At 39.8% G+C, this 72089-nt stretch overlaps 2 long non-coding RNA genes across 2 annotated transcripts; one reads left to right on the top strand and one right to left on the bottom strand.

Annotated features, from left to right (window-relative positions):
• Positions 1-22920: 22920 nt before the first annotated feature.
• On the top strand, positions 22921-31019 carry LOC116653825. Its single transcript, XR_004308306.1, has 3 exons — positions 22921-24264; positions 25455-25507; positions 26185-31019. It is a non-coding gene; the product is annotated as an uncharacterized LOC116653825 (long non-coding RNA).
• A 31518-nt stretch (positions 31020-62537) lies between these two features.
• On the bottom strand, positions 62538-66255 carry LOC107318137. The gene is made up of 3 exons (XR_001557207.2): positions 66201-66255; positions 64930-65008; positions 62538-63258 (listed from the first exon to the last, which is right to left on the bottom strand). It is a non-coding gene; the product is annotated as an uncharacterized LOC107318137 (long non-coding RNA).
• Positions 66256-72089: the final 5834 nt, after the last annotated feature.

Raw genomic sequence — 72089 nt, forward strand, 5'->3', positions numbered from 1 at the left:
GACTTCCTTTCTGCTTGCAATGGGCAATATGGCCACTGTCTCAGGGGCCTGTTATGAAACTGAACACTCAGAGTCACCAGGTCACCTGCAACCGGTTGTAGAAACAAGAACCTGCCTTCAGGGACTTTGTAGACCAGGGCAGAGCCAAATATGACTCATTTTTATTTCAGTCCTAGCCCAGCTACTTTGCATTCTCTGTTGAAAATGTTACACCTCTCATTTGTGTTCTGCAGAACCTGGCTTTCTGAATTTAAGGCTTCCCAGTCTACTGTGAAGCTTGCTGTAAGAGAAGGTCTAGGAGGCAGCTCTGCCACAAAGCTCTGCCTAAACCAGAATCATGTCACAGCTCCACTGTACAAACCCTTTAATAATAAAATTTTTCTTACTTCCCATATGGCGTAAGAAGAAGGAAGAAGTGAAAAACCTGTTACTGTGTATTGGTCATTGTAATACTTCCCCTTGTATACCAAAAGCACTTTAGCACCTTAATATCTATGCTCAGAGGCATGAGACAACCAGGAGAGGTTTGCCAGTCTGCCAGCGGGCTTCAGAGATTCCTTCTGAGCTCTTTTCCTTCCCCAAGATAGCCCTTAGGTAAATGCTTGCAGGAAACTCATATACTTGTGAGACGGTGAAGCTGCTGCTTCACAAGCCCTAACAAACGTAAACACTTCTGTTTCAGCACATCTGCCATTGCAATGCCTACAGCTTTTCCAGAACCAAAGGATTAACTTTATTGTGCATTTGCTCAGCAGATCTGGTAACACAATATTGTACTTCTAAGCAGACAGATTACTCACAAGTTTCTGGATGCTACATCTTTAGAAACGCACTCTACTTAAAGATAAGTGTTGAATCTGGTAATCCCAGAAACATCCAACTGATGTGAAAACCAGTTATACTAAGGGCCAGCTGGATGCTATTTTTCCTCAGGTTATTTGGATATTCCAAAAGTAATGGTTTTATTATTATTTTTTGCACTTTAATATTAAACAGATGCAGTTTGTTTCTCAAGACCACTGTGAGCCATTTTTCTTCTTTAGATTTATAAAATAAAACTATAAAGGATGAGTGGAGCTAGAAGTTTGTTTAGTATTTCTTTACTGTCAGAGAGAAACACCAATATAGAGAATTACCTTATTTAGAAAACAGTATACATATTCAATGACATTTTATACCTGTAGAGAGAACCTCATTCAATGAGTTCACTTTTAGAAAACAGGAGCAATGCCACAGACATTACATTTTTCCTAAATGTTAAGCTCGTAATATAATATAATATAATATAATAATATATATATATATTATAAGAAAATATATTCATGTGTGTTTCTGTGTGCAGCTATACATTACAGAAGGAGACATCATCAGAGGCAAACAGGTTCTGCAGTTGTGTGGGCTGAGCCTATCAGACACGCTTTACTAAATACTAAGGCACTTACAGATGCATTTGTCTGGGAAGTGAGGTGCCACCTTAATTCTGCCTTAGTTTTCAGGACAGACATTGCCCTGTCCCATTCTAGAGACTAATCATGAGAAGTGCTGAGTTCTCCCAATTTCCAGCTGACCTGCTGCAGCTGAGAGCTCTGTACTGCTGCACACTGGCCCTGCTGCCTAGTGCTAGCAAAGCCTTAGGAGACTAAAAATAAACAGGCATTTATGTTGGAGGAAGAAAAACATGATTGACAACCCTCAGAGAAATTTGCCTGCTAATCAGTTACAAAGCTTCTGCCATAACCCTGGTCTCCACATCCAGCTGACCTCTTCTATGGAGTGTTTTGCTCTTTCACCTAAGGAGAATCCAAGCGCTCAAGTGACTTTTATTTTCCCCTAAACTGCATACAGTGTATGGCTGATTTCATTGCATTTCATATACATGAGATGGTCTAATTGCAAAACCGTGGTCCTAAACTGTTTCCTCAAAGAAGATGCACAACAAGCATGTCCACTCGGCTGAATGCATTCCTTTGCTTACAACCAAGGGAGACTGGCCAAACTGATGAGCTATTTAAGTGTTTTGTGAATAGGCATCCTTGAAATGTGAAATATTTAATTACAGGAGTATTGTTATGGTTGCTGACTATTAATTTCACTCTGCCTCCAGTTACTTTATTTTATTAGAACGTGAGGATTTCTTCTGAGATTATAAGGCATCTTGCATTATAAAACCTTAGGTTCAGATGATAATTTTTTTAAACATTCATTTTGTATGGGCTGATAATTGCTATGCTGAGTTCCCATTTAAAAGCAAAACTATCATTATTGTTGTGAAAATTCAAACATAAAGATTTCTGACAGCACTGAGTGAATGGGAAAAGCTCAGTTTCCAAACTATAAAAACACATTTTGACCTTAGTTCTCACAATACTGCGACCAACAGAGATCAGTTCCATCTTAGCTTGGAGATAATCTTAATGGAGGAAGTAGCATTTAGTTTTACTGTGGAGGAAGCTGGTTTTAGTTGCCTGAGTTCTGAGAGGTTGAAAAATCAACCCCTGAGCCTTCTAGGTACACATTTTAAATTCACTTAAGTATAATTTCTATTCTCCCCAAATCAACATCGAATCTATTTGTATTTAGTGGTGAATTTCTTCTGTGCTGTATAACGTATGCAGTAAAAAGACTTACACAGCCAACCTTCAAATGACTAAATATTAACAGTAAAATTAGCGTGTGTAATACTGGCACAATGAATGAATGTTCTGTTTGTTTGTAGTGCTTTAATTCTCTAATCTCACATACTTAAGCTTTTGGATGGACAAAAAGGCAGATTGAATTACCAGTCCTTAGCCTTTTAGGACATGCAGTTCTTGTAAGTTTAGCAGAAGTAAAGTGAATTTTAAAGGCTTAATGTTCTTTCATTCCTATTTGGGATCTTAAGAGGAGAATATGGAATCCCAGGTACCTGTAGACCCCAGGTTGAAAAGTATTAATTTACATGCTTAAAATCAAGTGGTGTTTGAAGGTTTGCTGAATCAGCAAATGTAGTCATATATTACTTATTTAATGAAATTCATAATTTTTTAATAACTTATTTGATGAGTATAAATTTGTTACTTGGCTGTATTTCAGTTCAGTACTCTTTTCTTGGGTAATATGTGCTTGAGAGATTATATATATTTGAGACTATTTTCATTTTACCACTCTTGTAATGGGCACTAATCATGTTTTATCTTGTTGTAAGTAAATAGCTAGGGTATTGTACAGAGCTGTTTGATCGGTATAGCATGACTTAAGAGGATGGTTGTGCCTTTATTTACCTCATAATCCTGCTTAAAGTCTGTATGACTCACTGTAGTAAGGTGCATGTTAATAATAGCTTCTGCATATCCACGGATATATGCAAAAGCTAAAACATTTGCTTCCTTTTATTTCACTAGATTTTAAGGGTTACTGTGTTTTTCCATTAGAGCAAAACATCTGGGAAATATTTCATTTCTTCTATGTGTTTTCTTCCTCCATTTAGTTGCATCTTTCTTCATGAGTGGTATCAACCAACAGTTTGCTGCATGACACTCCTATGTGGATATATGGAAGGCTCATGCCTTCTGATTTGGTGAAATTCTAACATTTTGTTTTGCAACAGGCCAGTTAGAATTTGGTCTACCAGACTTTGCCTGGGAACAGGCATTAAAAAGACAAGATTCATTCTTTCTTCTCCTTCTTGCGTCATAAGCTAAAACCTGCATAGCTCTACCAAAAAAAAAAAAAAAAAAAAGCAGTAACACCGCGTCTTCTCTTGATGCCAATTTTATAACTTCTTTGCTGGCTTTTTGCCTTGTCTGATTCCGCAGACTGGTGCTTCTCAGCAGACTACCTAGTAGTTACACGCTATTATAAAACCTTTCCATAACCCTGCAACTCCAGTGTCTCTCTGTATCATTTTAGTCCGCTTTGCACTTTAATTTCATTTAGTTTTCATGTGCAAATCTTGACACTGGAACCTTTTAAGAATTAGTTTGTCATTCTTGGAAACTTGAATAAGAAGGTGCAAAAGGAAGATGGAGAGTCATGACTGGGAAAAAAAGGTATATATTGTGTGCCTTGAACATGATATAAACACACTTGTATGCTCTACATGAACTGCCTGCTATGCCTGTCTGCCTACAAAAGTCTGGTCTCAACTTCACCACATGGAGACTAACACGTGTCCCACATGTTATTTCTAATCAAGAAAGAAAACAATTACTGTAGCAGAAAACTGCAATTTTAAGTCCTGAAGTGATCTGACTGTGACATAACATGACCCCTTTAGAAGGGTTGAGCTGCCCACCACAATGATTTGGATCAGTCCTCTGGAAACCTAGCATTTCACTTCTAAAACACATTTAATTTTGTGTCTGGTGCTCCTTTCATCTTATTTTTGATACATATCTGCTTAAAACAGCGCCTGCATTTTGAAAAACATTAGGCTTACTTAAGTAAAATTGTATTTCAGTCCAAAACCATGAATGTAAACATTACGTGAATTTTATCTATTGACTTATGTGAGTTGATAGGATTTTATCTTAGATAATATAATGCACAGAAGCTCTTTTAAAACCTGGGGCCTTTAACCTGCCCACTGGAGTTTACTTTGCAAATCTTGCCTACTGCTGCCAGCAAAGAGATTGTTTTTTTTTTCCTGGTATTTCACACCAATTATATTATACCATATTAGGGAATAACTGATAAGAACATTAGCTGATTAAAAATCTGGTTCTTGCAATGCACAAAGCTTTTCATCCATGAAAAGAGGATTCAAGAAAGAAATACACCATAATCAAAGATCTTGGCCAGAGGGATTCACTCAAACAAATATGTTCATTTAAATTTACTTACCTAATTTGAAATGTGTCAGGAAGAGTCAGGAAAAGTTATTTACATATCCTTGTGCATTTCCATCTCTGTAAAAGAAAAAAAAAAAGGAAAATTAAAAAAGGTTAGAAAGAATAATACCAACTTCCAACTTTCCTGCAAAATGGGGTTTAGTTCAAATTTCAACATCTGAATGCAGAGTTTCAGTAATTAATCCTTGTGTCTATAAGGTGTTTATAAGGTAATATTTTAAGATGAACTTCACTATTGTGCAAAGCACTTATGATAAGTACTTGCATTGGGATAAACCAGAATCTAAATCATTAATTGTGTTGGTAATACTGTTGATCATATTTATTGTTAAAGCAATAGTCACCATACACTTTACTAGTGAAAAAAACAGTCTTTGTCAGCAGAAACTTCACTCATCTTAATAGAAACAGACTCCCAAAAATTCTGTTTTCATGATTTATAGAAAACTAGATCCTCTAAATTGCCGGACACTTGGAAAAAGATATTAAGCCATGCATCAGATCACAGTTTCTCTTTCGCAGATGAAAGCCAAAAGTTTCAGGCTCTTGAAAAATGTATTAAATTAATAGATCAAGATCATAAATTATGCATAAGACACTTTTTCACCACAAATACTACTGTAAAAATTGAATTAGACACTAAGGATGGTTTGAGAACAGGTAATTACATCTTACCTACACAAAGCCAACTTAAAAGGTCAATTTATATCTGTGATGATACATTTGTCAGAGTAGGTGATAGCTACACCCTTCAATGCAGTGAAGTCATTCATTATCTGCTTTTCTGGAGAAACTTCCAAGATACTGCTCAGATTTCTCAAGATTTAAAGTACATCTTTGTCAATTCTGTTACTAATTACAATTCAGCCCAACAGAACTATTTTTTCTATTTCATTGATTACTAGGTGAGTGTTTACTGGTACATCCTTGTTCTCCCACAGTCTGTGCTAATTCAGAATTGTTAGTTGTGTTATTTTTTTCTATGTAGATTATACTGTTTTTCAACAAATTAAATGAAAAATCCTTTATCTGCATTGACATAGCAAGCAATTTCTAACAGAATAGCTTTCTCATTTTGCCTCATACTGCCCCAGGACTTGGGAGATGACACTTGTGATCTTTCTCATTTACTGATTATAAAACCTGATAAGAAAAGAGAAAAACATTTTCATGAACTGAAACAACAATCCCTCTCCTCGAACTACTGGATAATTTAACTCAAATTGCTAACGCAGACATATACATATATATTTTTTTCTTTTTTCCTTTAGGATCAGAACTCAAAGTAAACAGGAACTAGACTGAATAGAGGGAATTGCAAAGTGATTACATGATTTGAAAACAGTTTCTCAGTAGCACTTACACAAGCTATCTTTGCTGTGTAACAAAGACTTATTCAGAAGAAAAATGTGGCACAGGGAACAGACAGGCACACAGATGAGAAAGATAATCATTAAGTTAGTAAAATGTAGTGAACATAGGGAAAGAGTGTGGAAAGAAGAGATCAGTATGAACAACAGTGGTAAAAACAAACAAACAAACAAAGACTCAGGACATGAGAAAGAGACAGAATTTTGCCCAGGAGGATGTTTTTTATGAGGTGGATCAGAAAAAGACTAGAAGAAAAGGAATCCAAGATGCCACTAGAATAAAAGAACTTTGCTAATGATGGCAGGGGACACAGTTGAGGAAGAGAAGAAAAGAGAAGAAGTGGTGCAGTGCTGGAGATAGGTGGAACTAAGGGACAGCTCTCTGAGGACAGATACAAAAAATGTCAGTATTTCTAGGAGAAAGAGTCAGAAAAGAAGTCTAATTAAAACGGTGGGCAAAACAGAGACATGAAAGAAGAGTAAATACTTCAAGTGTATCAGTCAGCGACCAAATGAAAGAAGTCAAGAAGCCACAACGATGGTCACTAAGAAGGAAAGACATGAAGAGGGAATCAGAAAAGATGGACATCACCGGATATTGTTTTCTTTGAAGAGGATGGCAAAATCCTCTTTGGAGATCAAAGGAAGTACAGAGAAAGTGAAAAGATTTATTGACTGAGTGTCATCCTTAGCGAACACACACGCTCGTCTAACCAGAAAGTGAGATTCTTGGTCTTACATAATACCTTGGATAAGCACACGCAGAATGTCAGCTCAGAGAAGAGACCATAGACTGTAAGAATATATAACAATATGTTTTTTAGAACTTGCATTGGACAACAAAAGAAACTTTCTTAGGATGACAAAGAAGGCTGCTTTGCACGTACTTTGGGAAATAATGATTAGGGTATTTGAGAAGAACTTTTACATTGGAGTAAAGCTAAAATGGAAAAATATTAACTGTTTGAATGAGCAACTTTGTGTCCTTCTGTGCGAACTTTACAGATATTTGAGATCAAATAACGAGTTTCACTTTCCTAACTTTTTTTCTTGAATTCTAACTGTAGCCACACTGAGTTTTGCTGTTAATTCACTTTCACCCAATTTATCATAACATTGTAAATGCATGACTTAGGTAAAAAAAAGAACCACCTATACCTGAAAGAGCCTTCAAAATGTCTTTGTCAGATTTAGATTATTCCTTAACTGAGAAATCATTATTACGATAACCTATATTGCAATATGAATGTGCTTTCTCCGCAGAACCATTTCTGCATGGAAATACAATATAAAGATCATAGGGAGGGGGCTGCTGTACTGGATTTACATTCAAGTGTGTTTTCTGCAAGAAGAATACGCGTGGCAGCATTATCTGTGCTGCACTTACACCCGACCCCCAGGAAGGCTGAGGAGTCATTATGCTAAGTGTCATAGACATGAAATACAGACATACAGCTTCTGCCTCAGAGGGCTCAGCCACACCGGGTAACACAACAAAGGAGAGATACAGAAAAGAGAGATTAACTTTTCAAGGTCCTGCAGTGAGTCAGTTTCTCCAGGAATATATCACAGATGTGGCAACTTTGGCACAGTTTTCTAATAGGGGAACTTCAATGCTGGTATCAAGGCTGAAGAAATTCAAGGGGGATCTCCCAGTGTGTGACACATAAGCATTCTTCCCATGCAGTGCTTTTCTGTAGCCAAATCTTTCACCTGTTTCCCTTTCTCTTGCTCAAGTTTTTCCTTTCGCCTTCCCTTTTTCCTCTTTATCACTGCTTGTATCCTTTGCCACTTATTCCTCGGGAAGGGAAGCAAGCAAGCAAGATATCTTCATAAAAAAGTTCTCCCCACTGAAACAGTGCACAGGGAAGCACCTAACTCCTGTTGACTAGAAAGTGTAACTGCACATACAGGCATGGCTCACTATACATCTAAATTGCCACTTTCTAAGGCAAATTTCTTTACTCCCTCAAAACTAGAGAGGTTATTTGTGTGATGTAGATTCTCTATTACGGGAATGTAATTTAGAAAATCAAATATTCAGTAATTTGTTTATTTATCCTCCTAAAAAAACTGTGTCAGCTTTTGTATATATTTGTGACACTTATCTTTCATTGCCAACCATCAGTAAAGTTGGCGATTGTCATTAGAGAAAGAATTAAACACTGACTGACAGTAAAAGCCAGCAGAATATTCACTTGTCAGTAAAAATGGCAAGATAATTTAGAACTTTTCATTGCTTCACCATGAGTTCCTGGACTATATGAGTACTTTTAATATCAAAGGCCTTTATTTATCATAGTTGAAATGATGGGTTCTATAAAGATTGATGCATATGACCACAAACAGAAGTAGTGAGAATCCCAAACTGCCTTGAAAAATCAACTCCAAATTGTACAAGTTTATTCAGAATGAAAAATCTATCTGGAAAGAAAAAACAAAACTGAACAATGTGGCTGCATAAATTGTTTGAAAAATGTCATTCAGATTTGAGTCAGTATTTTGAGGAGTGTATTTCTCCCCACTCCTTGAAGTTCATTTTCAGTTTCAAATAATTTAGGAACCTCTGTCCTATTGATAGGGCAAATCCTTTGAGAATGCACTCTCTAATTTTAAAGCACAGGCTGCGAAGGCTTAAACACTGGTGATTGCTTCCAGGCATCAGCAGCCTTCTCCCCTGTGACCACCACATGAATTAAGAAGGCAAAGTTCATTTTCAATACCACCGCTTCACTCATTACCACAGCCCTCCTGGTAAGTAAGGTGCTTGGCAGGGGAGCTGTAAAACAGCTGCCCTCTGGGTGTCTTGTTTTGGCGTCCTTTCCCATCTGTTTTACCTGTCTCCTTTTCTGAATAATTTATTTCACCATCTGCATAAGTAGAGCACCTGGCCTAGGGCTAGCTCTCTCACCTAAATTATTCAGAGCCGAAAACTCTTTGGTTTAGACTCAGATAATGTAATGGCTCAACAGGACAAAACCCTTAACTTAGGAGTAACTGTGAATGTTTCTAGGCTCTGTACTCTGTTAGCAGTTTAAAAGGTCGGCTGTGTAAACTGTATACAAAAGCACCACAGAAATCCTTCATCCTCAAATATCTTCCCCAATAGCCTCTTTCAGCAGGTGAAACTTTCCAAAGCAGGGCTGTTATATCCTGCTGCCTCTCTGCCACATCTCGGTCCCGCGGGAAGCCACAGGTTGACTCCGTATGCGTGCAGTGCAGCTGGCTTGTCCCTGTTTTTATGCCAGAAAAGTTCCCATTAAAGCCACTGAAAATTGGCTGCAAGGCTGGACTTTGTGCTTGTCTCTTCACAAGTAGGTTTTTGTCAGAAACACCAAAAAAATCAGGCACTTTTTCTAAAGTCAAAGAAGTTGAAATGTTTTGCTTGTTCATTTACATGAACCATCATAGCTACTGTCGACGGAAAAAAAGAAAATGCAGTAATCATATCCAGAAAAGGATACAATTAATTTTGGTTGGGTTTTTGTCTCCTTAAGCACCAAAGAATTTGCTACATTTTGCAAGACCTATCACTGAATGTTTACGGTAGAGATTTCCATGATGTCCATCACTGTAGCTCTTGCAGGCACATTTTGAACTGTTTCATTTTCCACTGAGAAATTTATCCAGTATCAGGTATTTGCTTTTTGCTCCAGCTTCGGGAAATCAGGGTCATAGATTTCAAATGAAGTGCTTTGTACTCTCTAAGGGCAGTGAGAAAACACAATAGTACAGACAAAATCTAATCAAAGTATTTTGGCTTTCTGCCTCCATTTTTATTTTACAATGGGAAAAAAAATTCAAGGTGCGACTTCAATCCCTTCAGGAGTTCCCTTCCTGTGTACACTGCCTTTTGCCAGAAACGCGAGACTGACAGAATGATAAAATGTGATGCCAGGTCCTCTTGCCCATTCAAAGACCCTCCCTCAGGTATCAGGTGCCTTGCCTGAGCTTTGAGGTCAACCGGACACCTCCCCTGAGGCTTACCTGGGCTGAAGGATACATCTACCCGAAAATCCGCCCAGGTAGAGCAGCTGTTATCTGAGCTAGGATCAAAGTGCCCCTCTGCTCTCCAGAAAAACATCTTCCAAACTGGTCTTCTTTCTCCATGATTCAAATGAATGTTGAATGAGTCTCTGGGGACAACAGTTGTTGTGCTGAGAAGCTAGCTGTCAGAAATACTTTATCATGAAAGTTCAGTTCCTTTCAAGGCCTTTCATTATTAATAGTCATCGCTGCAGGGGAGCATTAAACACAGACCCTATTTACTGTACAAATTGACATATTATAAACCACAAAAGCTATCCTGGTGCTTTGGTACTTTACCTTGCCTTTCAGCATGCTAACTCTGGGGAATCCTTTAACTTTTGTACTGCTAGAATGCAGAATGTAGATTTTGGTTTACCATAGCCTGACTGGAGGGAGTGGGTAGCAGATTGTGATATATGTAGTAAATGAAACCTGAAGCATTATGCTCTGTAGTGACACTGAGACCATTTATATATACACATACATATGTATTAAAAAAAAATACAAAACAAAAAGCAAAAAAGCACGAATATATATATCCCTGCTGTGAGCACCCCACAGTAGCACATGGTTTTAATTGTTTTACACCAAATTTCCAGCTGCTCTGTCTCCTGAAGGCATTACACCTCAAGCAAAATTTGGGCAGATTTTCTGAAGGCAGCAGTAGAATCTGAGATGAAGAATTAGCAAGTAGCTGCTATGTGGCATGGCAAGATGAATCCCTGATGTGGGAGAAACCTAGTCCTGGTCCAGCCCACCAGACAACAGCAAGGTCTTAGAAAGCAAGCTCTGCAGGGGAAGGTAGTTTTTGAAAGCACATTTCCCTTCATCTTTAAGTGGCAAGCAGGCAGTATTTTACAGCTGTCAGCATGAGGATGACTTTGGTGTTTTAGGTAGATGAGATGTTACAAAGCCAAGTTTCAATATAATATTGAATTTTAGACATCTCAAAAGCAAATTGCATGAGAAGAAAAAGAATCCATCAAGTCAGTAACAACCTGAAGGCAGGGCAAGTGATAAACAGCCAATGCCAGGTTAAAAATAGACAACCCATTGCCCTTGGTAGTAGATAGACTCTGCTTTGTAGTCTACTCTGCACATCAGTATTAACCTGAATCCATAAAGGTAATGCTTTCCATGCTTCTAGACCAAGTCCTGAACTCATGCAGTACTGGCAGCCAGGCAGATGCACTTCAGAAGTGGTGGTGGTATCCCAAAGCCATGTCTGGGCATGCCACAAAGCTGTGATTCAACCAGTGGCACATGAGCAGACAGTAACTTTGCAAGCCAACAAGCATCATAGAATCATTAAGGTCAGAAAAGACCACTAAGATCATGAAGTCCCACCATCAACCCATCCCCATCATGCCCATTAAATCATGCCACATCTATACGGTTCTTTAACACCTGCAGGGACAGTAACACCACCACTCCCTGGGCAGCCTGTGCCAGTGCATTTCCACACTTTCTGAGACAAAATTTTTCCTAATATTCAATCTGAACCTCCCTTGGCACAATTTGAGACCATTACTTCTCATCCTATCGCTGTTACCTAGGAGAAGAGGCCAAGCCCCACCTCGCCACAGCCTCCTTTCAAGGGAGTTGTAGAGCGCAATAAGGTCTCCCCAGAGCCTCCTCTTTTTCAGCCTGAACTAATCCAATTTCCCTCATCTTCTGCCCATAAGACCTGTGCTCCAGACACTTCACCAGCTTCACTGGCCCTCTTTGGGCACACTTCAGGGCATCAGTGTCTTCTTTTGTAGTGAAGGAGCCAAAAGTGAACACAGCAAACAAGGTGTGGCCTCACACAAGGCAACCAGTCATGGTGCTGCAAGGCACAACATGGTGACAGAGCAGGCCAGGAAGCAGTAATTCAGCAAGTGATACAGTACCTCCTCATCCAGGCATGCAATCAGCAGCTTATAAAGAGATTCAAAGCAGTTTTACATACCAATTAGAATACAAGGAAAGCAGAAGCCTACGTACAGTGCCATATGGCAGTTGATGAGAGGCCTCTGTGATGTACATCTAAAGATTCACACCCCAGTTAGAATTAGACTCACCACAACTGGAAAGGCCTCCAAGATCATCCAGTCTGACCATCCTTATATCACCAGTAAGCCATGTCCCTCAGTACAACAGCTAAACATTCCTTGAACACCTCCAGGACGGTGACTCCACCAACGCCCTGGGCAGTCCATGACAGTGCAGGACCACTCTCTCTTCACCATTCTGTGATCTAAGGATTCACATCCAAAAGGGAGCATGTCTCACCCTCACAGCTGCCACAAATGGGCAGAGTCAGAAAAGAATGTGGAAGGAGAGGGCTGAGCCCACCCAGCTGTTCCCACTCTCCCAGGCCAGATGTGGTCCCCACAGGCAGGTCGGGCCATGAGGCTGTTGTTCTGCTCCCTCTCATGGATGTTGTATTCATTGCAAAAAGTCAGACAGCAAGGGGGTGGAATTGGCTGCCTTTAAAAGTGTAGAACATGTACTCAGAAAAGGTGTTCAGATGCCAGTCAGTCCAACCCACAGTATGCTAAAGATTGGTGCTTGGTACATTTAAAGGATAGGAAAAAGTTACATCACTCAAGTACAGAATATAGCTGAGTTCTTTCAATTAAAGAGATTCTGACACCCAAAAATATTAAGAGGCCTTCTGACTGACATTCCTAAAGGAACTGAGTTGTTGCAAACTTGAGCCTTTTCTAAGATGGAGAGTAAGTCTTTACCAGTAAGAACAAACAACAAAACCAACCAAGCAGGCAAGCAAAAAATCCCACCAATAAAACAAACCCTGTAATTTTGTAACCAGACTTGGACAAGCTTCTGAGAAGGACCACACACCAGATTAGATTATTTAGATTTGTTGTGAGAATAGCTGACATGTGTTCCTTTCCCATTTGCGGCCCAATCTTTGTTGTAAAAGTGGACTCATGTTGTGCCAGTGCAGATTAATATTATAACATGAAAGGGATAGGTTTGTATCGTTTTCCACACTCACTACATTCACTGATGTGGGAATAGCATTATATTCTACCTGAGCCACTTTGTCTTATGGCCAGGATTAACAGCAAAAAAATACTTCACAGACTTAGGTGGAGGTGTCACCTGCTCCTTGAAATCAAATAGCATGGGTTCCACCGTATCTAAAACTTTCATTCAGGTGGTGAAATAACCCTCAGGTTACTCTAGTAGATCTTGGTAATTTTATTTTTTTTTTTTGCTGACACCTCCTTTGCTCTTTCCTTAACAGGACATGGCCTATGGGCTCCTGTTCTGCTAAAAATTCCCCTGAGATCGTGTTATCCTTCTTCCATTCAAGCCCATATTCAACTCCATATTTCTATGACTGTCATTGGATATATCTTTTGTTATAAAGTTTCACTATACTTTTAATGAACATGCACAGAATTTCACTCCTGTTACATCTCCTGATTGAGCAGATCACCTTATCAACATGAAATAATGCTCCATCCTACATCACCAACTTCCAGTTTTCCCATATATTTCAGGTGGGTGATACTATTTGTAAAATCAATTAAGGAGCTTTTATTATTTTCACATGATACCTTGATTTATCTGATTCTCTGGAGGTGGTAATACATTGCAGTTTATTCAATAAAAATAAGGCAATTGTTTTATGTATTTTAGGCATAATGAACTTGGAGAAATGCCTAACTATTTACATTCATACCAGCCCTTGGAAGGCATTTCAAAATAATATTATAGGAAAACAGTTGATACAATAGTTAGATAACATCAAAGAGTGGGTTGGGAACACAAACTGTGATCCTTGTGAAAACTGATAGCTGAAGAACTGGCCAGGAGAGTTCTAAGTGCATTTCTTCCCTTTTGCTGAAATATAATGTTTGTTCTCATTCTTTGGGTAGAACCTGGCGAGTCTGTATTTGCATTGTTGATCTTTCCCAACATAAATCTCTCTATTGTTGTCATATCAACAATGTTTTATTTACTTTGGTAATAAAATTTCTTGCAGTACATGCTCTTTTGGACTGTGCATGCAGTATTTATCATGTTATTGAGGTTACAGTTACAGAACATTTCAGTATAATATAGCAAAGGACAATGAAACATTGCACAGGTGTAAGATCTCTCTGATCTTCTTTTACCATCAATTAAAAATAGCCTACAGGTGTAAGATCTCTCTGATCTTCTTTTGCCCTGAAGACTATTGGAATATATCCTATTAGGCATGATGATACATCCAGAACCTGAACACATACACTAGGTCTTATAACCCTTTTGATGTAATCAGCTAACAGATCTAATCTATCATGCTGCTGGAAATATGCCTGGATACAGAGCTGCCTTTTTTCTTTGCTGGATACTGTAATTTCTCTGACAAACCAGCAGCAAAGATTGGGACACTCATCTTCATATGCGTTATTTTTTTGACACAAAATTACATTAGACAATCTTCTAGAGAAATGCTTCAACCTATGTTCCCTGTTTTCAGGAAAAATAAATTTTCTGGAAGAGTTACTCTGAAGTTAAATAACAACTAATTTGGAAAAAAAGTGTGTGTAGAAATCATGTCTTGCCCAGGCCCACTTAAACTGGATCTGACTGTCATGAAGATCTTATCATTTAAAAAGAGCTACATGCAAAGAGATAAATCCACTCTATGCTGTTCAAAATATAGCCAACAACTCTTAAATACACCAAGCCAAAAGCTAGTTGTGTTCCTACTAACACAGTAATAGATATTTATCTGAAATAATCCTTAGTTGTTTACTTTTTAATCTCGACAAAAGTGTTTCTACGAACATTTTATCAAATAAACTGAACATACCAATGGCCAAAAAAAATTAAATAATCATCCAGTTCTCCTTTTAGAAAATAAAATATGAAACAAACAAATAGGGCAATTTAGAAAAGATTAAAAGCAATTGTTCTGTTCCCTTGGTAACACAATCTAGGCACAGCCAATCAGCAAAGTTGATATATTATTTTGACATACATGCACATATTTCTAACATAAATAGCAACAGAAACTTAATAACAATAGGTTTTAAAACTAGGAACTGATGTCATTTTAAATGTGTCAATCAAAGAGAATCTATGAAAGTGTTACTTCTATCAAATTGACATTAATTATATGCTGGAATGGCTTTATAAGAGATAGCAGACCCTCTGACAGGTCATACAGGAGATGCAAAATCTGTAATTACATTCTAGCTGCTAGGATTGTGTCCTTTGGTATGCCTAAAAAAACTCTGAGTAGGAAATAAAACTTGAATGCTATGTTATAGCACTCATTTATCAAAACAGGCAAAAAATTATTATGCAACATATCTGAGCACAGAAATGAAATATCAGACTGAAAGAATCACCCTTACCCCCAAAATAGATGTGCTTAAATTTCTCACTTCTTATTTTATGATCAATTGGTGCCAGTGAAGTTCTGCAGCGTGAGTTTTCAGGGATAACTAAAAATTAACAACAGAAGAAATGTACAGAGGAGGATTTCTAATGGGATACAGAGCCTTTCACCTCTCTTAGTCATTGGTATGAATCTGGCCTGTGTCAGCAGTAACAGAAAACCATTACTTTTTGACAGCTGTCAGAAGTCAGAATGTAAGGAGTGCATCAGCTATCCTAGTCCAGACCCTAGAGGACAGTTGCCCAAATGGGATCATCAATACCAGAATTCTTCTTGAGAATCTCAAAAGAAAACTGTCATCTCCTCCCTTTTCTGGAAACCCTTGTCCCAGTCAATTCCTAGAAGCATTCAGCCAAAGATCATACTGCCACAGACTGTCCTTTGAATTAACAGCATGGTTAGAGAATTTCAGTCCTAATAAGCAACATTTTCAAATCCTGTCACCAACTAAAATACATAAGAACACATTTGTACATTTCTTCATAGGAGGAATGCTTTTTAGAAAAGCTAGGATTGCGCTAGCCTTAGGTCTCCCTACCTTCTAAATCCCAGGTATAAACAGCAACAGAAAAAATACATATGTCAGCACTGACAAATGATATACACACTCATAAAGCTCACAGATACAGAGACAAGCACCTTATTTTGTCATTGGGTGGGATTAAGTTACCCATTCTGGCACATCATCTTTTTTTCTTTTTCCAGATTTTCATGACTCTCATAGTAGAAAATGCTCAGAATGAGGAATTTCCAACTGGAACACATTGAAAATAAAAAGGAAATAGCCCACTATAAACAGCACTGAGGAGAAATAAGCAAACATGCATGGCACAGTACGCAGCTTTGCCAGAATGTGAATGTTATACTTTTTTTCTAGCAGCTATTATCTTTCCTTAGAAATATTGACTCTTTCTTAGAATTTCAATCTCGATTTTGATTTTTTTTTTTTTTTTTTTTTTTTTTTTCACCCACATCTCTGCATCAACAACTACAAACATCACAACCATTTTAAATATTGAAAGATCAGCCATTTTTTTTTTTTTTTTTTTTCTTTAGGATGTAAGAAAAGTGATGGAAAGGACTACAGAAAAGGGCAAGGAAAACCAGAACAATGTAAAGTTTCCATGTATTATGACAGGGTTTGGTGAGGACATTGTGGTGATTAATCATTTCAGCACTGTCAAGCCTGTTTATTAATGGAGGCAAGAGACTAAAAGTTTTCTTGTATATCAAATCCATGAGATTTAGCTGCCAGCCTTCCAACAGAATTTTCCCAACCAGGAAACTGGCAAAGCAGAGACACTGACAACTACAGTCAAGAGCTGAGAGCAAGCAGATTACACAAATGTAGTCCTTCAAACAAGTCTTTATCTATAACTTATCACTTTCCAGTGGTAAGAATTGACTCTGCAACATACTTCATGGAGCAGGAGATGGCAATGCTATGGCACAAAGCAAATGAATTGCATTAAAAAATAATTTCCAAGGAGTCTATCTCTTAGAATTTGATTGACAGGTCAGATTGGGAATGAGCCTTATATGCTGTGGAACATGTATTTCTCCAGTGTCAACATGCACCTTTTGAGGTGGACATGTTACCTAAATATCAGGTCTCCTTGAACATCATCAACTGCCTCCCTAGGCTTGCAATTTCAAAGTCATCAACTAGCAACGATCGTCTCTTCCCTTCTGATTAAATATTTTATAGCTTCTTTTGCACACTGTTTCCACCACACATTTGTTTTAAACATGGATCAGAGCATATGGAATCAAGCAGGTTTCCATAGAGAACTGAGACCTGGGACTGACAGAAGTAACCTGTGTAATTTTATAGCTAGAAACAAAAGAGTAAATTCTCTTAGCTAAAATAAGAGCAGAGTACTGTCTCTTACAGCCCGATCTCTTTTTTTCATATAAGCTAATAATCTCACATTGTTACCACTGTCTTTTGTACTATAACATTAGAAAAAGATATGAAGACTTGATTTAAGTTGCCATGGCAGAGAATCTACTACATCTCCAGGTATTACAGGTTAATTATATCTGTTTAAAGTATGCACCCTGTTTCTATTCTGAATTTCTTTGCTTCTCATTTTCAAGCCACATATCATTGTATCTTTTCTTGTCAAATTAAAACACTAACTAATATAAAAACCATCTTCATGCTGTAGATGCCTACAGTCAGCAGCAATATATAGCAGGAACAGCGACCAGGAGGTGAAGCACATATCTGTCAGGGTATGTGAGGGAGCAGGAATTCAGTAGTTTGACCAGAGCATTAATATTTTTCATAACCTATAAGAAGATGGGTTTTTGCTCTGAAGTCTGATACATGCTTGTTTTTATCAAGCAACTCAAGATCTAAACGAGTGCTGACATACTTCTATGAACTTAATTAGAATTTCTATCTTCTACAGTCTCCCCTACATTTAAATTTCCATCCCACACTTTAACACCTTCTGCTTAGTGCTTTTTTTTTCTTTTTCCTTTTGCCCATTATTTTCATATTAAGAAGCAACAACCAGCCTAACAGATCTGTCTGCAATTTGACTGATGTGTCTTTTTCTTCTAGAAAACAGCTCTTGCAATTGCTGTGAAAGCAAAGCCTCCAGAAGGGATGACTCAATGAGGGAGGTGAGACCAAACAGCACTGCTGAGCAGCCTCTGTAAAAGATGATCATAATGGGTCTAATAACAACTCTAAGTGCCAGCACAGTCAAATTGGCTGATTAACTGTATACGTGGCACTGGGGTGCCAAGTCCAGCCTTGTCTCCATCCCTAACCCTCATCTGCAACAAAGGATACTGAACTACTGGGCTGAATATTCTGCAGATATTAGTGCATGCCACTTGTAAAAAATCCCATCCCTTAAGCTCTTCTATTCCCCAGCATCAGTAGCTTAAACTTTCCTAGCCTGTGCTCATAAGTTCATGGGAATCCAGTGCTATGCTGCTTACTAGCTATTTCCATTACAAAATCCCTCAAGAGGCTCCAGCAAGGAATGAAGGCTCCTTGGGCTGATTAAACTACCTGGAAGCTCCTGGAGATGAAAGAGGCAGTTCTAGTCCTATTAGGTTCAAGGCAAATTTTGAACTCAAACATCAAGGAGGTCAGGCCTTTGTTGCTATTTAAATATAACTGCATGGAAAATGAAGTCTTCCTGAAAACTTGAGAGTGTAAAGGTGCCCAGAATGGAGAGTAAGCTTTAATACTGTACTTAAGAAGAGATTAAGTGCACAGTGGCTGCTATTTGTTAGCAGTGGTTTTTGTAATCAAATCAGAGCCAGAACAAAATGTGACATCTCCTTCTTTTATGAAAAGGTTGATAAAGGAAACAGAATAAAGAAGTTTGAAGAAAAAACAACCTGGACAACAATAAACTTAAGTCCTTAAACCACTGAAATGCCTATGAAATTTGCAGAACATTGTATCTTATACATATTCCTAAGCCAAACACAAAGAAAAGGTGTAAGTACACCTGCAGCCTTGTTGGGGTTCTCCTTTGTCTTCTGCAAGACAAAAAATAAATAAATAAATAAATAAATAAAATCTACCTCCAAAAACTTTACAAACTTCAACTTCTGGATCTTTCACTGAATTATTCTAAAACTACAAAGACAACACAATGCATCTGTCATTTCTCAGCAGCAGTGTTGCTCAGTAGCTACAAAGTGCATTTTCTTCCTACCTCAGACTCTTAAATACCTTCCAAACACTGATTAAGTCTTGCAGCCCTCTCTGAAGAGCTCCATTACCCTATTGCACTATTAGACCCGTTACTCAGCAGACAAGGACAGATAGAAAATAAATGCATGTAGGAGACAAGTGAGGAAGCTGAGATTCAGGCAACCTGTCAGAGATCCCCACTTTTCCCTCAAACAAATCAATGAATCTCTTTGGCTCATAAACGCCAGGTGATCACCTCATAAATGCCACTATGAAGAAACCAGACAAACATGAATATATATGCCTAAATTTCTCAGTTAATGGTAGGAATAAGCTATCATGCTGAGAATAAATTCCTGAGATCAAACAGTGACTGCATACCTAGAAATATCCAGAGTCATTATCTTTACTAACAGAGCTAGTAGTTAGACCCACTCTTTTAACCATCAAATCTTATAATCTATGGTATTACAGAAAAAAGTCAGTTAATTTCCTAAGCAGAAACATATCGTAATATTATGAACATAAGATTCTTACTGATGTAATTTATTTGTCTTTTGCATGAATCAAAATGTAACAGGGTATAATAGTTATAATTATCTCATTAAAAAAAAAAAAAAAGAAAGAAAGAAAAAAAGAAAAGAAAAGAAAAAAGAAAAACCTGAAAGAACAATAGAACTCAGAGTGTTACCTACCCCTAATTGTAATCTCACTTAAACTAAGGAATAAGTCTTATTACATGTAAGGGTCTGTTATATTTTTTACTACATATTCTTCACACTTTTTCCTTCTCAGACTAATTTGCTACCTCCTGAACAGCCCTATCCTTCCATAAGTTGAGCACCGTGCAACGTGAAACATCACTCAATAGAAATGTAGGTCAATTTTTAACTGTACTTCCTTGTAATGGAATGGACTTGTATTTTACATGCAAAGGCAACAGAAAAAAAAAAATAGAAGAAGAAGATAATTTGTGTCTAATAGCCTTTGCAGTCCTGCTGTGTCTGTTAACTTTAAAGCTTCCAAAACGGAAATAATGGGACATACTGAAACACGTAAAACAGGATGGAAATGATGAGATGAAATGACTGTGAGAAGTGTGACAGGTCAGGGAAGGACACTGAAAGAGCCTCATGGGTTGAGGGGAGAGGGCTACTTGGGGAAATTAAAAAGGCTTCACATAACTGGGCATCTAAAAAAGAAGAATTAAAGTCTCCTTCACCCGACATGCCTGACCCGCCACTTGGTCTCTTCTTCCTTCTACTGCCCCTGCTGACAGAATAATACGCTCCAGCTGAGCCCTGCCATGCCTGGGCTATGGTAATCCCTGAATGAGGGCAAACACCTGTGGTAGCTTTGCTGCTTGGGGACAACATATTAACCCGTTCCTTCCCAGGCAGTGGGGGATTTGCATTTCAAATGGGGCACAAAGGCTCAGTCATACTCTTGTTTTTGAACAGAAGTCAAAAAGCTGGAGAAGTGGGCTTCTGTTCTTCGTCTCTCAGATTGGCCCATAGGCAAAAAATACTTGCCCAGGTATAACCAGGAAGTTGGTATTTTGTCCACAGTATTCACAAGACCAGAGTTAATGTATGTACTTTTTCTAGCTTTTTATGGACAACTTTGTCTACTGAAGAATTATCCTCATTAATTGTAAAGTGCCTACCAAGACTGAAAGAAGCTCCTTTGTAAAACAAAATCAAGTCCTTCACTAAAGTAACAAACGTAACCATTCAAGTAAATTTTGGGGTAATCCTCAGACCGACAAACATGGAATCCAGAAGTCGTTAGAGACATTGTGCAGGTGAGGACTGTCCTTGTACCTGAACAACTGGCAGCAGGATTCTGATTTCTGGAAACTGGCCCAAGACCCCTCCACAGGATCTGACTTTCAGAAAGTGCAGAAGATCCAATGCTCAATAAATTGTGCCATTGAGAGATAACTCAGACCTCCCAGATTACCAGTTCTTCCTGAATGCCAACGTCCCAATCCCTTGGTTGTGCTTTTTGTTTCAGTGTTCCTATGGTATCTTTCAACACCTTCCCCTGAAACAAAGTCCTGGATGTGAAAACCACCCAGACACTGTGAGATACCTGTATTGAATCTTTGAGGATGAATCAAATGAAAGAAAGAACAATTGTTTGCTTCTAAGACTTCAGGGTGTTTGGAATCCACATCCCCCTGTATTCATGGCACATTTCTTCAGCCTTTTCAAAATGAAACTCTCATTCTTTTGATCCGTGGGAGGGGTTGCTGCAGCCTCCCTTTCATTGTTGTATAAAATCTAAAGAAATAATAACAGTTAATAATACTAACGTTCTGAAAGAAAACCGTTTCATCTGAATCCCCAGGTAAAGCTGGGTGGATGACTTCTGTAGCTGCAAAGTCACATTTAGGCCGCCTTTAAAGCTGGCACTGGGGCAGGTTGGCAGTGTTGCATTCATCCTGCAGTGCTTTGTGAAGGGGCCTGGGAAGCAAATGGGGCTCTTGGCCTATGCCCCAGTGGCACCTAACAATGAGCCTTCTCCTCTGAACAGCCCCTTCCATTTCTGCTCTCATTTTAGCTTCTTCAAGCCTTGTGACAAGTATCCCAAAACAGCTGAGGAATGGAGATGGGCTTGGAGCCCCAGTTTCACCCCATAACCCTGCCCGTTGAATAGCACTGGGTGTGCAAGGTTTCCCACTGTTGCTGGGATACTACAAACTGGAAGAATGAGAATTCTGCTTTTAATTTCTCTAAACTACTGTTTAATTTGAATTAGCACATCTTCTTCCAAGGGAGAGTTTAATGTCAGAAACTTGAATCCTGGATGACCTATTTTATAATGAAAACATAGACTTTCAAACTTCTAAGATGAGCCCCACAGTCAGAGGTGAGAAATTCCAACAGCTGACATGCAAATAAAGTCACTTTTTTATGTGTGTGCATTTGCGGTCAGGCACTAACCCTTTCAATACATCAGGCCTACCTGAAAAGGTTAGCCCAGTTGTTTAAAAATTACCCATTTTGCTGTTAGCTTACTGATATGAGGGACCCTAGTGTATGCTTCCTTTCCTGACTCGAAGCTCCTGAAACCACCTCTTCAGTTTAATGTTCCCTCTCTTCCTTCAAATCTCTCTTCACTTGCTGCTTCCATCCATCTTCAAAGGTGGTCCCCTGCCAGCTAAATGCAACTTTGAACTCTCACAAAAACTTACAAAAGTCAATGGAAAGACTCAACTTTCAGATGCTCTGCATTATTCACATTTAAACTACCATCTATCCTTCTTGTGAGGTTTTTTTGTGTTTGTTTTTTTTTGTTTTGTTTTTTGTTTTTTTTTAATAATTATTTCTAAAAGCCATGCACTCTTTCAAGAGTTTCTCACTTTAAACCACTGACAAAATGGGAAGTGTGTGAATATTAGAGGAGGAGAACTAATTCATTGACTTCTGGTCAAGAAGTCTTCCTGCAAATGCCAAAATTCATGTAATATCCTCTTTGGTTTGAATTTCATATCCTGTTTACTCAATTGTCTGTGGAAGGATTAAGAACATCCTCACATTGTTTCAAAATACCAAGTTATATTACAATTCCCTTTCTTGCACATTCCCGCTCCTTGGCCTGAAAGATCTTTATAAGAGAACAGGAGGAATTGCGTGAGAGAGGAGGTGATTTTATCTCCATTTTACTGCCAGGTCACTTTCCCAAGGTTGTATATGGGTTTAAAGCATAAAACTAGATCTTCCAAGATTCACTCCAATACCTTAACCACATGAATATCTCAAAGTAGTTTGAAATTGCAGGGATTTTCTTCTGGCAGGAGTTGCATGTGCACTCAGATCATTTTGTCAGGTATCGAACAGAATTCCCCCATTTTGTAGAGACCATAATATCTCCAAAGAAACGATGGAAACCTGTGCAAAGAGCTGTGCTTTGGAGGACGCAGGAATGCCAGCATCTCTCTGTGTTTAAACCTGGTGGTTATAGTCAGTCCTTCAAACTTTTAAACTTGTTCCAAATTTTCAGAACTGCACAGCACGCAACTGAGAGAATGATTTGACCCCAAAGATCAGGATGTTGTAAGTATTGTTCAAGAAAAATCCAGTTGAAAAAGATTCTAAAAAAGTATCAGGGACACTTTTAAGTCTTCCTTTAAAAATAAAAATCATAAAACTACCTTTGTTGACTCCTGCTGTTAATGTGCTTTTATTCAGGCATTTAGAAACAATACTGCTTCACAGAGTAGACAGCCACGGTCAAGGGCTGTTTTCTCATCCGTGGTCCCTCATTAAGTACTGTGAGCTTGAGAACTAATAAAGTGGATGCTGTACATGCACATTAGGTAAAGAATACATGCTCCTGGCTGCAAATGAAGAGAGGATAGTTGAAATTGCAGTAGGTAATTCTAATCTTTTGAAAAATTTACTTAGGTAAGTTTAATTAAGGCTTGAAATGAACATTCAATTTGCCTATATCATTACTATACAAAGTCACCTCACAGATATTTATCTGCTCCATTCAGTAAAACATCAATGCCTATAATCATTTCTTGGAGCTCTTTTCATACAATTCAAGTGCACTATGGAAGAGCAATTTCCTTATAGCTGAGCATAGTCTGATTAAATTGTTTAAGCAATAGTCCTGATGAGCACTGAAGTCAACAGATAGACCAGACAAAGGCTCCTCCTCAGAAGCACAACTGAGAACAAGTGCAGTTCCTACAGTGGACAAAGCTGATACTCATTCCACTTCAATCAGAGAAGATCAAGTCCACCTTTCTCCCTACCTGTGATGAACATGTACAGCATCATCCCCAGAAATACACATACATGAGACTTCTGTAAAACCTTGTTGACTGCCCTTATCCTTAAGATGCACCAAAAATTATGATACTAATTAAGCTGTCTAAAAATTTTTTTCAGGATGGCTACAGATCCTAGCAACAGAAGAAGTACCACAGAACACAGTCTCTAACTTAACGTAAGTGAATTACAATTGCTTTTCTGTTCCCACTTGTGGAAGAAATCCAAAAGTGCATCATTAGCATTATTCCATATATGCCATGGATGTTTTCAAAGGTCAATTTGTTTATAGAAATTCTTCCATTGAGGATGAATGATGACACTATTTTGACCCCTCTGACCTTGGTGAGCAGGAATGCACTTTTCAAGCATCCAGAGCCCCTCTACACAATATGTCTAATCCTACATCTCCCCTGCCCTCACAGGCTATTTGCTGTTAGTAGCCACAATAGACAAGCAATAGTACCATTATAGGCTTCTCTAACAAAAGACTTTCGTGATCATTTTCTAGTGACTTGAAGATTGACAAGATCCCCTCCTGTTACCCAGATGCATTTTCTCCTCCTTCCTGGGGATTTCTTTTCTTGTTTCCAAGGAGGAAAGTGCCTCCCTGAGTAGCGACCTCTCTCTCAGCAGAGAGACCTGCTAGAAACAACAAACATTGCATGTTAAACCTCCTCCTAGAGGGCATTATGAACAAATGGAGTGCTAGCTCTTCTTTGATAAGGTGTACACCTGTGGTACAACTTCAGAATCAATTCAATTATAAAGACACAAAAATGCCTTTTGAAGAATGTTCCTGAGCGGCTCTGAGGCAGGGAACACAGCATATATATGAGCCTGACTTTGTCAAAGTTACTTAAAGGGAAGAAGTTGCGCAGAATCGCTCTGCAGCCTGATTAACTACCTGGGCACTGGTCTGTCAGCACAAGCCCGTATATGGAAATCAAAGCTGTCCCTCTATGATCTATCACATTAGCTGTCCTTCAGCGCAGTCAGAATTTCTCTTTTCTGGAACTTTTGCTTACTTGCTACATAAAACCTGAGCTATCAGAATGTTTAATTTTCAGAGATGCAGAACACTTGTACCTCTGAATGGTATGTGAGCTCACCTCTTAAAATAAAGCCCTGAATTACCCAGGCTGGGTACTCAGAAAATGAGATGCCCTTCCTCTGCCCCAGCCAGTAGTTAATTTGGAAAATTCCAGCTGCTCCATCTTTGGGTCTCATTTGGAACTCGATCAGGTAATAACAGCAGCCTACGCTAAAATACCTTCTGAGGATTACAAGGAGTTTGAGAACCCTCATAAACAATGGTGTGGATTAAAACAGTAATGCAAACGTTGTTTCATTTGTTATCATATGTAGGAAAAAAAGACAGAAGACCAGTCCTGACCTCTTTACGCATGGTACTTGACAAGGTAATATGCTTTTTAAGCTCAATATGCTTCAACTTACACTGTACTCACTAAAATAATATGTCTAAATGACACTTCAATGTTTGCTTTCGTTGGTTAAGAATAAACACTCCTCCATATTGTCATTAACAGAAGAGGAGGAAAAGAAAGCCACAGGTTACTTCAAATCCTTGGATCATAGTTCCTTCCCTTACTGCAGTCACTGAAGTCAGAGGGTGGGGTTCTTCAGTGCCTGCAGGGCAAGGACTGCTCCGTTCACCTTCTGGTATGGATGGAGAGTGAACCAGCAAATGATTTCACTGAAGAGAGCATGAGCAGAGAAGATTTTGTTTAGGTTTGATTTGGGCTCAATCTGAAATTTTATGAGCCACACGGGAGATATGTACTCAAATTTGGGGTTCACAGTGTCATAATTTAAGCTTTGTATGTAAAGTTGCTTCTTCAGATTCTAAAAAAAAATGTTTCAGGTATGTTACTGCTATGAGCTTTCCATAGCAGTGCTTCAATATTACTGTTTTACACGAAATAATCGAGTTGGAATCTGACCAACAGTTCATACCACAAAGTGAAATATGAGAATTCATCTTCTGATGAAACTGAAAACCTTACGGATTCCAGGCTGAGTTGTGCTCACCATTTTACCTCTTTCTTTCATTAAAGCAGTTGCGTTTATTTAACAGCACAGTGTGAGTCAAGAGACCCATCCTCACTGAAAAGCTCAACAACACACTAATATGCAGGAGTTATGTAAGTATGAAGTACACAGTGCTGAAGAATGGAACAAACTGAACAGGCTATAAAACTGCATCTATTTCCTTCTTATTGTTTGTTCTGGAATTGCAGACACAATCTGTGGCTATTTTTCACCTCCTTCTGTTTCCTCAAACTGACAGCATTTTCTCAGAGCATGGGACCTTTCAAGACATCTCCAAAAGGACCGTTGCAAGGGCAATGCTACAAATTCCACTTGCGAAACAAAAAGTCACAGCTTGGCATGTTCTTCCAGCACTTTCAACATGGACACAGGCCTGAATTAACACATGACCCATAATTAGCACTTTCCAGTAGCTGCCTAAATGAATGCTGTTCAATGGCTTCTACACAGATGCCTCTCAGCTTCTGGGAGATACAGAGCCATGAAAAGTATACAGCACATTTGATCCTGCTGTATTATTTGAAAAGAAAACCACAAGCCTTATCCTGCTTATCCTGAAGAGTTCAACTAAAGCATTAAGAAATTCTGATATCAGAAAGAATGCAATTGCCATTATCCTGAACATAAATTATTTATCCATCTCTGCTTGCTCATAGGATCCTTTCAACCAAAAGGACATCAGTGCCCTCAGAAAACTTAATCAGCTATGAGCCATAATATGCTGTCTTACAGAGAGTGAACAAAAAACACGAAGAAAAGCATGAGTGACTGTGAGCTGCAAGACACCACAACGTTGGTGCTGTAGGCAAAACGAGCTGCTTCATGTCACAGTTTGTAAAGTGTTTGCACAGGATAAAATTATGCCAAAAAAGCATACAGGAAAGTTTATATAGCACCACAAACAAGCACTGAGCATCCTCTGATATGTGATATTTATGGACATAAAACAGCCATGAGCTCTCATTCATCAGCAATTATTTCTATACCTCCCTGTCAGAACTTCCTTGGATCTGCTTCTAACACATTGACTGCAAAGCGATGCCAAGCACAGCCTCAGCTTACATTCCCTTTTGAGTGCTAAGTTCAGGAGAAACATCCTCACGCATCAGAAGGAATAATTTGATCTCTCCAGCCAAACCACGTATTGCTCCCACCCTCTGACTGCTTTTGGTGCCATTTTTCCTGCAGCCACACATCCAGTTGGCATTATTTGCCCAGTGCTGAATACCAGAGGAATGAGACATGCTCACTCAACTATGTACAACACTGCACCAGCACGGAAACTTAAGTAGAATAAAGTATAGGAAAGTACCACTGAAAGCTTGAAATGAGATAGAAAACAATAAGTGATCCAGCTGTAATTTGGTCTGGACGCAAGTTATTAGATCTAAGTGCATATTTACATGTCTTTGAAATGCTCCTGAATACTTCCTCTGTCTGAAAGGAAATTTTCAAAACGGTGATGAAAAAAATCTGGTTCAGATCATTTGTATTGGTTTTAAAACCAGGCATAACATTGCAGCCGGTTCTTTCATCCAGAAAAGGTGTAACTGTCATATCAAGTTAGAACTTCAGTCATGTTACTTTAAATCTGCATTAGTAAAACCTGTAACAAAACATGCCTCTGTTGTCTATATCTTGCATCTGGAGCCAAATTATGTTACGGTCTGATCTCTAAACCCAGTATGGAAGCTATATGTGGTATGTTCTGCACTTTGTAACATGGTACATGTGGACTTTTTACTGTAGTGATAACACAGCTCTACAGCGCACCTGGTAAAAACATTATACGTTAAAAATGACAGTCAAAAGAAGCTGGCGCAAATACGCCAGAATTACATACAAGGTTGCAATATAAGACTAAAAACAAACCTACATTTATAGGTACTATCTGGCACCTTACTTTTAGACAAAGGTCTGTAGCTTATGGTGTCATTTTAAAGGCTTAGCACTGGGTTTTTAAGCTGGAGAAATGGTATAAGACCAGTGTATAAAGGAGGTGAATTTCTGCTGACATTATGGAAGGTCTTAGTAGTCAGCCTCCTACCACTTGATAATATTCTGCAGATGGCGTGGAATAACATTATCAAAAGGCAATTCTTATATATATAACCCCTCAACTTGTAGCCAAACATGACTTCATGCAAGTAATAAATTCAGGAACTTGCGCAGCATATGGCAGAAGTTTTCAGAAACCAGGAGTACAATGCAGAGGTATCTGGATGAGACCCTCACCTTGCCCCTTTGCACCAAAGAAAAGGAGCAAAAGAGACTTGCAGTGCTGCTGCAGAAGACGTACTGAGGATTCCTTGCAAGCATAATGCCTGGCAGAGGTGTCAGGCCGGGTCTAAGAGTCTGTGTCAGGTTAGGTTAACAGTAAAAAAAGTAACGCTAAATCTTAACATTTGTATCAAGTGAGGAAACACTCCTTGGAATAATGCTCCTTTCAATAATTTCTATCATTCCTGGGGGCTCTGAGCACTGGGCCAGCAGCAGCAGTGGGTCTGTCACTGTGCACAGTGCTGCAGCACCCAAGCAATACTGATAAATCCCAACCTCCTCACTGAGATATTCTGTTTCTTAAAATTCTTTCGGAAATGCTAGTTTTAAAAAGGAAATGTTTTCTGATGATGTGGCAGCTCACGTTTTGCAGCTGTTTGTGACAGGGAAACAACAAAGAATGAAGAAAAAAGTGAAAACAACCTGGCTTTATCATTCAAGAGAGTAGAAAAATGCACCTTAAAAAGTCAGCAAAATGATTGAGAAACAAGTTTTCTGACATCAGTACTACAGGTACTGGCAGGTGCCAGACTGCCTGAAGCCACACATCTGACCCACTCTTTCCTGGCTGAGTGGAGAGTCCATTCTTTGTGCTCCATTACAGCAGCTATGCTACAGGGACAGCAGTGAATGTCTTTATTGACCCAGAGGGAAAACTGAGGAGTTTTCCTTTGACTTCCTGATGTGGTCAAATGAAGCAAGCACCAGGTAGTGATGCCTACTATCCCATGTAGTTCCAGTGAGTGATCTGGGACTCCCCCAAGATCTGCTGAGCAGGATCAGTGCCACACACAGTCAAAGGAGACAAGGCTTCCAACATAACTTAACAGCTGATGGCATACTGAAAATATCTTATTGGAACACATGAGAATGCAACTCTCCTGCTCCCCTGCACTCTCATTTTAAAGCAGGATTACTCTACTGAAGCAACTGCAGCTCTCTGGACACAGGACTAGAGTGAGTGAATTAGAGCCTATCCCCTGAGCTTTGAAGTACTTGTGAAAAATTTTCAATTATTTCTAGTCTAAGTCTGTGCTGTAATGACCTGTACAAATCTCAGAGAGCAAAACAATGAACTGCTCATACAGATGATCCTCTTGCCAAACTGAGTGTGTGATTGCTTCTGAAAATCTGCTTGTACACCTTTAATGCATGGACTTAATATCTTAAGAATATAACTCCTTCAAATGCCTTAAGTCTCAACTTTCCATGTTGTCTTTCAAGAATGGGATGCATTTGTAACAATGTAGGCAGGCAAATTCTTCTTTAGGCATTAAACTGTGCTCCAAAGGGGAATTAGAAAATGAGATTTACAAAAACATGAGATTTACAAAGTATGCTTCCTAATATATCAAAAGAGCAAGCAAGAAAAAAAATACCGGTGCTGATATTCTCAACTACTCTTACTAATATGCTTTTATGAACGGAGCAGCCACACTTCCTGCCTCAGTAGCCTCAAGAAGGAGATGCAATTCTACTGCCTGCAAATATAGAGGAGCTAGACAGGAGGGACTCAACTATGCAAAATGCTCAGTAGAACTTACAGCTGGGCACAGAGAAGAAAATCATAGTTAAAGTCATATTTAAGATGATCTTTAAAAGTCTGTCAAGGGCAGGCAGAACCATTTGTAGAAACACACTTCAATGACCAAAAAATAAAATAAAATAATCACTTAGCAATTCTCTTGCATGGGAACAACGCAAGTCTGAAAGCAAGGAGTCTGATATAACTCCTGAACAGAGCCAGAAAACAGAGATGTGGGCTGAGCTGAACTGTAGAGCTATATGGCAGAAAAGAGAGAAGTGGTGAAAGATTTCAGTTCTAGTCAGAATTGAGTTTGGCAAAAATTCTCATCCAATCCTGTTAAATCATATGCTTGAATGAGTTATTCAGCCAGGCCAGTAACATCTGTTCAGGAAAGGGGCCAACACTAAAATGTGTTTTTTCATCTCACAAAACAAAGCATAATCTAGGCTATAAATACACATGGTTTTACTATGCTGGATAATGTATCTCATGAAGAAAAAAAAACCCTTTAGTTCAGAATTTTTTTTTCTAGAGACATTACTCATCTGATCCTGGATCCTTTACATATTCAGAAGTCTCTCTGCTTTCAGCAGGATACTTAGGGCTGTAGAAAGTTTGGCCTGAGTAAGCGCAGCCAGACTCAGAAACGTTCTTGCCCCTTTACAAAATGAGAGCTGCCCCAGCCCGATCTCCACTTATACTTTTTTATGCTATGTATAAGAGCCATCTCGTCCCTTTGACACATCATCACAGACAAAAATTACCCCCTAAGCCCCACTGTCATGGGAAATTAATTAAGAACTCTGAAATAAAACAACAACAACAAAAAACACTATGAAACAAGACATTTTCCACTATGAATTTTGTTTGAGGTGCTCAACAAGGTCAGCATACTTTAATGAGCCACTTTCAGGCAGACATACATTCGCTTAAAACAAAGATGACTGTGCCTCTAAAAACCTCTTTTAAGTGATAGATGACTGTCAGCTTTGCAAAAACTGAGCATGCAGTGGCTTGATAGCATAGAATGAAAGCAATCTAGAAGTGCAAGTCTGTTTCTTTTGGCAGCAGCAGGAGTTGCTAATGGATTCATCATTTTCTGTTAAACATGAGCGTCAAACAAAAAAAAACTTTTAGGGCTCTTTTCATCTGAATTTCCGGCCCTATACTTGCCAGCCATGGAAGCTCTGTGGCTTACAGCTCAAATCTGATTCACACATCCCAAGTTCAGAAGCTGAGGCCACCCAAGTCCTGGACTCAGCAGGGTGGTATTTGCCATTCCCTTCAGCTCCTCAGTCTGCCATAGTGCAGCGATCCAAGGCCCTGCTTCCCAGGTCCCAACCCCATCATTAAGGAGCCACTGACCACCTTCCTGATGACAAATTCTTTCACTGCAGCCAGCTGGTGGCAACTGGCAGTGAAGATGGCTGCGCACAAAGTCACCCTTCAGTTAATAACTAAATTGACAGAAAATTAATTGCAATGATGACAGAGAACTAAAAGATCATTTAAGCTGAAAACTTTCAAGACGCAGGAAACAGTAGAAAGTGAATTAAAATAAAATAAAATAAAATAAAATAAAATAAAATAAAATAAAATAAAATAAAATAAAATAAAATAAAATAAAAATTATTAAAGGGATATTTGATCACCTGGGAAAAAAACTTCTTAGAGCAGAGGCAGTTAAATGCATTTCCCAGTATTGTGCATATATCCAGAAACAATGTAAAAACACTGACACCAATAAATAGATCCCACACTTGATATACTTCATCCACTTGAAGGCAAGAAGCACCTTCATCTTCTGCCTTTTCAAAAACATCCAAAGATAAACCAGGTGAAACTACAACAGCTTGTCTTTACTCTCTGTATGGCTCTCACATGGTTTCTAATGTGCTTCAGATGAGTATTTTCTTTTAATACATTGGAGTTTGTGAGATGTGAATTTTGTCGGTGAAGGATGAAATAAAGGGAAAAAGCCTTACTAGAAATCACTTCACCGTTTACTAGCAAAATACTTTACTGTACAGCAGCAATAGTTCATGGCAGGGGCTAAAATTACAGCGTTACACTGAAGTATGTCATTAGGGTTGGCTTGTTGCTGTCATTTTTTCTTTTAAAAAACAGACTGTCTACAGAATGATTTATAAGAGACTTCAGACACCCAAAATATTACCTTAACTGTGCAGAATCATATTTTAGATGTCGTTTCACTGATAGTTTCAGCAAGGAATGCACAGAATGATCAAACCACAGAGAGGTAGCAGCAATTATTGGTACATTTCAGATGAGCACAGCATGAAGGATAAGTCTAAAGAAAGATTAAGACCCAAATACTAAGGGAGAAAAAAAAAAGGAAAAGATGGAGCAAAAAGGCCTGAAAAGCAGGAAAGGACTAGGTGTCTGCAGGAAGCTTGTATTCTTATGTGAGGTGTGAGTGACCCAGCATAGGTTGGAATGTTATCTCTATGTGATCTACAGAATCTCTCTCTCAACTGTAGCAACTGAAAAAGAGTGAATTAAAGTCTTAAAGAGAAAAATCAATAAAGAAAAAAAAATAAAGGAAAATATGGCAAAGAGCCTTTCGATGGGTCTATAAGATGACACTTGCGTGACAATGGGGAGCAACCTAAAATTTCCATGCTTGCAACAGAAATACCCTGTAAAAACAACAAAAGAGATTTTTTTTCCCCCTCTGTTTTGAACTATATTTGTCACTGTCTCTATCTATTCCATCGCCAGAGCTGAATTTTTTTAGGTCACTGAGGGTTTTTTCACTGATGCTTCGGGCCCAAGAGTAAACTTCTGCTTGTTTTTTCTTTTATGCTTTTACTCCAGTTTCTCTGTTGGGATAGACAATATTTAGCCCCAGACTCGAGTCAAATTGTCCAAAGGAAAATATCTGGTTCCTTGCAGCCCTGTCAAACAATAAAGGTCAGTGGAAAGCTTACTCCAGTCACCCTTTCCTGCATTCATTTTTACCTTTAATAGACAAGTTCTGCCCTCTGTGCATCTGAAAGTCACCCTCTAGGAAACCTTTGTAGGTTCCTTTGGTTTGAGCTTCATTGAACCCTGCTGTACAGGCTCTAGCTACAAGTCTATTCCCCTAAATAGAGCACTTCTCTGCTGAGAGATGAGGCTTTGTGCACCTGCCATCTGCAGCCAGCTGGCGCATTTCCCTTTTCCCTCCAGATTTATCTAAACCTTCCATCAGGCTACAGGAAATGTAATATATCTTTCATTACGTCATGGAGAATAATTTCTTTCTTAATGCGAAGGAATCTGTCACTTGTTTTCTGCTGCCTGTCAAGACCATTTTTCAAACTCAAGGTATCTGATGTTCACCAAGCATATTACTACTACAGTAATCAAAATAAACAGACCAATATGCCCATATTCTCAGCTCCCATCTCTGCCTGTAAGTCCAGGAAAGTCAAACCTTTCTAAGACTGATCATTTTTCAAACACTTGACTGAAAAACTGACTATTTTTGCACTTCAGTGTGCAGCCATAAAAATCCCCTCCTGCTCCCCCTGCCATGTCAAACACTGCTGTAGACCAAGAAGCTCCATTCTCACAGGACAATTAACTTCAGAAAAGCTGAACGTGGACATAAGCATTTGAGAAAAGTGCATTCTCATAGAATCTAGAGAACAGGTTTTGAGCTCTTCTTTCCAGAGTTGAGAATATCTTAATGTAATGATAAGATGGAAGAATTATAAGAAGGAATTGGACAGTGCTGACCTTTAAGTGTGGGCCATAACTAACAACTAGATGGCTCAGCAGGAAAATTAGTGTGTGTGTGTATATATATATATATATATATATATATATGCAGAAGTAGGATGGAGTCTATTTGTTGCGGAATTCCCCCAGATAGGTCTATCAAAGAGCAATTGAAATGTTTAGAAAATAATCATGACTACTAGGGATTGCTCCTAAACAATGACTCTAACCAAATTTACGTACAAGTTGCTCACAGACCTAAGACTGGAACCACCTCTGCCTGCCATTTAGAGAAAAAAAGAAAGTGAGAGGCTTTAACTGCAATGCTTTGTTTTTAAACAGAGTGAAAGAATTCACAATATTGCTTCCCAGCAATAATCTACCACCTACCACTGTACCTGCACATGAGGAACTTACATACAAAACAAGCAGATTTACAATAAGGTCTATTGTGTATCAGTGGAATAATTCCCGTCTATTCAGTAACACCAGAATTACCCCACTGATACACAAACTCCTGCTTATGCCTACAGGCAATTACCTCATCACACAGCCTCCATGCTGGGACTTACCTCATTTTTATGCCCATTTCTAACACAGGTGAGGTAACTTCTCCCTTACTGCCCAAGGTCATACATCTGGTAAAGTATTACAGGATAGAATACAGCTCTCAATGCCACTCAAAAGCCCCTCAATGTGTGATAACAGAAGTTAAACAGAAAAAGAAATGCAAGAATAAGTTACAGAAAAGAGAAAGCAGATTAAAAAGAAAAAAAAAAAAAGTGGTGCAAATTTCATCTTGTGGGTTTTCAAAACCAAATGTTTAAATATGCAAATATTTCTGTTCGAATTTCATCACTATACAAAGTTCAGGGGTCAAAAGGAGGCAAAATATGAATCACAGCTCCATGAGTTTTTATCGGATTCTTGCATTACCAGGTGCTGAAAAACACTGGGTGTTGGTCTTTTGCTTAATTCTTTCTTTCGGAGTCTTCACAGCACATCAGTGGAATAATCTGAGTCAGTTGTCATTTGAAACAATGAGAGAAAGAAACATTTATTTGTACATGATAAATGGGTGGATTATTTAATAGTGTTCTTTTAGGACTTGGCTTTGGAATAAGGTAAATGTTCTTTAAACGCAGCAAAGCTTTGCATATGTCATACATCTAATTGGTCCTGGGAGAAGCTCATCAGTTTTCCAGAATTTGAAGGTCACCAAAAAAGCAATTATTTTTGTGACATGACTGTGTTTTGGACTTCAGCATTTACCCAAGTAAATATAAGCAGGTTTTTTTCCCCCTATAAATCCAACAAGGCTAATCCAACAGCCTCTACAGAAAAACTATTAAAAAATATTAAGAGCTTATGTAGATAGAAAATCTAAAAGATGCACACCGAACAAGTTCAAGGAGTCTTCATTAGCATCTGCCATGTCCTGTAAGTGGGAATGCTGCCCGCACCTGCTGTGGGAAGCAGATAACTACAAGGAGAAGAACAGACAGCATGGGGACAAGCTGTGCCAACAGGTACATCAGGGTATTGGAGCTGAGTGCAGGACAACAGACAACTGATGGATGCCCCAGGTAGATGGAGGCAATGTCTTAATTATCCATTTTGCTTCAGATCCTGGGAACACTAGTTTGCTGAGAAAAATAAGTGTTAATTAGGAACTGTCTCATGACTGGTTGCCATAATTACATGCCTAATGGCTGATTGACTGGGTGACAGCATCTCGCCCCGGGAGTGTGTGTCACAGAACCGAGCTGAAGGCTTTGTGGGATTGCTGACAACCCCTTTCTCTTCCCCTCAAATGCTCCTGTTAAACTCTCAAGAAATAAACCTCCCAAGTTAAAACCAACTCAAGTGGCATAAATGGAGTATATTTGGAACAAAAATGCCATCTCCACTGAGTGAGTTCTGGTGAAGGAAAGAAGTGCCACACTATCACTAGCAAATAACGGGTTTAATATATGTAATATTTAAACAAGTTAGGCAGCTTCTAATGTGGTCATTTCATATATTGCAAGTATTTAAGAACAAAACAGTCACCACAGCAACTGTTATACCAGAGAGCTGAGGCAGCTGCCAGGTACTGGGCATGGAGAAATATAGCCACTAATGATCTGATGCCAGGTATCAGGCCATAAAATAGCAATAAGGTTTTTAGTACAATTATGTTCACCACAGTGAGTGTTTTAAATTTTGTGTCAGTATGTACAAATATTATATTCATTAGGTACAAAGCAAGTAAAATATTAAATACTTTAGGCTGGAAATCAGAGGACATCCTCAAGGCAGTATGATTTTGTGTTTTCCAGTGCAACCACATGAATGAATGACCATAAATAGGTTGAAATTAAGATTGATACATGTATTAGTTTTCCTTTCAAAATCAGAAATTTTCTACCAAAAAACAATTGTGATTTTTTTCTATGACCTTTCTTTTCCATTTCTAGTTTTCTACTGTCCATCCTTTTCATTTCTTTGGTGTTACTTCTAGGGTGCCCAGGGCATCCCCAAAAGTACCTACAGGCTGAGGTAGAGGGCTGCAGCCAGTGAGGAAACCAAAAGCTCAGTGATATCAGCTGCACAAGGAGCTAAAGCGGACTCAAAAGTCTCAGCTCCACCCCAGGATATCAGAGCCGGCACCCACTACTGGTTGGCTACTGGGAGCCACACCAGTTTACACTGGAACTTGGTATGATTTGGCAAGCATATCATACGTGTGTGTGCTGTTCAAACAATGTCATATCAAAATATTCTCTCCCAGCTCCAAGACTCTCTGAAACTTTGAAGAGATGTTGGTAGAGGGCAAATGAGGTGGCGGGTGAGGAGACGGAAGGAAATGCCTGGAGAGGCACTTTGGCACTGGAGAAAGCTGGAAGTATGAGAATGGAGAAAAAGGAAAACCAGTTGAGAGATGAGAAGATGGCAAGAGAGCTACACCTGGGGAAAGTGTTGGGTAGCTGAAACAATGGCAGTCAGAGAGGAAAGGTTTTCCTCTTTTCTTCCATGTTTCTTCCATTCCTGAGTGCTCCATCTACCATTTAAGGGCAGCAGTATGCCATCCTTACATTTGCTGTACACAAAAGGAGTGGAAGGTCCTATGCTTGTGGGATAACCAGAGTGAAATGCCCTCACTGTCTGTTAGCAGCTCCTACAGTCATGACCAAATTAAATCTCTCCCCTTAATGGTTTGATTAAACTGGAAACCGGGTGCTCAGGAGCAGAAACACATCACAACCCAGCGCAAGTTCTCTTCAGGGCATCTTTCCAGGGACTGACTGCACTAGATCTCATCACTTGAACAGAAGTAGGAACACAATTCAAACTGAAAGAGAAGCAATGTATTCCAGCAGGATCTGCTGAGTCGATGATAGGCTCCTCCTGCCCCTGGCAGGAGAAATACACTAGCTGCGAAAGCAAGAGCTAATAGAGATAAATGACTGGTGTCACACGCAGCCTGCTCGGTTGTCTTTTGAAGAGTGAATCATGAACACAAGCATCACACCGTCAATTGGTCAAGCTACAGCCGGAGCCTGACAGCCGCGTGGGAACAGAGTGCTGCGGAGCTGAGCAGTGGACACAGCCCTCTGAGCAGCCCGGCCACTCACCATTAGTGAAGCCCTTGGGTTCTAAACACTGAGCTGCACCAAATTTGAATGCTCCACTGATGACTGAATTGGTTGGGAATACAACTGAACAGCAGGCTGAATACCCAGCGAGGTATTGTGGGTAATTAGAGATTAATTACAATCCCATAGTTTGTATCATGGTTCGGGGTCAGCATGGGGTCAGTGCACATGGCAAACTTAGAGAGCTGTGACTAGATGGATGACGCCAGCTCGCAGTGGCTCAGCAAAGTGAAGTGTATAGAAACGAGGAGCCAGTGAGGCTGGGGAGTGGACTCGCAGTCAGGGCACTGGCGACAGCAGTGACACTGAGTTGTGGGGCCTTGAGGCACCAAGAAAATCCTAACAAGCGGCACAGAGAATCCAGCTGCACTAACTACCCAACTGCAACCCTGACTTTTCCAATTAACCTTTTCCAGGCTTTCTAAAATTTAGGAAATCTGGGGCACTGTCCTGTTGTCAAAGAAAGCTCTTGGAGAAAGATAAGAAAAACCGCCAAAAAGTGTATATATAATAAAATAAAATAAGGTAAGAAAAAGGGAAAGGAGCCTTTGCTATGTAATGTGACTACTGAATTTTCATTTAAGGCTAAATCCAGAAAAATGTTTTGTCAGACTGCAGTGAGCTTTCCAGGAGATGGCATTCATAGGAAGTGTGGAATATACGCTTGCAGTGCAAAGCCCATTTATCATTAACACTCTTCCCCTCCCATTGCCAAGAACAATTTGTCATATTTTTATCAACCATCGAGATACACAAATAGCCTAAGACAGCTGAAAAGGCAAATTCATAACCCCAATATGCAAAATAGACGTGTGATAATGTAGTAAGTGGAAGATACAGAACAGAAGCGTTTGGTGGAGAGAGAAATAAATCAATATAAAACTCTCAAGTGGTCATTTTTGGCAGTTAATTATTTGCAGGAAGTTTTTCTCTTCTAAATAAACCATTTTTTTAAGACCATTAAACTAAAAAGCTAGCTTGTGGCATTCAGAGGAGGGTGAAGAGGAGACTGGTTCGCAAGGGACAGCTGGTATGTGGAGGATATACCCATCCTCTTGTGTGCCCCCAGCCGTATCCGCAGGTGGCTCAAGCCGCTGTGCCTTACTGAATGAGGATCTGTGTAAATTCCCAAACATATGAGCATCAGTTCCTTTCTGTACAACAAGGGAGTATTTTCCTTTCTGCCTGGATTTGATTTCCAGAGGCATCTGTTCATTTGCCCAATTCCTGCCCAGTGCTAGGAAGCGCTCCCAATTATTCTTTATAATTTCAGGGAGAAGGGTAGCAATATCGATGCTATTTCAATAGTGCATAAAAACTTTTTCAGCACTGGTTCTTCAGACATTAGATGGTTCAGAAGGTTAAAGCTCCTGACTGGATTTACAATAATAATACTATTTGTTTCTTAATTTGCATCTATATGTATCAAAGCTTTTTAATACAAAAGCAAGTCTCTAGAATTATCTCTGCTGGAAGCTGAAAACAATGGAGAAATGAAAGGATTTGACTATGTAACGCAAGAGGTAGTTCCAGAGATGAGATCATTACCAGTCCTGGCTCCTAGACCATTAACCTAGCTCCAAACCACACTGATAACAATCCAGAAGCATCATCTTTATCTCCCCAAATGCTCATACAATCTTAAGTTTGTGGTTCCTTCTTTGGATGCCTAAATCAGAGAAATGAACATACACAATGCTTCAACAGAGAAGTGGGAACGACCAGAGAGAGCATCCTGAGGTCTTCTCACCTCTGAAATCTAAACAGTGTTTTCTCCCAACTGAAAACTGCATGAATGCTATATAGTTTTCACAGAGATTTCACACCATAAAATAACTAGAATTTGAATTTCTTGGCTAAGAATATCAGTTCTCAGTACCAGACTTCCCAGAGGAGCATCTCAGCTACTCTGCCTTATTTAAGAGTCTTTCTCTTATGCTTTACCTGCTTATGTCCCAGGGCTACTCAGCCCCACAGAGCTACTCGTCCATGTTTATCATTCTAAAAATTAATAAACAGTATGTAAGTTATCATTTGAAATGCTTCCTTTAAAAATGCCAATTTTCCAGTAATGTATAAACACATTTGCACATCTGAACACGCTACCCGTGGCTCCAGCAATTGGGGAATTTCCTGACACTAAGCACTAACGCTACAAGCATTAGTACTTAACACAGTGGGAGTGCCCGACCTGCCTGCAGCAGGGGATTAAACCAAATGCCACATTTCTGCTTACATATAGCTCTGAGCTAGAATGTGAGGGGAGGCAGGTTGCTGGGGCAGCTGGAGGGCCAGGACTCTCCAGTTGTTTTCAGTATATCAGCAATTCATATATGGTTAAACCGAACTGCATGACTGAGGTGTCAAAGCTCCCACTCCAAAGCTTGGCATAGGTTGCCCTTCGTATTTCATTATCACATCATTGCGTTCAAAGCACAAACTGGACAGCATCAGTTCATCAGCACACCAAACCTGCTTAGGTGAACACAGTCACAGGTGTCACATGCAAACAGCATTTTATACCAGAGTTTATCTTAAATTGTGTAACACATTGAAAGAAAGAAAGGGATTGACCTGGTCTACAGGGTCAAAACAACTGCACTTGGAAAGAACAGCTGGCTACCAAAGCTTCACAACTTGGCACTGCACCAAACTGCAAAATGTGATCTTTTTTCCTCTAACAAACAAACAAAACAAAACAAACAAAACAAAGAAAACCCACACCAAAAAAAAAAAACCCACCAGAATCCTGCATTTCCTTATGCAGTTCTACCAGACTCTCAGTTCTACCAGACACCAAGAAAAACTGACTTGTAACCCTTACCAACTTTAATAGGAAGTAATTATTGTCTGTGAATAACAATTACTTCATATGAAACATGTTATTTGTTGTCTTCAGTTTCCCTGCAATGTAGGCAGTGACCTACTTTACCTATGCAGAAATCCATCCCTGATTCATTCTTTGTCTCCTGAAGCTGCCATGGGAAAGGTGTAGTTTTGGCCTGATCCCAATACACAGTTGGAGCCGAATGCCATAGTGGATCTTAAACATATTCATTGCACATGAGCATGAATTCTTTTGACTAATCCATTTCCCTGATTTCAGGGATGGTGAGCCAATTTTTTCACACAAAAAGAGCAATTTGTAGAAGGGTTTGCCTTTACCCATAGAGAGGGATTCTCCAGGGGCGTAAGAGAATAAAGGCTGCAGAGCATCTATGGAGATCTGCCATGCCTTCTAGGACGCAGTGTTCTTTTCATGCAAACCTCTTCAGCTGTAATAGAGTAAGGAAAAGTGTCAACCAAAATGTTTGCTCCCACTGAAATACATTGCAAAAGCTCACTGATGCCAGGATATCTCCTGTGATTTCCAAGAACTGAGAATGTCCTCAAGCAATGATTTATCCTGTAACAGAGGCTGACAATCAATTACCAGAATTACCTGAAGCTACAACAAGAGATTGGTGACTTGGAACTACACATTTGTTGCATTTCAAATATTTAAAGCATATTTGTAGAGCAGTGAATAATTGTGTGCAATTTTCCACTTATTTTCCATAATTTTACATAGAGCTGTGCAGTTAAAAGGAGCTTACTGAGAGCTTGTGGAGGGACACAGCTCTTTGCAATCCCTATAGCAGCTGAAGGTTATCCCATTTTCTCTGCATTCCTCCTTGTGATACCATCACTTGGCCCCTGTGGCCAAAACAAACATTCCAGATCAGCGCCTGAATTTACGATTACAATACAAGAATATGACAAAATATGTAATGATTTCAGCACAAGTATTATTGATCTGTGCTTTCATGGACTGAAGCTTTCAAGTGCGGAGCACAAATCATAAGGCTGTGTTCAGAAATGCAAATCTGCTGGTGGAAAACAAAGCCCACACTCTGGGCAGACTGACTACACAGCCAGGTAGAAAAAAACTCAAGGAGAACAGGCATCTCCTGCTCTAAGGTCCCAGATCCATGCACGAGGAAAAGATTTCCTCAACAAAGGAATCTGGAGAATGATTTCATTAAAAAGCAAAGAGGATTAGCTGCGCCACACCTTGGGAGCTGCAGACAACCAACTAAGCACAGCACCACAGAGCACCTGGCTGCTGGGTCTTGCCACCCCAGGTGACTCTTACACATACATGGACACATCCCTAAGAACAGGCTGCTGGGGTTGTTCTCCCTGCTGCAGACCTCCAGCCTATTTTCTGCCTCAGCATCTTTTGTAAAGTTAACCATCCCAACAAAGAATGTGGGATCTGTGCACCTTTCTGCCCACTGAGGGCTGAAAACCAGACCTGCAAAAGCCTCCAGGAACTCCTCAAGGCAGATGGTCACCTACTGAGATTCAGACAAACTCTCTCAGGAGGAAATGAGTGCATGGGAAAGATCAGGCCATCAGGATTCAGGCTCACAGACACAATCCCATGACACGGCACACCTCCATGGCAAAGGTTCATGTCAACAAGTACTCAGAAAGTGTTCAGTCACGCAGAATAGGATTAAAAAATATAAATATTTCAAATTGTCAAATTGAGGTTTTTAAGCGTTACAAAATATATTTGTATACATTTCCTCCAAATCTTCTTTTGGATTGTTTTTATACAACTTTGAATTTCCTAGAGAATAAGAATTTTGAATCTCTGTATGATATTGGCAAAAGGCAGATGCACACAGTGCAAGAGAAAGCAGCTACAGCTGAATGCTGGATTATATAAACTGAGAAAGATGACCAACAAAGTAACCAACAAAAGTTGGTTCAGTCTGGAGATACAAACTCTAAGAAAAGTAGTTGTGAAATTTTCCGAGCTGTACTCACTACCTTTTGCTACGGACTTGTTTGTTTTGAAGTCCTACGCTCATGCAAAGTGAACCCGTATATTTTTTTTCATGTATACATGATCAGATTTATATATTATTAAAACAATGTAATCACTACTGTGGAAAGAAGTAACATAAATTAATTAATAAATAATTTGAAAGTAAGGAGCATATCCATATTTTACTATCCCTCATTCAACTACAACTAATAAACTTTATTAGTCGTCGCTGTGGGCCAGTCAGTGGGTAACTGCTGTGTTACTCGAGACATCCCAGACCATATTGCAGAAATCTAAGAAAGACAACTCATGTTTCATGGAAGTAATTAGACAGGCCCAATGGCTAATTATCTGAGAGTATTACAAGGATGATTGACTGTCATTTACTTATTTTGAGACAGGGTGTATTATTTCCAGAAATATATCCTGATGGTTGATGATTTGCAAAAAAAATAAAAAAAAATCTGCACCTACATTAACAGAGAAAAGAGTGGGCAGCAAAGAAACTTCAAGCAAATGGTGGCCCTGGTGGTAGCACTCAATCTTGTGCCTATCAATGCTATTAGTTGCAGTTGTGATCCATCACAGTGACCACTTGTCACTCAAACACCCTCACATCAACCCAGCTTCACTCAGTGGCAATTTTGCCACTTACACCAACAGGGACAGGGCTTTAACACAATGACAGAAAAGAAAAACAATGATGAGGTCTTCAAGGAAAAGCCAGTGTGAAGAAATCTTATTAATTTTCCATCCCCTTCATGTGGATTAATGCCAAACTGAAGGCACTTTGGTTCATGGTACACTGATGCCTTCTAGGGGGGGTTATTTCAGCACACAGAGCCATGCTCAGGTTTAATTTGCCTCAACATATTCTGGAATTGCAATCACATTTTTCCCTGTATCATTTTACCAAAATGCCAAACTGAGATGACAGTCAACAACAAAGATTTAAAGACCTGGGAGATTTTTTGGCCAACAGTGAAAACAGTCACTTACTTTTCCTCATATATTTATTACAAACTTCTGAAAGCCACTTTAGTAATTTCAGATCCAAACAAATTCCCTTTGGAAAATTTTCTACTAATTTCACCACAATTTGGTTAGAAGCACTGGAGAACAGCTTCTTGTCTGATACTGCTTTCTACTTCATTTCTTGCAGGTGACAGATTGCATATTAGGAAAAAATTCTTCTCTAAAAGAGTGGTCAGGCACTGGAATGGGCTGCTCAGGGATGTGTGGTTGAGTCACCACCCCTGGAGGTGTTCAGGAAGTGTTTAGACGCTGTACTAAGGGACATGGTTTAGTGAGGGAATACTGGTGGCAGATGAAAGGTTGGACTGGATGATTGTGGAGGTCTTTTCCAACCTTGGTGAGCCTATATCAGCAGAGAAAGCACAACTTAGGACCAAATCACTCATCCATCTGCTTTTTTCTTTTGTAGGCACATCAGCACAACTCACTTACTTTAATTTTTTATCTGATTGACATTTTATGAGTGGGAGAAAGACATACAGTACCAGTTCACAATTCTTTAACGGCCAATTGAGAAATTGAAGAAAAATCATGATCTCTGTTAGAATTCCTGCCTGAAGAAGATTAATACAGCAAACACTAATTACTTCCTTATTATCATTTCTATGTGACAGAAGCATCTGGTGGAATTACTTCGCAGGCAAAAGTCACTGAGAGCTGATACCCTTAATCCCAGTTCAAGTATACTCTAGGCAAATCTTTCATCTTTATTACTGGGAATTTAACTGAAGAAAGATAAGGTCAGCACTTCAAGCAGAATCCTCTGATAACTCATTTTCCACATGTTTTATTTTTATGTAAATACCACCTATATTATTAAAAGATTTTTTAAAAAAAGAAGTTTATAAGCAGCACTTTTTTATTTTATCCTATGCTGACCAAAAAGGGCTATAAATTAATGAACTAAAAGTTGAAATGGAATTCAAAACAACTGCACAGTTCGTTTCCTAAACATCTTTTTTTAAGCTTGCAAAAGGTACCTACATGATTACCAGGCTTCTCCTTGGTGGTCAGACAAATCACTTTTTCTTTCAACCTCTCATAATTTTCATGCCAGTTCAAGTAAAAAAATCTTCCTAACAACTGGCAAATGTTCACGACAATTTTGTAAGGCTGAGTGATTCATTTGCACTCTGGTATTCATATACCATGGATAGGCTTCATAAAACCTTCAATGATTATAGTTAATAAAAGTGAGCTCCAGTGACAGACAGCAAAATACACTGAAGGTGCAATTAGAGACTATGTATCAAGTGAGTAATGAATATGAAGCTAATTAAAATTCTACTACTCCCCACAAAAATGGCTGCTGAAGCATGATTCAGCCCTCCTAATCATTCCTTAAAAGATTTTACACAGTATGTGGTTTATTTCCTTCTTTATATAATGGGATGAATTTCGTTCTTTCCAAACTTAAGGACATTTTGCCCTATTTCTAAGACCCAGCCATAATTTGGCCAGAACAGTAAACAGGACTCTATTTTTGAATGCTTGCTTACAATTTCTCCATCTTCTTGCATCTCAGTAAGACTGAATTAACTGACAAAAAGTATAAAAACAGCCACACAAACGTACATAAAACCAACACCAGCAGTGACCAGGGAAGTAATTTTAAGCCAAAATTTTCTGGGGTTGATGTTTTCATCCTTTTCTCTTAGCAAATCTTGATGGCTGTTAAATCTGGGCTTTCAGAGCACATCTGAAAATTTCCCAGACATCTATGAAAACATGGAGGTGAGAATACTTCTTCGACTGGTACTTTCTGCCGCTAATAGCCTTTGTGAATTTGGAAGAATCTCATGCACAAATACTGGGAGTTTGTATCATAAAACAATGGACAGCGCTGCAATGCCCCATCAAACCATTTTTTAACCTTTGGATGCTCATGCTTATATTTTCAAGAGCAAAATACATTTCTGTAAATATTTTTCAGTATTCACTTAAATGTTTCTAACTATCCTGACCTACTCAGCTTTGCTTGCTGTTCAAGTAGGGCAATTGTCAGATGTGTGTCTGCTTCCGTGTTTGGGCAAGCCTGATGTACAGACTGCCATCAAGCTGCAAAGGTTTTGCCTTGGAAACCACACTTACAAATAGAAGTATTCCAAAACATAGCAACCAGAACTTTTCTTACACTGTTCATGACAACATACGAAGATGCTTTGTAGTGACTCACTGCACAGTGCCTTGCTTAAATCACAAAATATTCATTCGCGAATTGTTTCACTTCATGCTCGCATCCTGGTGACATGATTAAGGTTAAATGCAACTGCCATGAGCTTCAGATACCCACCATATTAATCTCTAGAATCAGTAGTTTGTTGTTTCATTTCTTAAAAGGTCTAACTCTCAGCTTAACTATTATCAGCATATGAGTCAGAAAAGTGAAGAATTAAAGGCTGCCTAGAAATTGAGAAAAAGCATGCCACATTCTAGAGAAGTTACAGAAGAGGAGAACAGAGTTAAGAAAACTGTAGGAACTGACTGGAAGCAGTTTGCTTGGATTTTTTTAATCCTGTGGCCTGACGTCAGACAGAGCATCTGAAAAGCATTGAGCAGTGGTGGTAGGGGTAAACGCATATAGACCCCTCTGCTTGCTGAACACCAGAAAGTGATTACATTAAAAGAGTTAGATTGCCCAGCTTCAGGTACAAAGGTTGTTATGAGCAGACCAGCCAGGCTTCAGGGTCACAGTGCCACATTTCCCCCATTCCTTTAGCTGGCTTCCATTCTGCAGCACCCATACTGCACTGTACAGTAAGACGGTCACTGTCTCTCTAGGGCTCTATATGCCAGGGCTGGACCTCCTCACCAAGCCAATCCACGTTTCAGAAACATCCTAATAGTGAGCATTGCAGTGCAAGGAACCTCCTGGGAAGCACCTCACCTAGACCTCTTCCTCTGGAGCAAGCAGATTATCCAGATTCACCCCATGGCACACCTCCTGCACTTTGACTTTCTAAATTGTTAGACACAGAAGCTATCAAACACCAGACTCACAGTCTGCTCCCATGCAGTACAAACCTTAGGAAACAAGATGCACAAGTGTTTCATAACAAAGCAGAACAAACTGCAGAGGAAGGGCTCCTGAACTGAAATGGAGCAATCACACATCAGCCCTTGCCTCTACTAAAGCTACGTCCCTATTTGACTGTGAGGAAAGAATACTCCCCGGGGTTAGAAACTTCATCAAGGCAAAAAGGTTGCCTTAGATTAGTGTGTACCACTACAGCAGGAATATGGGAGTCACATCAGGGGCAGCTGTGCCTTTCAAATTTTCTCCTAAACAATAATGAGCACACTACCTGGGGTAGGCACTGGATTGCTTTGGAAAATAGAAAACAATGCACAAGGCATTATTCAGGCAAGTCCAGATGTCACCCACAATATCTGGAGAGTATACATGCACAAAACTGTTTCCCCTACACACCAGTGCTACTGAAATAACCTTTCTAAGCAATTACAATTCCCTGCAGTTTATCAGGATGTATGGGCTCAATACGTGTCCGTGCTGCTCCTAATGAGCATGACCCAGCAGTCATTTGTGACCCATATCTCAGTGATGTCTCTGCAAATTTGTAGTCAATTAACTCACTTCTTTCCCCAATGCCAACACAGTCTTGTCACCAGTCATTTTATTCAGCCAGTTGTTTGCAGCTCTGATGCTGGATGGAAACTGAAATGAAACTGAGGGCCAGTCCTTTGCTTTGAGATGTGTACTTTGTTTACAAGCAGAGATGGTGGGAGTTACGATGAGGGACCTCCCAGTTGGAAGATGGGGCTGTGGCCTTATTGAAACGTTGCTGCACCACTGCTGCGCAAGCCTTGGATCCCAATTTGGATCCACGCACATATATATATGTATGTATGACTTTCTCTTGCTATGAAATATACACAGGTGTATTTCACTAAATAAGGAGTCCTAAAAACCTTCCCAGTCCCCAGGTGACAGTGCTAATCTGAGTTTAGAGCTCTGTAAAACCTGATAAAACAGAAAAATGCTGAGCGAAAAGCTAAGAAAACCTGTTTTAAACCATACCCATAAGGATTGCTCAAGAATGGCAAGCAAAGATCTCTGGAGCACTGTCAACAGTCATGCAGTGCAGAAATCAGATTGAAATGAAGAACAGGAAGCATGATCAGAATGTGTCAAAGGAAAATTCTCCTTGAAAAGGTAAAATAAAAGAATTGAAATCTCACTGCAGTTGGACCTCCTGGTTAAAAACAAGGACCTTGAGCAGGACACTTCAGTACAAATTGTTGTAATTACTCATCAGTCAGTTACTACTCTAGAAGGCTTCAACAGTCAATAAAGCCGCTGAGATGTCACCAAGGGGCATTTGTTAAAGAAGTTAGTGGAAATTAGCTTTTACCACAATGGCAACATGCACGAAGGAAATAAAAAAAAATAAGCCTACCACAGTTTGAATCTCAAAGCATATTTGCCTTTTCTAGCTTTTAGACTGGCTCTGTAGTCACAGCTACAACACAGAAAAATCTTGCACTGCCAGAGGCCAAAGGAAGCCCCAAAATACTGACCTACCTTTTCCCTCTAACTTCTGATGCTTCTAGGATTACCTCTTCATGCACAATTGCCAAACTTTACCCATGGATTCATAAGCAAATATTATGGAGTCAAAAGTGGATCTCACTTCTTCAAAACTGCAGATGGCCAAGCTCTGAGCAGGAATTAGGCTAGAGAAAGTAATTAGGCAGCTACCAGGAGTTTTCTTTCCTCTCATTTGTGTCATCAAAAAAAGGAACAAAGAGTAACTCCAGATGTTATTCTTTCACTGGGCTAGTTATTTCTACATACTCCAATACTTTGCAGTATTTGTTGAGGAATAGATAAGCAGGTAAGATTAATATCAGACCCAAGATTGGTTTAATTTATCAAGCCTTCAAGAATTACCTTGTTTGGCCACAGTCCTTCATTTCCCTCTGAATTTACCACCTTGTAATAATTTAAATTTGCCAAGAACTATTTGGTGAAAACTAAACACTTGAATTTCTGTTCACCTTGGCAATTGACCTGCCCTTTGCCAATAACAAAAGGTTTTAAGATAGAAACTGGACTATTTAACCTTCATTAATCATTCATACTGTTCAAACACATCATCCAGTAACTGAAGAGGGGTTAATGGTAGCTAAGCTTGAGGCTGTTGTCAAAAGTAGGTTTAACTTTCTATGAACTCACTGGACACAAAGAATGCAGCCTGCTCACTATTCTGAATGTCACCAGCTCGCAGCAAACTGATGACTACTAATGGTAATTAAATACCTCTGCAGCTATTTGTACCAATAACAAAGAGTTACTGTCAGAACTTGAATGAGGTCCATCTGCCCATTTTTAAAGAATGTTAACATTCTTTAAGTGATAAAGCAGATGGCAACCCAAAACGGAGAGACAAACTCCGAGTTCTGTATTACAGCCCCTGTCAGGACCTACTCTGGATTCTCTAATGTTTGTCTTCAGAGACAGAAGTTTAAGAACAAGACTTCCATGCAGATCTGTTGTTAACCGCCATATTTTCCTGGATTTTCCTTTTACTGCAGGTTACCATGCTTGTAAATCCTTGCTCCCCGTGAGATGACAAGGAAAATCAGTCCCAGCACTGCTTTGTCCATCCTCAAACCCATGGACACATAATATGTTGTCAAGCATATTCAGACAGAGACTTCCCAGAATGAAGACACAGCTGCTCAACTGTCTGCCTCCATACGTGTTAAACTATCTAAAGGAACCTCATGTACACTCATAAAGGTAGTGCAGAACTAGTATGCAGACATCCCTCTGCATCCATGGCTGCCTATACAGATGTGTGCTTCCATTCACTGAAATATTCCAGAACACGTCTGAACTGATTACACACCTGATCAAATTCTATCAGCCCATTTTGACCACTAAGATTATCAGAATTCCCCAAAACTGATACTCCATATGCTATCGTTTTAATAGCCAATTTGTATCAATTAATTTTTGTAGACATCAAGGTTTATTTTGTAATCAGATCAGAAATTCCATGATCACATAATTCAAATTATTTTGCCTTGTCAAATTTGTTGAGGAGCAGCTTGCAAGGAAAACCTTTTGATCACATAATTTGTGCCCAAAGTGTTATTACAGGACACCACTGCAGAAATCCCATAGCTAACATTAAACTGCTATTAGATGGTACATCCACAAAGGCTGCTTTGTTTTACCTGAGCTGACTTCAAGTGAAGATGAGCAAGAGGTTGACCACTGACTTCATAGCCCACTCATTTCATAGCACACTTTTTTCCCCACCATTTGTATTTAACTTGTCTTACTGTTGTGCTGCTTCCTTCTAATATAGATACAGAAATACGAAAGTAGTCAGGTTTGGGTCTGGCCTGGTGAAATAATCCAGTTGCTTGGATTCTGAAAGAGGAAACAAGCTTGCAGCTTGACTGGACTGACTCCTCAGCCATTTCCCAGAGGACACCCCCAGTCAACTCACTGTAGCAAAGGTGTTGTATCAGACAGATTGTAATAAAACCACAGCCGCCCAGCATTTCACAGCCATCACTACACTGCACACTGAGACTACCCAGGATTTCGGAAACATAAGCTGGCAAAAGCTCAGACCCTACTACTTCAAAAGGACCCCCAGGCACTAGAACTAAAGGAGAATTGACTTCACACACACTGAAGCACGGCTGACTTTCCACCCAGGGAAGAGAAAAATAATTTTTTAAAAAGTTAACTGAACTTTTTGAACATCACCAAAGGTTCATTTCTGAGATCACACTGAGCTCCCTGTGAAGATCTGGGCAGCTTCTTATAGTCTCTGACAGTATTACAGTAAGTCATTACTAAGCAGATACCAATCCAAAGACAGGAGCAACCACCTCTCCTGCACTGATGTCAGAAAAGCAAATGGAGGTTTCCAACCACAGGTGTCACACATGAGGGCTGCCAGGTCCTGCACACGGTCACTCTGCAATTAGATATTCACTATGTGCTCATTAAGTCTGCAATCACTCTGAAGGGAAAGATATTTTGTAGTCCTGTGAGCATCACCAACAGCTCAAAGCCTTCCCTACGTGGCCCAAGGGGGATGCATGAAGAAGGTGCTGAGTGAGAATACTTCTTGCCTGCTGAAATGGTGAGCTGATAGGAGAATCACAGCTCTGCAATCTGAGAGGAGTCATCTCTCAGCAGTCCTGTAACTTCCCCTAGGAAGGGGGATATAAAAACAAAACAACACTCCAGAAAATTAAAGCCACAGAGCTATTCTGTCCCTTTTTCCTCAGGGAACCAATCACATCAAATTTTCGCATTGACTTTCCTGATTAACCAGCTCCCCTACTGCTGGAGAACTGAGAGGATACAGCAAAGGCATGTGCCAACCAGGCACGAGGCGACCAAATAGAGTTACAGAACAACTTCCTAAGTGAATGATTTCTCCCTGTGATTAGATTGATTAATGTGCTGATAGGCATTTGTTTCATTAGCAATAAACTGATGATTCGTCTGCAGGATCTGTATTTGCAGTGCTTCTGAATGGCTTTTGAAACTCATTTACAAAGCTGTCAGGCTCAATGCAGATAAACACTGTGTTTGATATTGTTTGTGCTGGAAGAGATTTATAAATTATATTGTTAATCCCTCTTTGAAGGAAAGAAGCATTCACTGTCTGTTAGTTTAAGAAGTGAACTTGTTAGGTGATGTTTTTTGATGATAGGGAACTGCTAGTGCATGATATTTTTCTCTCCAGCCTCTAACACATTATCAAACTTCTTCCTTCAAAATAGGAGAAATAAGTAAACACTTTCCCTGAGCAGCAATAAGAAATTTAATAAGATCACAAAGTTTTCAAGTTCATCTTCACGCATATTTCCATCACTGTGCTTCCCTCTGTACTGACTGTAATTTAGCATGTAAATTCTTCGGAGTATCAAGATACAACTTATTGCCTTTTAAACTGCACGTGAGATTTAAAATTGTGGTCTCACATTTACCTAGACATCGATATAACAAAGTAAAACACCCTGTAACTTGATCCTGTAATGAAACACCTAAAATTTATAAACCAGATTGATATTATTTCCTCTGTTTTTCTGTGCACATGCGCTGACCTACACGGTGAAGAAGAACTCTGCCAGCTTCCTCTCAGCTCATTCAACTCTTCAGAATATAAAATATCATATTCACCATTTATATTGTTAGCTATTGACAGCACGTCTAAGACTAGAGAGAGAATTAAGGCAGCCATATTACTGTGTGAAGGACCTGTATCCTCCCTTTTCCTAGCTAATCTGTCTGGTCAGATCACGTGTTAGCCCTCTTTAAATGGATTGCTTTTCTAGTAGCCTTAATCTAACAGTGTAACGAAGATGCTACCCTTCAGACAATTCAGTTTCCAACACACCTACCCAAATACCTGAGCTTTTAATGGTGTAACAGAGTAGTTCATACTCACTTCCCCACAGAGGAAAACTATTTGAAGAACGTCCTTAAATACATTCACAGAATAGCCCAGCTTCCTTTAAAAAATAAAAATGTGGTTCTGATCTGTTTATTTTACCAACTTGTTTGTTGGAATTCCAACATTGCATTTACACAACAAAACCTTCTGAAATTAAGAGTTGCAAGGTTATACATCACAAACAGCCTTCCAATACCCACTGTCAAGCAACAAGCAGAAGCAAACAAGAGAAGCAGAACAAATAGGGAAGATAACTGTGTGACTCAGGAGCAGGACAGGAAACCCAAATGGAAAAACAAACAGACAAGGAAAATTAGCAAAGAACCAAACAAAGAAAACATGCGGCTGCCCTACCCAGCCTTTGAGAATTCACCTGGCACTCACTTGCCTGGTCTGTGAACTCACCTCAGAAGATTTAGGCATCAACTCTTTGACAAATTGTTCTAGGTGCATGTGGGAGCTCCCTGATTAATTGCATACAGCTTCAGAAACACCTCATTGCAGAAGTACAAAGTCAAGCAAAAGTGATACAGACACAAAAAGACTAAAGAGGCAAGGGAAGTATTCATAGTGCCATGATGCGTGCCAGTGGATACAGAATACATCAAAGCACAAGTCCTGCTGTCTGGTGAGCCAAAATAAACCTCTCTTCTCTGACTGCAAAGGAGATATAAAGTGGCTAACATAGATAACCCACTGCCTAAAAGCAGGGTACAAATACCACCCCTCCACCCTCCTCCCCCACCCAGGTAATCAGGAATGGGTTGTCAGAACTATCAATTCTAAACACTACAGTTTCACATTTTTTGTGGCTTGCTCTTCATTTTATAAAATGGTTCCACTTTTTCTCCCAGCAGCTATTTTTGTAGCTGTTGCTCTGTCTGTTCCACAGACAATAATTTCTTCTTTCCTAGATCTGCTCCAGCTTTTGCTACAAGGTAAGATGAAGAGCTCTCTGGTTGCAGGACTTCATAGTGTGCAGAGAACCTGGCACAGTTTGCAAAGAAATGTACATCTCCTCACATCAACCAGCAATGAAGAAAAACTTTCTCAAAGAGATCCAATTCTCTGCAGACTGCAGAACAGAGATGTCGTAATGCTCAGGTTCACCAACATGCATTGCAGCAGAGACATATCAGAAGAAATCCATAAAAAGATATTTTTGTCCTCTGATTGTTTCCAGTCAGATCAGTGGATTGCAGTGAACAGAACACGGAAAGGGGAAATGCTACTGCCCCATATTACAGACAAAAAGTTCAACATGAAGCCTGAGGTTATGGCAAAACTGCTGCAGTGCTACCCCTCGAAAATTAACAGCCATGCCTAAAGCACTGAATTGTTCTTCCTTCCCTGAATCCCACAGCCCTCCACTCACCCTTGCACAGTCACTGTATGCTGACACAAGCTGCATAAGGAAGCCCCCACAGCCTTAGCTTTCTCCGCAGAGCAAATTATCCTGAAGGCAACAAACCATGTGTCAGGCCTGTATCTAAGCTGGCTGAAATGAATTGGATATTAAAACAGGTAAGGATTTCTATATGTACTTTGAGGGGCATGAGGAATTACTGTGCCTTCTAATCCATGCTCTTTCCTGGCAATCTCAAGCACAGTGAACGTGACCACTGCTCAGGCTTTGTGCATGAGCTAACACCAAGGAAGTGTCAGTCACGTTACTGACATGACTGGTGCTTCAGAAGGATACTTGAATACAGCTATGTCTCTTGTTGGTTAATGAGGGCTTTGAGAAACTGTTCATCTTGGCTGCTACAAAAACTAGTATTCATGGAATGGAAATCCTTAGCTGAAAAGCTCTATGTGGGGAAAAAGGCTGCTTCATGTTTACACTGTTTAGCTAAGTGTGGAGGTTTTCTCCCCCTTTACAGAGCTTGTGCTCTCTTTTGTTCTAGAAGTAACAAAGGGTGCATTTGGAAGAAATCAGACTAGATGAGGCGATACATTATTGATATAAGTTTCAAGCAGCCTGCCGCTCCGTTTTATAACGTGGTTGCAGCTCAATTTTTAATGAAGCCACCTATGAAAATCTAATGGGGTGAAAAACAGGATCTCTCAGTGATGCTGTACAGAAGTTCCCACAGCATAGCTCAACTGCCCTTTCATTTCACATTGAGTTTTACCTCAACTTGACCCTACAGTTTACAGGCAAAAGAGACAATACCCTGACTCAGACAGGAAAGGTGGCATCAGAGAGATGCACAACCCTGAAAGAGGACTAAACAAACCAGCTTTTTCCCCTATTGTGTGGTGGTTTCCATCATGCATACTGACTAATACTCCATCCTATTAGAAACACACCTCCAATTCATTGAGAACATGTTGAAGAAAGCATTGTTTGTAAAGAAAAATCCATGGGAATCATAGCATTAAGTACACCAAGAGTAGAACAGCATGACAAGGAGGTACACTGGCTAGCAGAAACAGGTTCTAAAACATGATTGCAGGATTAAGAGAAGTCAGTTCTGGAGCATTTATTCCTGATGAAGCAAGAACAGAGAACTTTATGCAGCTGCTTTTTTATTATGGAGCTGAGTCTTTGTCTAAAATAGCTATTCCAGTGTCATTTTAACTGATTCCTTATTTCCTGTAGCTATGATAACACTCTCAAACTACAAGCACAGAAACTGCCATTCCATCCTCTATTTTCCTCTTTCAGCCACCTTCAAAACTGATAATGAACCAATAGGTGCTTCTGTTCAGCAAAATACTAACACTTCCACTATGAAGACTAATTTTATAGTTTCGGCCATGCACACAAAATGGCATTTACTGGCCTGGAGTAAAGCAACACTGATGACATTCATGGGGATAAATTCAGGAGTTCATTACAGAGAATAATTAATAGTAATAGGAAGTAATTAATAGAATATGTTTTCATTAAATTTAATCACAAGAAGTATTTGCTATGTCAGGGAGTAACACAGTATGTAAAAAGGAGACGCTTAACAAAACGCTTCATACAGAAAACATAGTCACTGACAGAGTTGTTTTTATATTAAAAGCCAATTTTTTCCCTGTTACTCAAGAATCTATTCAGGTTAAGGCAGCAGAGTCACACCTGCAGACTCTCAGAGGGAACCACCTGCATGTGGCTCACTACCTGCCCAAAGTGCCCTTATTCATTCTCAGAAACATCATGGGTTGATATCATAGCACAGAATTGTAGATCTGTCTCCAACACAATTTTTAGCTCTTGAATCAGCATTTTTAATTCTTTAACATATACTGTTGCATTTCTCAATGGAATTATATGTTTCTATACTGTTTCAGTCTTTAGAGCAAAATTAGAAATAATGTGGAGCATTCACTGGGAATTCATAAGTGAAAATGTTAAGGTACAATGACAACATACTATAACCCTTCCATCTTATAATTCATGAGTGTGAAAAGGTATTCCTAGCCTATTACTCAAAGAGCATCACTTGTTATCTGTAATCACTTCACCACAGGGGATAATCACTTTCACAATGGAAGAAGAAGGAAAAAGGGAAAAGATAGAAAGAAAAGGAAAGGAACAATACTTGTCACTGGAGAAAAAAAATAAGAAAGAAAATGTCAAAATTAGAGCCTTTATCTCCTCCGAGTTGTACGGCTCTAAATCCACCAAGAGCAGAGGGACTTTTGCTAAGTGTTATGTTCAGAAATCACCTGGCTGTCCAAAGTGACCTACATTCAAAGTCATGCTTAATCACAAGATCCTTCTTCGTGCCAGACTTCTGAACTCAAATCCAGCAGAGTATCTTTTCTTTCTCCAATTTGTTTTAACCACCAAACTTGTTTGTCTCTTCAGCTGGGATTCGTACCCTCCTCTTTCAAAAATATCAAGCAAAAAATTAAAACTCTTATTCTGCTATCTTTCAGAATGACCTTGTGATTAAAAAGTTTGGACTAAGATTCAAAAAACTGGGTTTAATTCCTCTCTTTCAAACAGGCTCCTATGATAAGTTCAGAGAAATCACTTATTAAATTTCTCTATACTTCATTTTCTTTACCATGAGAGTGGTCAAACACTGGAACAGTTTTCTGGTAGGGTGGTTGATGCCCCAGGCCTGGCAGCATTCAGGAGGCATTTGGATTAAAGCAGACTCTAATCTTCAGCTACCCCTGAAGCACTATCTGTGTGGACATACCACAAAGGCTTACATGGCCACTAGCTACCCTGTGCAGCATGGCCCAAAGGGGAAATCTCTGTCGCCACAAACCACGCTGCTGCTGCAGGCCATGCCCTACACAAGCAACACGGGGCCACTTCCCAGGACCATTTGTGATGCTTTGCAGAACTGAAGGTGAGCCAGGGCTGTGGAGTGAACAATATCCCTCCAGTGGTCTGGGCTCTGGGATTTCCACCCTCTCCCTGACTGCTTTTAGGGGGTTAACTTTCTCACAATCAGATATTGGGATAATCTAGAATTTCAGGCCTGCGGTCCACGCAGCAGCCTGGAGCGAGGGAGTTAAGCACGATGCCCCTGATAATTTGTGTGTTTCTCATGCAGTTCTGTTTACCTCGGAGAATAGCTCGGATTCATGTGGTGGCTCATCTGTTTGTTTCCCAGGAGTGTCCTCCTCATCAGGTACAAATGACTTCTTGTTTCCTTGTCCTGTCTGCCTCCTTGGTGACGGATAGATGAGAACCGTTCCCTGTGCTCTGGGACTCTAATGTGATCTGGGTCGTGCTTGTGGCAGGCGGGGGTGCAGCAGGGGGAGAGGAGTGCAGGAAAGGGGCAGTTAACACTATGAGAACTAAAATCTCTTTGTAGACGAGCGTGTTTGTGTGCACTTCCAACCCGGCCGCAATTCGCTGCCAGCTGCTTTGCCATCGACGGCTCAGGGGAACAATGGCTCAGAGCAGGGCTGGCAGGAAATAGAGATCTAAAAATAGGTCTTTGGAGGGCTAAAATCAAGGGGGAAATATTTACAGAAAGCACTGTCCGACCGTCTTCAGGTTATTTTCTGCAAAGTAAGAACTCACCACATTTTTGCCTTAGGCTGGATGGACTCATGGCCCAAATGGGGAGAGACCAAACCTTTCCTTTCAACTTGAGTTATTTCCATTTACAGTTATGCAATGTACATTACCCAAGCCAGTATTTTGCTGGATGCCTGTCTTCTGACAGAAGATGCAATCGCATTGATAAAGCCAACATACATTCACTTATCTTTTAGAAAATCATTTTTATAGGCAGTCTTAATTTGGCAGTTGAACTTCAGCAGGGATCACATGAGTGTTTTTCTTTTGATTCACATAGTTTCAGATGCTCTCAGCTTCATTCAAATTCGACTCCATGCACAGAGAAGACAAGTTTCACCAGGACTGTGACTGAAATCATACATTTATGGAACATCACGGTTTCTAAAGAAAAAACCTTAAAATGACCCCACTTCTGTCAAATCTGGCTACAGATTCATCAAAAAAGTTCACAAACTCCTTAACAAATCCGAGTAAAAGCTCAGTCTTGGCTCTTAATGATATCCACGAATCATGTTGCTGACAGCAGAGGCAGCAGGATTGGGATCCCAGTTAATTAACCTCCACATTTTACACTGAGCAGAAAACATTCCACACAATTTTACTTGCCTCAATCAACTGGCTCAATTAATAAAAACAGATCTGGGAACATCCTCCCATTGGATTTTTGGCAGCATCTTAGGCTTGCCTACATTCTCTTCTTGTGTGACTGGAAGGAAATCCTGTTGATTTCATTTTCATCTTTCTCTCTCTCAATTTGAAAATAGAATCTATGATTTTCCATCATTTCCACTTAGATAAAAATATGTTGTGAAAGGTAATTTTATTGCTGAGAAATAATCTTCCTAATGTCAGCCATTATTTTGCTCTCAGTGTGACAACTAGGGTAAGTGTTGGAAATCACTGTATGTTTCAGCTAAAGTATCTTGACAACACAAACGAAGAAGAACAAGGTAGTCTTTTTGTTAATGAAAACTGCACTGCTATTTTGGTCTATAATGGAGAGATTCATGTAAATGATTGCCTGTCGTCTATACTAAAGAAAAATAGCAAAAAATAAATAAATAATAATAATAATGAAATAAAGAAAAAGAAAAAAATGCAGCAAGCGGGAGAAGCTGTTTCCTTCCTTTCTCTTGAATTTTCTCTTACCATCTTATTGCAATCAGCCCTTTCACTATGTTTTACATCTGATACAATGCTCACAGACTCTTGTAATAAAATAATTCAAAATCCTCACAAAGACCAGGACTACCAACTTTGCAAAAACTAGGGAAACTAATGAAATTCATCCATTCACTACTTTGAGTCAACATTTACTCTGTTTATACATCTACAGACATTTGGTGTGTGATATCATACAGCAAAACACTGTAGCCTCTAACATTGGCATGACTGCCTGTATTTCAATTCAGAATAAGGTTAATCCTCCAGGGGGGATAGAGGAACAAGTGATGTTCTCCCTCCTGATAGCCCTCTTCAGGGCTCTTCTGCTGTGACACATTTCTCTCCTTTCTCTGTTGTAACTGAAGACCAATGACCTGTCCTACCATGTCTGCTATATAAAATACAAGTTGAACGAGAGGGAGAAAAACATGTTAATAAATATGCAATCTTCTGTGTTACTTTTTTTCCAACTAGAAAGCTGGATGCAGAAGAAACTTCAATCTTTAGTAGCCTGATCCTGCTCCAACCCTAAGAATGGAAAACATTTTTGCTAACTTAGCTGTAGCAATCAAATTTGCAAGAGTCCAATGGAGGACTTAAAACCACAAGTGGCCCATCAGAAGATAAAACAGAAGCTCATAACATCCTCAATAAAGATAATTTAGTATCTTAAAGCTCTGCCTACTTTTTATGTTATTTCCTAACCTTACTAATTCACCCATGCCTTAAAATTCAAGGTCACCAGATCTGCCCTACGCAATCACATTATAATCAATCTCTTAAATTTATGCTTAGCATTCAACAGACAATTTTGCAGCTACAGGCTGAAGTTTTTCAGCTTAATTTTGAAATTTTTCTTTCTCAGATTTATAGATTCAAATGATGAATGCTGGTACTACATTTGAGCAAAGCTTACGCACACAAGTAGTCCTTTCTAATGGAAATAGCTTCATTTAGGAGGGAGTGTGCAAAGAATTTGCCAAATTGGATGAGAATTCCCTGACTCTATTCCTGGTACAGATCTAGCTTGCTTTTCACTGCCTGATGAAGAAAAACAAGTAAAAACAAATTAAAGAATACTTCCAGAATTGTATGAAATTGAGGCACACAGATCAATGGATGGCAGTGACTCACTGCAATGCAATTCTGTACTGCAGCAAGAGTCCCCAGGCTCTTGATTTCACCAGTCATCTTGAATTATCTACCGAGGAAAAGACAGCACAGAATCTCTCTGGTTTTGCTCCCTACCTAATGATGCTGTGAAGTATGTGTATTTGTTACCTAAGAGGAGCATAATGCAGGACAATAAAAATGCAGTAATTTTACACGAAGAGTTTGGACCAACTCTATTTGCTGGCTGATCATTACTGATGAGGGTAAAGCTGTCACAACCCTTTCTTTGCTATCCAACCATCATTTTGCTGCTGTGGCAATGAAAGATGCTGGGCAGATTCACCAGGTGAGAGAGAAACTAAGATCTGTGAACAGATTTTTCTCAAGCTGTTTCCATTGGGTTTCCTTTCTCGCATTCAAAACAAAAGCAAATAATCCAAAAAACCCTGGGCAACAAGATGGAAACATTTCCTCACAGACAGCTCTACACAGACAAGACCCCCTGTCCCCAATCCAGAGAGCTTCCCTTCCTATGTTTTACTGTAGCTGTATTAGGCAAGACGAAGGGATCTTGTTACCCTTTACCAGCTGCAGTCTTTCATTTGCCATGGCTTTCCATCAAATCCATCTGTCTAGGATAATTTCGACAGCAGAGATAACCCATCCTTCCAAACACCACCACTTCCAACTGAAGGTCTCAGAAAACCGTGGTAGCACTGAATACCATTCCTTGCACAGAAATGAACCTTAAGAGGTCCCTGATGATCTTTTGGAGCCTGCTGACATCCAGAACGTACCCTGAGATCCTGAAAATAAGAGTTTGAATCTCTGCCTCTGCCCTACCACATACACAGATTGCTCCTGAGCTCAGGAATGGGATAACAGAGAAAGGGAATTTCACAACAGAAATATATAAAGACTCAGTGTTTGTCTCCAGATATTTCCCAGTACCAACAGCTTTATCTCTGCAGGGGCAGTTCAGAGATATCTGAACTGGAAGAGCCTTCATAATAGGATCATAACAAGGATGCACAGAAAACCTCCGCTGAAGCAAGATGCTCAGGGACAGCAAGTTGCTGCGGGCCAAGGAATCTGCCTTGGATGGGGAGTCAGTTCCATCTTTCTATTAATCCTCCAACAGTGCCAATTTTAGGACACACTGAACAGACCCAAAAGCAGAAATTACAGCTCCAGGTGGAGCAGTACTGACCTGTGCTTCTCCATACATAGCCCAAGTCACCTTCTGGTGCAGAGGGAAAAAGATGATCCACCCATAAAACAATACCTGCAGACAGCAGTGGGGTGGAAAACTCTGACTGTGCACCAGAGGCAATTTACCAGCAGTTCTCATTTAATTGCTGGGAAGGCAGAGTGCAGGTGGCCAGCACACAGCAGCCCATACAGCGGGCACACGGCTGTGCAGAGCAAGCATTCCCCCTGAAAGCACACCGGCATTCTGCTCTCTTCTCTATCAGGACAGCAGTGGAACATGGGACTTGAAAATACATCTTAGTGGCATCGTTGAAGGAGAAAGACACAACCTACACATTCTTGGGAGGTAAATCCTGACCTCACACTGGGGTACTGCTGTGGATTTACATGGATGGTGACTGCAACGTTCTGCACAAGGAACTCCTTAAGTATGTAAGCCAGCAGAGGAAAAATATTCCCAAAATATATTTACTGCTGAGAACAAGCAGTATTCCTCAAGGTTCACAATTCAGTCAGAACCACCGCACCATCACACAGCCTTTCCGAACTGAAAAGACAGAAATATAAAGGCAAACTACAGCTTTCCTATGAAATTAAATCAAGAAAAAAGACAATGTGAGCAAAGACCTCAGCTGCCTTTGATATTCTATGGAAATTATGCACTCAGCACTCACACTCTGAAATGTCTTCACTTTTTTTTTTTCCAGGTGCTGAGGATTGTTGTTCTTTCTTAAATCTATTCTGAAAGACAAAGGCTTGTTTACAAATCCTGCCTTCTTCCTCTCATACCAGGAACACTGGGAGGCCTGCAACACCATCCTGCCTGGGTAAGACAACATCTATTCCTTCTGTAGCGCTCTGCACAAGGGAAAGGAGGCATCAGGGCACACTTGCTTGTACAAGGGTCTGTCGTAGCTTCCAACAGCAGCTGATTCTTGCAGCCCCTCTCAATTCAAGGTAACCACCTGACTTTTCAGCAGCATTGCTGCTTGGTGGCCCTTGTAGGTAGTCACTCTGCCAAAGGCTACAAAAACAAAATCACATCCTATATATGATAATCCAGAACCCTAAAAGGGCTTGGGGACCCTTTTTAGGGACAAAAGATCATTATTTGTTATATGTTAATGTAAAATCCATGCTCATACAGTTCATATTCATCCATATATAATGGAATGTAATTGCAGGGAGCAACAGTCTTATTTGTTATGAGGCATACTTATGTGCAGGTGGATAACAGGAATAGCAATGGGTTGGCTGGGCTTATTAACACAATCCTATGCAGGTATGGCAAAAAAAAAAACAAAAAAAAAAACCACCCCACAACACAACACCAAAACCACAGTAATTATCAAGGTCAGCCTGCTGTTCCTTGGAAAAAAGTCTTTATAAGCCACCCAAAGAATTAAGAGGGCACCCTGCTTGGCACTTGCATGAATATGTACTGGAAGGATTACTGAAAGAAGAGAATTTGTTCAGTACCAACCATGACAGCGATCTGGGGGGATGCCTGAGTGCTACTGCAGCCTTACTGGCTGGAAAGGCTGCAAACTGCCAACCTGCTCATGGCCTAAGTGTGAACAGGAAAGCTAATTTTCACAGCAAATAATTTACAGTCAATTATTCACTCAGTGACACATACAGGCTTGCCTGTTCAAACCTTTGGATACTGGTAACACATCATGATCTTTGCAGGATTTTCTAATTATTCAAGTTATTTATTTATTAGGGGGGATCTTTTTCTTTTTCTTCCTTTTTTTCCCTTCCAGAATCAAGCATTTCCTTTGAAGGCAAGGCACAGCAAACAGGTTCAAAGGAGAGAGTTTTCACTTTCTTTTTAGAAGTCTATTTATGGGGAAGGAAAATCTACTTTTCAAGCCTGTACCTAAACTTGAAAAAGGGCAGTTGCCTAAAACTAGTCATTTGCCTACTTTCTCATGCTAATGTCCTGTTTATAATTGACACCTTTACTGCCTACCAGTATATCAATTTCACTTCCCCAGAGAAAGAAAAACCAGATCCTGTGACTAGTGCACTGGATTGATAATCTAGCCTAATGCTGACAGATAAATGCACTAATTTTCTTCTGTGGTTGGCTCCACATTACGGAGTAAATCTGCTTCTAACAACTGCCTCAATAGCCTCTGTAACCTGTCCAAAAGATGATGTCAAGTGCTACAAGGGCCTAGGGCTAGTATGGCAGGTAAGAGTTACCACTGGGATAAAATTACAGGTGAGGTTTTGAATGAGAGGGTTATTTTAAATGAAAGCCTGGCTGGATATACAGATTGCATTTAAAAAAAAAAAAAAAAAAAAAAAGGGGAAAAAAAAAAAAAAAACAGGTTAAAAGAGTAAAGGAATAAAGAGCAACTTATGTCACTTTGGGGTCTACAACCTCAGTATAAAAATCAGTGTGTTTTCAGCAGCAGTCAGTCAGTTATGTTATTGCAACCCACAGGAATTATACCCAAGGAAACACAAGAGTTTGTGCTCATTTCATTGGTTAGTGGCACACAGGAAAATGAAGTGGTTTCTCTTGCCTTTGCTGGAAGCACAGCCTTTGGGTTCCATGGAGCAACAGTCTATTCCTAACTCTATCCTAGAAGGTGCCTGCTTCTGTATGACAGACAGCTTGCTATGCAGATGGGACCAGGGCTATTGGCAGGTGCTGGGCAGTAGATTTGTGAACCTGGCAATGGCCATGGGAGATATCAGCTAGGCAAGGACAGTACCAGAGGACTTTGGTTGTTTTTGTTTTTTTAAGTTTAGTTCAAAGGAAACACAAAGCAAAGAAAAACAATTTTAGAAGTTCCATACCAAATATTTGGGCAATTTCCAGGAATGTCAGCAACGGTTGCAGAGTTGGTGAGAAATCAGCATCGCTTTGCTCTTACTGGCTTTCTTACTGAATTCCAGGATCGCTACACTGGTTGCTACCAATTTATAGCACTTCGATGTTCATTTATCATTTCGACCAAAAGAGCAACTTTCGTGGACATTTATTGATTTCCTCTTTGGAAAAGATCACAAGCAATAGCTTTTTAAATAAGAAAGAGTCTTCGGGTTACACGGATAACCCTGGCACTGAGGGATATGTCTCTTACTCTGCTCTCATGTCTAAAATGTTCAATCAGCTCCCACACCCCTAACCTGAAACAAAAATAAAACCTCATTTTAATCACATCTTTTTCTCCTGATTTTCTCTCCCCACCTCCTGACCTTTCCATGTGAAGAGGATCACGCAGAACATTTCAGCTTTTCTTAGGCTAACTTTTGCTCACTTTGAATAGCACTTATATAGGTCAATAGCATCACTTCCCCTTTTGCCCCCCTCCCCACCACAGAAGGAATACAGAATCTGACCTCTTTAATGCATCAGTTAGCATGATGCCTTTTTGTTTGTTTATGATGCAGAAAGTTTGGTTATTTAAATGGAACAAGATATTCTGACACGGTCTTGACAGGTTCTGCCTTTTTTCATATTCGTACAGAGCCAAGCATATTTGGCTCTAGTGCTGCCCATTCGCTCCTATTAGCAGTAACAGCACTGCTCTGACCACAGGCCACAGGGTTAGCAAAGGTAGATCTAGTCACATCACACTGCATGTAGAAATACTGCACCATATCCGTAGCATACACAACAGCAGGCATCAAAAACAAGAGCTACAAAACAGGTAATTAACAGTTCCCCTGTTTCATTGGTATGGAAAATATTAAAAAGCTACTGAGTGTCTGAGCACTGGTTTGGTCATAGCCTGATATGTTATTGTTATGACGATAAGGAAGCAATAAGACACATGGGAAGGAGATCACAGAGAAAATACTCTTCAAGAGCAACAAAGCTGCATATCTTGTGTGCGTTTGGAAAATACTCTACAACCAGAATACAGCTTTGGGCTTTTGGGGGGTGGTTTTTGTGTTTGTTGTTTCTGAATTCTCTAAATATCTCTGAATGCTGCTCTTTCCTGAGCAGAGGAAGCTAAAAGTTTTGGTAACACTTCACGCTGGCTGTTTGTCCTTTAATACTGTATGACTATTCAGTGAACCCAATCCTGCTCCTGTGGAAGTCTAATGAGAGCGCGAGTACCGCATTTCCTGGGAACCAGGCAGAGCCTTCAACTGTAAACTTTGTAAGGCTTCATCCATGCAAAACCCTGCTGGCACAAGTAATGCATCAGAGCAAAAATAAAAATTCTGCTGCTTTGAAATGTTTCACCACAGCTCATTTGCTAAGACAGTAGTTGAAAGGTGACAAAACACCCACTGATTCTGTAAAGTATGGAAACAGGTATTAGCTTTTATAGCGTAATGCCTTCACTAGCTGCTGGCTTTGGAAATATTTAGACATAAATCAGTTTTGTCCCAAAATAGAGTCCATAAGAAAGAACTGTCAGAAACTGGAACAAAGTCCTGCCTTGTGCTCTGTAAAATACTTGTCACGATTTTTCACTAGAGGGCACTGCCACATCATCACCAAAAGGCCCCAAGGACAAAGGACAAGTGGCCTGGTTGTTTAACTTGCTCACTGCCCGGGCAGCCCTATGGCTTGAGAAACAAATTTTAATCACATCGCAGAAAGGATATGTATATTTTTTTTCAGATTAGTGAGACTTCAGTAATCTGTCTTATCATTAAGCAATGCACGGAGCCCTCATACCAACTGATTCTGGCTCTTTAGACGGTAGAGCTTGTTATAAATAGTCCACACTGAGTTAGCAGTTCTCACCAAAACAATTCAAGGAGGCTGTATTTGGGAATTACACCGCTGAATTAGCACAACAAATAAGGAATAATATGGGGCATAAGGCAAAGGAAACTTACACTTGGGCTGCTTCCTTTCCTTGTATTCTGTGCTGTTCACAGGCACCCTGCCCAATTGAGGTTACGGGAAAAGGCAAAACTGGAAATCACAAGGGAGGAAAGAAAGAAGGAAATATAAGGGAATTGTGCTTTTCCCCAAAAATTCCACATGCAACATCAAGCTATGACAGCCTAACTTCATTTAATAAAATAAATAAGCATCCCGCTGAAAGGAAGGCACAAAAAAACCTGTAAATGTTTCATGTTCAGTTAGAAAAAAAATAAGTGTTTTCTTTGATGGGTATGCAATGCTTGTTCCGCTCCATGGCAGAGGATAAAAACAAATGAAGGCTTTCTTTCTATGCTTCTGGCTGAGAGAGAGCACGGAGGTCACTTTTAAGGTGACTAGTATTCAGTTAGAAAATGGTGGGTCCCCTGTTTCTCCAGAAACCCTGCGCTTTGTAGTCCATTGCTATGCACCTGAAAACTTCCCACTGACTTCCAGGGGAAATTTGGCTGCTGAGGAATGCGGGTTTGGGCTCCGGAATGGCAATCGCATAGAGAGAACAATGCGCAAAAATTTAACCCTTCAGTGGAGCTAGTCACTGGCTTAGAGTTACTCATGCGTTCATTACCGCACTTCACAGAGGAGACAGCAAGCAGTGCATTTATTATCACTGAAAATTATCAGGAAGTAAAACTTAGTTTTTTCTTGAAGCCAATGTTTCATCCAAACACCTACCCTCTAAATCTTATTTCGGAAAGCTCTTGAAACTTGCTGCCTCGCTTAGGGCTCAGTCCAACACTTTAGCCAGAATTTCAGCCATTTCTAATTGCAGTTAGAGCAATCATAAAGCCCCACTAAACAGTGACCCTGAATTCTGGTACTGTGCTTGAAGCTCTGTAGGTCATTTCCGAGTGAAATGTTATTGCTAAATTTAAAAATTGGTTTACTGAAATGATTAAAACTGACCTGCTAAAAGGCATCCATCAGATTGAATGGGAGCCTACCAAAACAGTCTCATTTGAACCAGGCTGGGAGACAAGTGAAGGCTTTTTTGACTTGGGAACCTCCTGTGTCAGAAAGCAATGGACACCAACAAAAGTTGCCCATAAACAAATCAGCAGCAGTACAGGCTTAGAGGCTGGCCTACGGAGTCTGCATGCCTTAACTCTACCAAGTACTGCTGAGAAAACTGACTTCAAGGGCAGATGTATAAACTGGGAAGATGGTCCAGCAACTGAGCTTGTGCCTACAGGACAAGAACCAAGCTCAATACCTTTCACTTTACCTTCTCATTACAGGAGCAACAACTGACCCTTTGGATGTGAAGTGCATCTGGGACAATGCTAAAACAGAAACAAAAATAATAAAAAAGAAGTCAAGTTCAGTGGTTTTGGCAATTGTACCTTTCCCTCATTATGGGTTATGGAAACCTAGCCCTGTGCAGACAAGCCTGGGAAGGGATGAGTGAGCAGAATGCAATGTCTTCTCTAACATAAACAGATTATTTTGCATGATGGCAGACAGATTTAGGAATGTAAAATGTTCACTGTGTAGCTAGTTAAAGGCTTACCATAATTGGTCTACTACTGCTATTGCTACAGGATTCCCTGTCTGATCTGACTGGTGTATGTTGCTTGGCATCCAGCCTCGTGTTGCAAGGGGCTGCTGGAGATGGAAAAGAGGACATGTGAGGGGACAGATCCTCCATACATGGTACTACAAACATTCTTCATTGTACAACAGTTTGTAACCTGCTTAATCCAGGCTGAGAACACGCCTTGAAATGCACTGAATACAAAACATGAAAGGGAGCCTTTGCCTCCTTTTCCACACAAGCACCTGTTTGGGCAACATGGGAATACCAGACAGGAAAAACCTGAGCCATCTTGAAGCCAACAGCCAAGCATTAATAGATGTCAGGGGATTTGGAGTTTTACCTGAGACAGTCCAGGATGAAAACTGAGCAAAGAGATTTTGCATGGGCCTGCTTCTCAAAATGGAGATCTCAGACCCAGCAACTGAGCACGCATGTATTTTGCTGGAATAAGAAACCTAACCACTGCCTCTCGTGTACAAGTTCTACACTTCACAGTTCCAGCTAGCTACTAGATCAAAACTGCAGCTTCAAGCAACCCAAGAATTTCACGTGAAAAGACAGACGTAGGTACAAATTTAGTTACTAATTCTTGTGTAAATACAAGATCAAACCAAAAAGCAGAATCCAAACACTCCCAAAATTTGGGCAAGAATTCTAGTTTGGGCTTGCAACTACGTCTGCGTGTTCAAGTGGATAGTCAAAGACAACCCGGCTTCTTTTATCAGAGAACCACATTCTTAGCTCTGCCAGTGGTGCTTCAGGCTGCTGACTGATGTTTTGTGTTGTATGTTTGTTGGTTGTTTTTTTTTTTTAACACAGAAAGGAAAAAAGAAAACAACCTCCAGCTTTGCCCCCTATATAAGCAGATACATATATGGGTGTTTTTTTGCAAATTTTCTGTTTCTGAAAAGATCAAGGAATCTGTTGATAAGAGGCAGAAAAATATATTTAAGCAAGGAAAGAAATGCTGCTAAAGTAAAAAATATGTCAGATTCTATTAATTCCATTTGCCATTGTCTGATATTTCCAGGCACAGTGGGCTTTTTGGTAGACCTGTGAGATGTGTTTCCTAACAGAGGCACAGCACAGGGCCTGTCAGGAAGAGGCAGTGCTCTCATTGTCACACACCTCAAAGGGCCAATGTAACCCTTGAGCCTTCATAAGGGCCAGTCCTGAACCCCAAAACAACAGCCCTGCCTACCTTTAAGAAGGAGAACACAGCTCAACCAAGGCCTTGTTAGTGTCTATGAATTATTCCATCACTGAGCAGCCAATCATGCTCCATTAATATCATGGACATATTCTGCTTTGATAATACTACTGAGTTCTACCATGGCACTAATGAAGAGCCAGCCCTCACACAGGACATGGTATCTCCAGGATTCGTCTATTTTTCTATGGAATCACTGCCTTTTCTTAAGAGTACTATGAGATTACCAACTGAAAAATACTCAAACACAACAGAAATAGGAAAATGTCTCTCTTCTGGAGAAGCTGCACAAACACACAGCAACATTATTCCAATAAAAACAAATGCATCTGGTCAATATTAAGCATCTCTCCTTGCTGAGTGAGCCAAGGAGTACCAAGCCTGCCGCAAGGCACCATTACAGAATTTCTTTAGCCACAGAGATCTGAGAGAGAAGAGGTTTCTGACAGTCCCTGCTTCTATTCAACAAGTTCTGCAAAGTTCACTGAAGTAGCATTACCGTTTACCTGCAGGATTAGGTGAAACTGGATCTTATCCAGCTCGATATCAAATTTCACAGGCAGCAAAACAGAGTACAACAGCAGGTATGCTTGTATCATTTTGGAAGAGCCCCATGAGGCTGAGGGCAGGCCTGGGACTCACCCGGCAGAGAGGGTGACGGCTGCACGCTGTGTTACCGAACACTTCAAGGAAGGGCTTTCGCCTCCCCCTTCCCACATCACAACCCAGCACAATAAAACTCAAAAGAAGCAGGAAAAGAGATCAAGTTATAGCCAGCTGTGTTGCACTGAATTACACCACTGTGACCCGAGGCTACCTGAAGAATGCTTTTCCTGAAGTAAGCTTCTAGTTTAGCATCAACAATATCTACCTGACAGAATTTATCTCTAAGACTGCATGTCCCTCGAGAACATCAGCAACACTGAAATATATTATAAACGCTATGTGACGTGAAACAATGTCAAGTCTAAATTGTAGCTATATGTCAGAAAAATCTCTGTTACTTTAAATTTTGAGGCAATGGAAATTTCACACTGAATGTTCCAAAGGTAAGAAAGTGTAACTGGTACCCAGCAGTCCCAGTTCTGTTTCCCCTTAGCCTGATTTTTTTTGGACAAAGTATCCAAGTTTTTCCAAAACAAAATCAGTTCTGAAACTGATCCCCATACCTTTCTGAAATCATCACAGGTTTCAAAGGATTTTCAATCTGGTTCATTAAGTGAGCCATTAATCATTGTTAAAATTGGAAGGGCTGATGTAGCACATGGTTAAGGATTAGCGAACATGTACACAGAAAGTAGTATGATATTCTAAAGTCCAATGCTGTCCAAGCTCTTCTCTCATTTAGGTCAGCAGAAGTGCTAACACTGAGTGTTTTTAAAATTCCTCTGTGCTGCTTAAATTTAGCAGTGCTAATCCTTCAGAGCTGGAAAAGGACAACACATCTCAGTACAGGGCCTGATCCTTTCCAGTTTACATACGCGTAATGTCATATGCTTAGTGGTCTTGGTCTTTATTCCTCAGTGTCCACTACCACTGCAGCAAGAATAATTTACAGGGATTCAGTATCAAGATTTATTATTCATTTCAGTTTACTTGCACATACTCTTTCTTATTGATTCCATAATACCCCCTTGGCTGTTTGTGATTTTAGTTCATTATATTCCACAAGCCATTTATTTTTCCTTTATTATTATATCACTTTGTGAAGTAAAATGCAATAATAATTTTAAATAAGCTTGTGTATTCCACTTCACCAGTGCTGACAGACAAAATGTCACATATTGCTTCCTTTTTGTTAAGAAGTTACTATTTTCTCTCAGTTGCATAACCCTAACACAAAGCAAAGAATATTTGAGGGTTTGTTTAAAATGATTCAGTTTCATTATACTGTTACAAGTGGTGCTGACAGCAAAACCACTTGCTTGCCTAAAATAAAATGAAACATAAAGGATTTCTTTTCTTGCTTATGGAAAGTTGTGCAGGAGACCTTATTACCTTCCTTAGTTCTACAAAAGTGGCCTATCTCCTTTACTACCAACTCAACAACCAATTTCCAACGTTATTGTGATTTTATCAGCAAAATGCAACATTTTACACTGTTATTTCTGTTTCCTGTTTGTTACCAACTCTATGATGCCTAAAAACTACCTCAATGGCAGCTACGTATTTCTTTCCCATGATGATGATGTACTGGAATCCAACAGGCAGTATTTAGTCCCAGTTTATCCAAAACAGAGAAGAGTTTGGGAACTTCACTATTTCTTAAAGGAAAACCATAGATGAAAGCAATAACTAGAAATCCTTCCAAATTTTTATAGTGCATACTTAAAGAACTGAATTAGTAAGAAAGGTCTCTTCAGCAGTTAACCTCGCTTAGCAGCATTAATACATGATATTTTACTCCTGAACAGTGTAAAACTTCAGTGCTGGCTATCCCCTAAGAATACTCATCTTGCTTTTGCCAGATCCTCATTCAAACAAGAAGAGATCAACATATTGCAATGAAGAAGCCAAAATTTGAGTCATTTTTAAGACACTATACATGGAGACCCAGCTGCTCAGTCATTATGGTTGTTAGCATTTGGCACTTTGCCACCAGCTGACAGCCAAGAAGAAAGAGGACCATAAGGGTTAAATCACATCTACTTACAGAGCAAACTGGCTGGCCCAAGGCGTACTGCAGGGGTGACCAAGGAAAGCAAGAGTACAGGGAATTAGCCATTTGCTGTAACACTTGCAGGAGGAAAATGTCAAGCTGATCATGGAATAACTCCTCACAACTAGATGTCTAGTAAACTGTCTATCAAGCTCAGTATAGTTCTTCACCAGTACCATACATTCTTGATACACACTTGATCTAGAGCTTCATTTTGTTTAAATTCAAAAAAACAAAACAAAACAAAAACACGCTACATAAGTGAAAATTAAGCTCTCAGTTCAACATCGTTCTTTTGCCTAATATCTACTCTCTTTGTCTCAGAAGTTAGCTTTAACAGAATGAGAACTTGGGTTGCTGATAACAGCTTTAGCCTTGTTTTTTCCTTTTTCTCCCTAATCTATTAAGTTTTTACATGGTGTGCTTGAAAATCTGAACAAAATACATCTGTTGAACTTCCCAGTTCCAGACTAGATAGCTGTAGGCTTTAGTGCCATAGAAAACTGTGGCAGTGTTATTACAGCCAGGAGATTTCGGTACTTTGCACCTGATTTCCTATGCTGAACACAGGAAACTCTTAGACTTAACAAAAACCAATGGGTACTTACTGTCTATCAGAAAGTATCTGATCAGGTGTGCATGCTATTTCATACATAAACATGCTATTGCATGCCATAAACTGGCATGCTCTGCCCCCTCCTGCAGTTTAAGGACAGCATCTAAAGCAGCAGCAGCATCCTTAAAGAGACAGAAAGAATGTAAATCCAAATCACCCAGATGAATGCTGTCAGTTCAGGATTACAGGAGAAAAATGTTCCTTCACCAGGTTACTTTACTTTTCCAGATACTCAATTCTATAACACTATTAAAATAATAAAGAACATTATGTTCACAATCACAGTCCTGAGTTACAATGGAAGGAGAAGTAATACAGAAATCTGATATCAAGAAAGGTACATACAGGTAACAAGAAGACATGCTCTTGTGCTTACATGTCTCATTCATCACTTATTGAAGAACACTCACAGGAGATCACACTAGCTTCTCATTAACATCAAGAACCACTGGGCTCTCTACATCTCACCATTTCCTCTCCCTTTGCAGTACAGGCAGGCAGAGATGCAAGCTGATTGTGGATTTTTAAAGCTGAGCAGCAAGTGGCTGCCACACAGCTACAAAATCGGTCCAAGTTAATGCTGCAGTAATTGGAAATCTCATAATTGGGGCAAGCTGCTTCCTTGTCTGCACAGCCAGCCCTGCCCTCACACCTGAAGGGCTGGCGCTGAGAAGGAATAGAGGCTGTTGTTTTCTTCTTAGCCCAATTTGAGGTGAGCTGTTCAAGAGGACCACAGCAAGCCAGGCGAGACCTTCCTCACACAGAGAGCCCAGCTGACTGCAGGAACCAGTAGAACCAGAAAAGCTGCAGAGGCCAATGGAAAACACTTTGCAGTGCTTCTGCTTTACGAATAACCAACTATGTCAAGGAGCAGTAAGGACAAAGATATGCCATAGAACTGAACAGAGAGGCTTTAGGGAGAAGAACACATACAGCAATGCTAAATTGGATCAGAAAAGTATTTTCTCTTAGATAACAAATTGGATCCAAAGTAGATGCACAGCACAGTAGAGATGAATTACTACTGCTCTGATTGCAAATTAATATCTCCTCACTTGATTTCACCAACAAATTGCCTAAAACCTGGTAGTT

This window comes from Coturnix japonica, chromosome 9 (assembly GCF_001577835.2).
Source record: "Coturnix japonica isolate 7356 chromosome 9, Coturnix japonica 2.1, whole genome shotgun sequence".
NCBI lineage: Eukaryota > Metazoa > Chordata > Aves > Galliformes > Phasianidae > Coturnix > Coturnix japonica.